At 41.2% G+C, this 66,979-nt stretch overlaps 1 protein-coding gene across 3 annotated transcripts; it reads right to left on the reverse strand.

Moving 5' to 3' along the window:
- Window positions 1-4,778: 4,778 nt before the first annotated feature.
- Window positions 4,779-59,578, reverse strand: ARMC1 (armadillo repeat containing 1). 3 transcript variants are annotated; one of them, XM_089685330.1, is made up of 7 exons: window positions 59,474-59,578; window positions 44,140-44,342; window positions 33,782-33,873; window positions 22,084-22,273; window positions 14,506-14,622; window positions 12,591-12,665; window positions 4,779-11,173 (listed from the first exon to the last, which is right to left on the reverse strand). In XM_089685330.1, the coding sequence occupies exons 2-7, from the start codon at window positions 44,299-44,301 to the stop codon at window positions 10,982-10,984; spliced, it is 828 nt and encodes a 275-aa protein (XP_089541456.1). In that variant the 5' UTR covers window positions 44,302-44,342; window positions 59,474-59,578; the 3' UTR covers window positions 4,779-10,981. The 3 variants fall into 3 exon arrangements, with proteins under 3 accessions (XP_089541456.1, XP_089541457.1, XP_089541458.1); XM_089685331.1 differs by having other exon boundaries at window positions 59,445-59,531; XM_089685332.1 differs by lacking the exon at window positions 59,474-59,578 and adding an exon at window positions 48,655-48,677.
- Between the last annotated feature and the right edge of the window lie 7,401 nt (window positions 59,579-66,979).

A 66,979-nucleotide genomic window follows, 5' to 3' on the forward strand; every position in this document is an offset into this window, starting at 1 on the left:
TGTGTGTCCTCAAAGCTTTGCTAGTGTCCAGTTAACTGAGTCTATAACCCAGGGTCTATGAATACTTTTCATGTGTCCTGTAGGAATGAGATATTTGCATTTCCCCAACTAACCAAAGTCTATTTGGCAAATCCAACACTATTTTAATAAATGTACAGTGACAAGCATGTCTGCAAGCACTTCATTACCGGGCACTTTCACCCCCTTCCGGCCCAGGTCAATTTTCAGCTTTCAGTGCTGTCACACTTTGAATGACAATTGTGCAGTCTTGCAACACTGTACCTAAATTAAATTTTTATAATTTTTTTGAAACAGATAGAGCCTTCTTTTGGTGGTATTTAAGCACAACTGGGTTTTTATTTTTTGCTGAACAAATGAAAAAAGACAGAAAATTTTGAAAAAAAAAAGTTTTCCTTAGTTGCTGTTATAAAACTTTTCAAATAAGTAATTTTTTTTCTTCATTGATGTAAACTGAGGAGGCTACATTAATAAGGCAGCACTGATATGCTGCACTGATGATCAGTGCCATGATTATCAGTGTAAATGTGTGCTGTCAGAACAGCCAGTTACCGGCTCTCCTTTCCTCACACAGAGACAGTGCGTGAGGAAAGGAAATGCTGATAACTGGCAAGTGTGATTGGCACTTTGTCTCGATCTGTGATCAGCTGTGTCCAAAGGACATAGTAATCACAGAGTGCGCCCGATGCGCGCCTTGGGGGTACGAAAGGAGTGGGGTTCAGGGAGGACATCTATGGACACCCTACCAGAACTAGACAACCACACTGTAACCATATTTTGGCTATAGAGAGGTCAGGAAGTGGTTAAGTAATGATTGGAAGCATATGGCTATGTTGCAGATAGGTTGAGTTTCAAGCACACTTACATGGCTTTTGATCTTTTAAAATGACAATTTGTACTACCTTATATGAAAGCATACAGATCTAAATGATGTGAGCACTACCATTCAGTTAGGGTTGGCAGAAGAAGAGACATGACTATGATCATGGAACTTAACCACTTGCCCTCTTGAGGATTTACCCCCCTTCCTGACCAGGCCATTTTTTGCGTTACAGCGCTGCGTTACTTTAACTGACAATTGCACAGTCATGCAACACTGCACCCAAATGAAATTTATGTCCTTTTTTCCCCACTAATAGAGCTTTCTTTCAGTGGTATTTGATTGCTTGTGCATTTATTTTTTGTGTTCTAAAAAAAAAGACCAACAATTTTGAGAAAAAAATATTTTTGACTTTTTGTTTTTAAACATGTCCAGTAAAAAAATTAAAAAAAATCAAATTTCGTCATAAAGTTATGCCAAAATGTAATCTGCTACGTCTTTGCTAAAAAAAAAAATTCCACACATGTAAATTAATTGGTTTATGTGAAAGTTATAGCGTTTACAAATGGCGGTATATATTCTGGGCTTTTTTTAAATTTTTACTAGTAATGGCGGCGATCAGCGACTTATAGAGGGACTGCAGCGGACATTCTGACACTGAGGGAACTGACTTGGTGTCACTGACATCCCCAGTGACACCAATACAGTGATTAGTGCTAATAAAAAGCACTGACACTGTACTAATGGCACTGGGCAAGAAGGGGTTAACATGTGGGGCGATGAAAAGGTTAACTGTGTGCTGTGCGCAATTTTACTAAGTGGGCTGTGTTAGTGCTTCACTGTAAGCACACTGCTTTGCATGGCTGTACTATGCACAGCCATGCAAAGCAGTGTGCAGGAGCTGACAGGGGAGAGAACTGTTTTGTTTACAACCAGTTCTCCCCCCCCGTTGGAGATGCTCGGCAATCACCAGGTGCCGGCGAGTAATCTCCGGTGGGGACCCTGAGATTGACAGCCGCGGCGTGGGTAGGGAGCGCACGCGGCTCTTGTGTGCCCCCTACCCGGAAATGCGAAATCACATATATATACACGTGATTTTGCACACAGCTGCTGCCCTGTAGCAGTATTTCTGCTATGGGGCAGCGCTAAAGCGGTTAATGCCCACTGTGGTCTGCTTATTTTTAGTTATACATGTGTCAACATCAACTGAATTTACAGAAGTTTGCATTTTGACCAAAAATAATAGATGCACATTGCAGGTCTCCTGCAGACCTGTCCGTATATCTGCTGGCCCCTACGGGATGTACTAGCAAGCAGATATACTGACAGGAAGACTCAATGAACTACCACAGCACTCCACAGTGTCATGGTAGTTCATTGAGAACTACAAGCATACAGCTGCTACGGCTGTCGAAACTTCGAGTAGTTAATTCATTCACAGAATACTGCGAATGAATGACACGGCCATGTGGATGGAGCCCCACACAGCTGCACTGTTTTTAAAAAGTGACAGCTAGTACGGGGAACTTCTCCCTGTACTTCTGTCACAGGGATGGGGGGACAGTGGCTGCAGCATTGGGAACATGTCACATTTTTCCAAAGGTGGACTTATCATTTAAATAGCAAATTATGTTGATTTAAAAACCTTGTATCTGTGTATAATCTATAAATATGTTTAAAAACTGACTAGCAACACCATTAAGTCTTTGGTTTCTGCTGTTCCCTGTATATCACTGACAGGTACTGTATGTCTAATTGAAAATTATTGTAAAGATCTTCTCCAGTCTCTAATTTTGAAACACCCACAATGCAAACATTAGGTAGAAATCATGTCATCTTTGTCTAGAGTCAGACCATTAATGAGATGCTAGAACTCAACATCATTTTTCATTTGTGCCAACAAAGATGTACCTTTTTACTTAAAATGTTATTTGGCAATACTGATGTATGCCCTACTGAATCTTCTGAAGTCTTTATTCCATCCATGTAAAGAAAGGTTTAAAAATCTAAATGTCTGATAAAAATCTGTCGTCTCTTCACCCCTGCACATATGCCCTTTACTCCCATAGACAGTAGGGGCCTGATCGCAGGCAGCAGCAAATAGCTTCTGTCATAAATTATTATTATTATACAGGATTTATATAGCACCAATAGTTTGCTCAGCACTTTACAAACTGAAGGTAGACATTACAGTTACAATACAATTTGGTACAAGAGGAAACAGAAGGCCCGGCTTGTTAGAGCTTACAATCTTGGAACAAAGACAATTTTTTCTTTTAAAAGAAGATGGGGGGCACACTGCCCCTTATGAGTCTGAACTAGGATCAATGAACATTGCTTTAAACAGTGTTTCTCAACCTTTTTTTCAGTCAAGGCACAATTTAAAATTATGCACATCTGGAGAGACCCCATTCCAAAATGTAAAAACTAAACTAGTAGTTTTACATAAAATAACAGCTTCCACCAGAGGTAGAACCTTCAGGGCCCCGGTGCAAGAAACTATGAAGGGTCTCCCCCAACCTCTGGCGCCAAGACCCTTTTCTCACATCGCGGGGCCCTTTATTAGTCGAGCAGTAGGACGCCTTTACATGTTCTGTAGCGGACCCCCTTCCTGCCATCTTGGGGACCCCCACGGTCTTGGAACATCAGGGCTGGGTCATAAATGCGACCTTTGCGACCCTGGTAGTTCTGCCACCGGGTGTTAGCAATATTTTTGGGGGTGCCATAGCATGCCCCTGATGAGGAGGTTGCAGCACCCCCTGCAACATGGATGGGGGGTAGCGGTGAACAGTGTGTGTGTGTGTGTGGGGGGGGGGGGAGCAGTGCGCAGTATATAATGGAGAGGTAGTAATAAGCAGCATGTAGTACAGTAACCAGAGTAGAAGCATTACAGATAGAGGGCATAGCTGCAATAGTCACTCACCATATGGATGGAGGAAAAGATGCCTGGGGCCACCATCTATGCTTCTCCTCTCAGTCCTCTACCAGTTTCAACCAAAGCAACCATCTGTCCATGTAAATTGGCCCCACCCGTGCCTCACCCACAATCTCAGTCAGCCTGTGGAGAAGCTGCCAGCTGCCACCCACAGGAGGTTAAATGTCAGGCACAGAAATCTGCACTGCACTGCACCTGGGGATGCCAGAGGCAGCCTGTACATCCCAATGGTTGGTCTTATTCACAGAGACAGAGGTGTTAGCAATATTTTTGGGGGTGCTATGGAAACCCTCTAGTGACCGGGAGGATGCACAGCCCCCCTGCAACATTGGCGGGGTCACGGTTTTGACCCCTAAAGGTCTGCTAGTGGCCTCCAGACATGTAGGACATCCAACATTACAGTTGATTTACACTTACAAAGGCAAATACACCTTTGCACACTGGTACGAACTAGTATTCCAGCGTTTCTCTTCTCCCTCACTCAGCTATCATGACCCCAGTGTTGACAGAGAGGGGAAAACAAGGATGCTGTGTAGATGCCAGACATCCTCCTTATCTATCGATATCATCATAGGTTGTTAAGATGCCAGCGGTTGGCCCACACGATGTCCAAGGTTGTAATGCTGCACAATAAAAACCCATGGAGTCGTGTAACAAAATGGCAGGTTTGCTCCACTGGTGGCTTGTTGATAATTTTTTGGGCTGTTTTGAGACATTTTGCCAAGGCATCCCAGAAGATAGCACCTTGGTTTAAAAAGCTTGGTTTAAATTACAGTAACTTTTCCCTCGACAACATGGCCCACTGAATCATATGCTTCTCTAGATTTTAATCGGACAATGAGAGTTAAAAACCTGGCTGCACATGAAATGGAAGTTTGCCTATCCTTAGCAAAAGCCTATATTTATTCTATTTTGTGCAACCCACTCAAATAACATAGAACAAATAAGATCTATTTAGGATAAGTTAAATCTTTTTGCTGTAATAAAAAAAAAAAGACACCAATATGATTTTATTGCTTTATTTTACACAACATATTTCAAAACTTAAATTTACAGGCTGCTTCCAGAGAAAGCAGCAACAACAAGCAATGCATATTCTGGTGACTGGAAAAGAAAGTATGATTACAACGGTTATTATCACTATTTAGGATTGGGAAACATTTGCAGGCTTGGGAAACATTTGCTTATTATAGTTTATAAAGGGAATTTACATTGAAAGAAAATTCTGGCTTTTGGTCTATAAATATTTTACCCAAGTCAGACAAAAAGACCAATAGTAGTTTGTGTGCTAATTTATTGGATTTTTCAAATCAGCATTACATTAATAGAGGCTGTTAACTAACAGTGTATTTTCCAATAAAATAATACTGACATTAGATCAGCTGGTCATTTTTGGACCGCAATCAATAATAAATTACATGTACAAACTAGTCACTCTGGGCTAAAGCTGAAGGCTTTTGACTGAACTGACTCACATTTGATTTAATCGTGGAGTACAGGTATAAGGCTTGTACACAAAGACTCATTCTAAATTGTAATCACTGCAAAAAAAATATACAATAGGCAGCTCAGGTTGTTCCCATATCCAAAATATTTAAATAAGCCAGTTAGACTGTTTAAAACTGTAAAACACTGCATTTCTTATAGGTATGTACTGACATTTATTTGGAGTGCGACTCACTCTGTCTACATGTAAGACAGAGAGGCAATCAAATGTGATTGGTGAATTAGCAGATTAGGAACTTCATTAGGAGCAATTTAAAGCGACTTTGTCCCCCACCAAAATAATAACTACAAATTGCTGTCAGTTAGCCGGATAAACAGCACTGCTATGGCCAAACCCTGGTCCATTCTGAGTAGCAATATTCAAACACTTCCTGGCAATTCCCTCACCCTCCACCCACAAACCACTGATTGGCCCTATCACTACAATGGGCTGCCTTAATGGATATTAGGAATGGGCAGGAGGAGCAGCCCTACGTGCCTAAAAATTCATATTTGACAGCAATTTTGCTTTTTGGTCACAAAAAAAAGCTGCAGTTTTTACTTGGGGGGGAAGTCTGACCCTAGGACCCAGGGTACTTCTCAAGTAAAAAGGAATTTATTTAAAGACAAGTGCAAGTATTTGTAGGCACTAAAAGATTTCTGTACTCTTCTATTACTGTCCACTTTATGGACAGGACAAGCTCACTTTAATAATAGTTTAATTGGTAAAAGTTACAAGAAATTATCAGAAGACATTTAAAACCAATATGGGAGAGATAAATCCTTTCCAACACAAACCTGACTTCCTGGCCAGTATTCCCATAGAAGAAAACTGTCATTATATTGCCTCAATACACTGCATGGCAAAGTTGCCAAACTGCCAGATGAATCTGTGTTCCCCTTTTTGTATTATTTTTGGCATACATAGAAGTGAATGTCATTGGTACCTCTTTCACATATTTTGTTTCAGGGCATAGTGATATACCTAGCAGTAGGTTCAATGGAAGTACAATATCGGGTACAGATACCCCAGATGCTTTGTATTTGCAGTCATCACAGAGGTATCAAACTAGGGATGAGCTCAGGGGTGTTTGGACACCTGAACTCTCACTAGGAAGTGGTCACTGCACACTGCCCATAAGCAGCTGCATGTATACAGGTGACATTTATACGTGCCGCTGCGAGGCAAGGAATGCCTTGGCCTGTTATGATCGGCGATGTGCAGTGACAGCTTCCTAATGGAATACTTCATTTGGGTTTGGACTAGGATCTAAATATGCCTGAGCTCATTCCCGATCAACAGTGATTGCAGCAAAGGTGCCTGGACCAGGAAAACAAAGACTGGAGCATTTGGAAACACATCAAAATAGTTAGGCTCCACGCACACTGGGCTTAAAAAAAATGCCAGTTCCCTTAGCAGAAAAAAAAACACTCATATAAAGCATTTTTGTACAATGTTTAGGTGTGTTTAAGAGTGTTTAGCATTTTTTTTTTCTGCCAGAAAACACCAATCAAAACCACAAATCAGAAGGGTTTTTTTTCTGCCTCTAAATGCAGAGCTTAAAATACGCCTCTAAACGTCCTATTGTGCATGGACACATAGGATAAAACTGAGCTGCTTCTACAGGCAAAACACAAAACTCCTGTACAAGCAGCATTTTTAAGCTAGTGTGCTTGGAGCCTTAGTGTGCTTGTATTTACATAGAGCAGAACTGAAAAAGGATATCTTTAACTGGTCTATACGGAACCAAATCTTATCAAAGGGCACCCGACAGATTTGGGTACCCTTATCAAAAGGTACCCAACAGCCAGGTTTGCTAACATTTAAAAGGAGAAAATGAAGACACTATGACCACAGTTGGAATACTAGTGTCATGGAAATTTAATTAGGTCTTTGAAGTGAACCTGTACACCCTTTACGGCCTATTCATAATAATTTTTTTAGGGAGCTTTACCATAATGCATGTACCACAGTTTCATTAATTTTAGCAGTGCACCACAGCATTCGGTAATGTACTAGCATGTAGTGTGGTATTCCAGTTTAGGTCCTCTGTGAGACCATTAAAATGAATAAGATGCATTAAAGCAATGCATGTTAATGCACCACACTGGACCAGAAAGATCTGGATGAGCCGATTATATTTTATGTTAGATACTGCAAGATGCCAACTATTAACTTCCATAAGCCTGAAAAGTCTCTTCTGTGCCCCTCTCTGCTTTAGTTTCATTATGTTACTACAGCCCAACGTTTTCAAAGCTTACCCAACTGCTAGTCCAATGTGCCCTCAGTGGTTAGTAAGGGTACTTTCATAGGACAATGGAATTGTAGATGACAGGGCTTAGCTATTAAGTCAGGACATCTTCTGGTGCTGCTCTCAGACAGCAATTTTATACTTAAACTGGAGCAATGTTCACTGTAAAAACTCAAAAGACCGTTGAATGTTCGCTATATATTGAGATAATAAAACATTATGAAAAAGGGAAACAGAAATTAATACAACCAAGTTAACGTTCGCAAGACATTTCTCTGACTTGCAATCATTTATCGGAGCTGTTCAAAATGCTATGCTTCCATGAAATTGGAAATTGGAACTAATAAAAGATAGTTTTAGAACAAATCCAACAATGTTGAAGATTTAAAAATAAAAAAACACACACAAAACAGTGAACAATGGGATAAATGCAGTAATTATCATATTTATTAGGAATTTACAACCACCTTCAGATATCTCTTCATCCCATTAAATCTTCAGAAGCCACCTTCTAAAACAACTGCAGTTTGTGTTGTATCTAGATAACAGTTTCCAGGGCACATCTGCAAAAAAAATCCTCTTCCTATAGTTTGTGATCAGTTAAATGACTATAGATAGCTATGTCATCCACTCTCTAGAAGAGAAATCCTCTTCATTTAAAGATGGAAATCAAAGTACAAGCACAATTTATAGTTGGCTCAATAGAGGACTTAACCCAATGTAACTTGCAACCAGGGGCAGACTGACCATTTGGATGCCCCTGGTACCTTTTTCATAGGCTTTTTTGAGTTTGGGCAAGGACACAGGGGCCCCATGATCCCCTATTCCCCGGGGGCCCCATGAGTTGTCAGTCCGCCCCTGCTTGCAACTATAAATTGTCAATGTAAAAATATACATAACTCCAATCATTTTCATTTTCCTTTCAAATAGAATGTGGATTTTTTTTTTAGTATTTCCATGTCCCTGTGATGTTTCCTTCACTTTCTGTTTCTGTAATACATGAAATGGAGGGGGGGAATGTCAACCTGACAGGAAAGCTCAGACAGCAACTAAGACACTGACAGTAGTTCTACTTCCCTGCTTTTCTATTAATTTTTTTTTTAATTACTTATTTTGAGGCCTCTTTCAAGGGATTACCCAATACTCTATACAGTGATGGGGGAAAAAAAACCCAGACACATACAGCCAAAAGAAAAAAAAATCAAAAGACTCTAACCCTACCTCATTCTTTCCAAAACAAAATATAAAAGGTTTCATTACAAATGGGCTTTAACCCTTTGGCGCAGGAGCCTCCTGGTCCTTTCAGGGGTTTTGTGACACTGGGAAGCAGGGCAGAGTTGAGGGTCATGTGACCACTGTGATTGGCTGTCACGGAGGTCACGATTGGAAAGCTCCTGACCGCAAGTAGCGATCGGGACCTTTCCACGAGGCGCCCATAAATGTGACGGGTGTGTGCTCTTGGCACGTTTTGTTTACACTGGGTACGGAAATATGTGCCCCACGGCACCAAGGCCCAGCCGCTGCATATTGGCGTACATTAGGCACCAAGGAGAAACTAGCTTTATTTCAGTTTTAAGATTGATGGTAGTGGACAAAATGGTGGCCTTTGGTAATTGTTCATACTAAAAAAAATTCTCATATGGTCTATTTACCAAGAAAATAGTCATACCAACATACACCACCTTTTCACATGCAAAAGGATCCTAAATCAACATTATAAAAAAAAAAAAAAAAAAAAGAAAGAAACCATAACCTATGACAGGCACAGGCACTCTATATATCAAGGGATGACACTTTTTTTTCAAAATAAAACTGTATCATGACCTTTCATAACCAAGCTATGCAAAATGACATGTGGTCTACTGGAGCAAGACACAATACTCGAGACAATCAACCATTGGTGGTGTAAACGGACATCTAAAAATAACACTTCTACCTTTTATATTACAAGTCTCTGACATATAAAAACACCAATATAGAAATCAAAGAAAAGGGGTCATTATGGTCTTTAAAAAGGGTACCATGGTACATAGCAAACACCCAGAATTTGCACAGAACCCCTTTTTTCTTTTAAACAGTGGTTCACATTTGTTACAAGATAGCATCATATCAACCCTGCCAGCTATTTTTACAAGTGGTGCTCTTATTAAGATTTGGCTAAAGAAGAATTTAGGCCTGATTATCTGTTCCATGGCTTTTAAGAGCTAAGATGTAAAGTTGACTGTATAGGAACAATTTTATCCTTCCACCTGTGCCTGGAAGGGCTTCTAATATGTAAATTCCACAGTAATTTGCTATCTGTGCCTGGTCTGCTTTCAGTTCACCGTGTCTTGTTGAAACTAGATCCAGAACTACCATTGATTGCATCACCATAAAAATGGAAAGCTGCAAACAACACTTAGAAGATCCTCTGTATTATGTATTCAGATAAATAGTAATTAAAGGGTAATGGTACACAGAGTTAGTGGATGGTGGTGAGGTGAACCTGGTCTGTGATACATAATCCATGCCCCTATCGCATGCTATGCATTTCTCAATCTCACTCCCTTCTTTTCTCACTTCTCTCTGTGTGTCAGTTTTCACCAAGGGTGGTAGACCCAAAAGTGCAAGGTGCTAGACTTCACAATGCCAGATTTGTGATGTGGAAATCAGACTCTGTCCCACTCCACTTGAGTTACCCTTCAAAGATTGCATTGCTTTTAGCTGATTAATACAAATTCACATTTTAATGAATAAATACATTTACTTCTTTGTCATACCACAAGTTCCAATATTTAGAAGAACGATATTATGATTTGTAACCTTTTCGAAAAATTCAAACAGTACCATCAGATGTCTGTTTCAAAGGAATGAAAATTTCATTACAGCCCACAAACAGTTTAGTCTTGATTGTATGCAGTCTGCAAACCCATATCCTCTCTATAGTGTCAAAGGCATTTGTTTAGATGGTTTTTAGTTTTTGTGACAAATTAAAACAATGAGTTTGTGCATCTGGTGACAAAAAAATCAAGTCACAAAAGAAAAAAAAAACACTTAAAATAATAAGGCAAGAACAAGAATATTTTGTAAAAGGCATTCATGCACTGCTAATGTCTAATGAAAATAAAGGTCCTGAGTACTGAGGTGGACAGAGAATTCCTGTGTAGTAGACATACCAGTGACCTTAAGGCTGAATCAAGACATTAACAAGTGTTCACTATCACAATCATTTGGCTTTTAACATGACAGTGTAATAGCAAGGGGTGGACCCATTTATAACGTGAGGCAACAGGCAATAAAATGAAGCAACACATTCTACGACCTTTGTCCGTGATGTTGGTTTATGAGCTTGTTACTGTACATGTAAAACACAGCATTGTTTGCGTCATTTTAAAACTTTATGCAGAATATTTTATTGCAAAATTGCACTTCACTGGGGTGATTGAAATATCTCTTTGAATTCTGTTGCAGTCCTTAGTCCCTAAGCCCATGTCACCAGTAGAATGATCTGGATAAAAAGTTTGCCGCAGTGCTGAGCCAACTGCTTCCACTGTCCTGATGTGCCCCAACACGAGACACAGCCTTGTCCTGTTCCTTCATCGGACTTTCATCCTCAGGTAGATAGTCTGGTAAGTCTGTGTTCTGCTCCACATCCACAGGTGTATCTTGAAATGGAACCAGCAGCTTAAAAGTACAGATACAAGGAGAGTCAGTAAGGTTATGTGAGAGTGGAATGCCAACCATTTTTTTTTATTTTAAACTTTGGGATTGAGTTGCTCAGGTTTTTATTGTTGGCTATGTCCAGCCTTCTGAGAGACACAACAGAGTGTAAAGCTGGCCATAGATGGGTCAGTTTTTGTCGTTCAACCCGCTGGCTGAACGAAAAAAGTGACTCGATTCCCTCCATCCACATATTCAAGGTGAATGGGGGAATCCTCCCCACTGTGTCTTTGTATTCTGACAGCAGGCGCACTTCCCTTCCCATTGATTGAGAGAAAATTTTCCAGCAAGGCGGTTGCCAATCGACTTCTGTAAAACCACAGTGCCCATGCATGGATCAAAATTTGGCTGGTCCCTACTGAACCGGCCAAATTTTGATCCATCTATGGGCAACTTTACTTTAGTGGACACCTTTCCAACTAGGAGAAATCCCATTTTGTTCAATTCTGTTTTCTACTGCATTTTATGTGCAGGATGGATCTTCAGTCTGAAGCGTGATCAACTTATGTGACCTCAATTAAGAGTTTAATTTAGACACAGGTTTTTGGAGGCCTACATTACAAAGACAATACTTCATTAGCACTCTAATGTTTATGTATACAGAGAGTATATATTTTCTTCCTTTCACACCTGGAAAACCACTGGATTACACAGGAAAAAAAAGAAAGCTCCATGAAAGGGTAGATGTGGTTACTATGCTAGATTCACATCTTGTAATTTTGCTTAATGTGTTTTCCATTGGAATCAATAGAAATGCAAGCGTTAAAAAGCACATCATAATGCAAGTTAATGCATCATGACATCTAGAAGATATATTATTTAGTTTGAAGGACAAGGAGCACCGAGGTGGGTCTAGGCACAATCACAACCTTTGTAGGTACAATGTATAACCTAGAAGCCATTTTAACTTTTACCAAAATAATAGTATGCTCTGCACAATGACACTTTGGGAAACGTCACACAACCCAAAAAATAAAGCAAAAAGACTAATATATGTGGCTGTTATTATTTGATCACCATTGAGCATGCTAAGAAATGTGCTACAAACACCAGCCTAATTAAAAAGCTGTTTCTTAACCGTTTGCCCCCTTCGTAACATGCATATGCAGTGGGAGTCCACAGCAGCCCGAGGTTGTGTGCTGAGAGTGTGCTTACTGTTCTCGGTCACGGCTTCTGATTGAGAGCCAGTAGGATAGGCTTTTAATCATGTGACCACTGTGATGGCCAATTACGATAGAGAATGGCCACCCCCCCCCCCCCTATTGGGCATTAGAGTTCACTTAATGAGTGCCCGGGAAGCGGCATGAAGGGGAAATATGTACACAAAAAGGACTGACATTCAGGCAGTAATAGATGAACACTCATTGGACACATATCCTACCTCTTCTCCAGTCTCGCCTTTTACGACTTGCTGTGCTTTCATCACTTTGGTAGATGCTATTGCTGTGGCCAAAGCCTAGAGATAATTAAAAACACATTTATCAAGAGAGAACAAGGACACAGTACTACAATTACATAGAACACACATCTGTACATGCTGTATGAATGTGCTGAACTTTAATAAAATTACTTAATTTTTAATTGAATATTATTCAAGTAACCCCACAGTACTGTATGCACAAACCCACGAACAAATGTTTTACCCTCGGTTCACACTAGTGCCGTTTTGTAGGCCACGGAACGGCAGCCCATTTATTTGAATGCGCTGCCGTTCCTCGCAAAACATATAAAAAAAGCTCCCTGCACCTTTCCAGAAATTGCAGCCTGCACAGGGAAATGCGCTACAGTGTGGTTCCCAGTATCAGTGCGATTTCCAGTGCGGGCGGCTTGCCATTAAGATTAATGGTACCCACGGGTCCTGATTTTTGTGTGTGGGTGGTTGCAGCTGCAGGATGAAGTACGGGTCCCGCAGCGGTTTCCACCCGCACTAGTGTGATCTGAGCCTTATACAATGCAGTTTTCCAGTCCTTTTATGTAGTGGTGGCAGCATTTGTTTTTTTTTTTTTACCTGGTAATCTTGCCAGTAAAACACTTCCTGTACTAGGACAGCAACAATCACTCACTGTACTGTATCTACAGAGAGGCACCATTGTCACCCACAGGCAGAGGTGTGTTTAGACTACAGGATAACTCTCTCCTCCTCTTCTCAATAACATAATAGGGAGGTGTTTTTTAAGCTGCAGAGAGACCCATTAAAAGGTCAAAGTTCAACTTTGGGAACATGTTACACGTTCCACCTGTTTTATGGGTGGAACATGTAACACGTTCCTACTCCTGCCATGTGCTACTCTGCATCTACAGACAGGTAGGGAGGGATCTTTCTCTTCCTGCTAGCTGTCACTATTTTTTTCTTTTAAAAGTGGCCATGTAGGGTTCCCCACGCATCCTTCAGTTAAAGAGTTCTATGAATGGAAAAATAAAAGTACCAACAGCCTTTGCGGCTGTCAGCTTGTATGTCCCAATGAACTACCACGGCGCTGCTGAGCACTGTTATAGTTTATTCTCGTTTCCTGTAAGTCTGTATCTGCTTTCCCATATGAGCAGACAGATACACTGACAAGTCTGCAGGAGTCCTGCATGGCACCCATGATCTGCTGATCAAGGGTGCAATGCTTTACCAAATAAAAAAAATAAAATGCCCCCTTTTTTTTTTACCTGCAAAAAGATATGCGCTTTTATTTCTTAAAAAGGTGAACTTATCCTTTAACTTTGTTCCCAGCTAACAGTCAGAGATGACTGGCAGCAGGCATTCTGGAAGGATGACCATGTTTTTGCCTTTAATTGAACAGATATAACAAAACACTTTCAATGGTACATTTAGCTGACTTTGAGGGAGCAAATGAGAGAAATTGTTAGGGTTTCCTATCAGTTTAACTGTTCAGTTCCTGGTTTGTTAATAAAAAATGTGACCCTGCTCCACAGTGGGTATTGCGACAGCTACTCCCACAGGTGATCAGTACACCTGCTTTATACGTACTGATTTGGCTATTCTTGGCAGCCCTCTCCTGCTTTTTTTTTTTTTTAGATTTTGTTGTTGCTCTGCCTACAGATTCACCTGGGTATAAGCCAACTAAAAATCCTTCAGTTACATAGACATTTGGTAATTTTTTTTTTTACCTATTTGATGGCATTTGCCTTGCACTGACCCTTGGAGGTGGTTATGCATACACAGCCTTCATTTAGAAAGCTGTTCAAGAACACATTTTTTTTTCCACAAAAATGAGGTGTACCTCCTATGAAACACAGTTAGAAAAACAATATTTAATACTACATAGTGATTTTAGGTAGCTACTTACCTCAGCTTTTAAATCTGACCGAATTCGAACCACACATCTTTGAACTGCCATTTGAAATGTAAAACTAATGACGCCTTTGATTTTTAACAAGGCATCTTCACAAAGACTCCTTCGAGACTGGAAGAAAAAAAAAAAAAGTATATGTATAAAATAAAAAGTAATTCCTACATAAAGCTCATCACTTAAAGTGCATCCAAAGACAAAAGGAGAGGAATTAGGATCCTAGGAGATATTTATTGCCATTTGATAGTCTCCCCATTTGTCCTGGCTACCACTTAGATAGAAAGTAATGGCAAACCCAAATTTTGAGTTGCATTGAGAACAACAGCATAGGGAAATACGAAATAGGGAAAATTTTTTGTAATGTTTTCCAACAGCAACCTATTCGATTTCTACTTTTGATTACATTTTCCAATTTACTCTAGAAAATAACGGCATCTGGTAAACCCCCAACAAGTCTTGGCACATTTCTTTCCTTTTAACAAGGACCGATCTTTTCCGGGAAGCAAATTGCAACCAAATTATAAACTTCAGAATTGCAAACAACACCTTTAAACCCCTAACTATACACATCAGCAGATCTACTGAAATGGTAACTGCACCGTTGTTTGTTTTCAATAGGTTATTGCCCCAACAGCAAAGCTGTTAGGTCAAAGAACTCTATGCTTGGATAAACAGAAAACAACCTTGCCATGTATTCACTACTTGTGACTAAAAAGGTACAATGCTTACATGTTAAAATAATAAATCCAAGTGGATAAAATGAACTGTAAATCAAAAAACATTGCCGAAAAGCCAGAAGTTGTTTGCTCCATATGATTAGAAAAGCATTTCCCCTTGGTTAAGCTTTGATTGACTGAAGTGCTCATTGCTAAGCAGTTAACGTTTAGTTCTGTTTATCATACACCTTGCATGCATGCTGACGGAACGCATCAAAGCAGATGTTGCAACCCTTCAGCAAATCGGCACATCACGAGCTCTGTGCACGCCACTCACTCTTGTTACTTTGAAGCCAGACAATCCACTTTCTTTCAAAAGCACACTAGCCATGAACATTTTCCTTTCTTCATTATGTCTAGTGCTAAGGATGTATTGAGTGAATACCATTTTAGACTAAGCCACCATATACAGTGTTGAAAAAAGGTGAATCCTTTGCATTAATTTGCCATTAAATGTGACCTTGTCCTCATTGAAGTCACAACAATAGACAAAAACATTGTGCTTAACTCCTTCACATTGCTGCATCCCAGACCTTTAAGAGGTTCTAAATGCTGGCAGGTGGACATTCTGATCACGTGACCGCTGTGATTGGCAGTTGCTGGTTACTGTGCAGTACGCAGGGAGCACAATCTCCAAAAAAAAAAAAAAAAGGCTTACATAGGGACACATGTGTGGTCTCTTGGCGTAAAAGCCCACCCACTGAGTGGCTGCATATATGCATACCACCTTTGGGAAGTGGTTAAGACGATAACACACAATTTTAATTTCAAGTGTCTTTATTGAGTATGCCTATTAAACATTCACAGTGAAAAAAAAAAGTACAGAAAAAGTAAAGCCAGTCATAGATGGATTGAATCTTGGCCAGTTCAGCAGTTCCATCAATCGATTTCAGTCCAATTAGCCTGTCAGATTTTTTGCATGTGATCACTGCTGGTGGCTATAACCACTAACAGTGATCATTGCGTTTTGCTGGCAGGGAAGGCTCCCTGTGGGCAGAAAACAATAGTACAGCGCTAGGGACTGTGTTTATGGGGAAATCAAACTATTTTTTTTCTTCCACCCATGGGTGGAGGGAAAGAAAACTGTATAATGTATGGCCTGCTTAAGTGAAGCAATAGACTAATTACTTCAAAAGAACATTAATTGGAGTTTGTAGTTTGAACATCTGGAGTCCAATTATTCAAATTCGTTTTTGGAGGTATGGTTTTAGAGCTATTTTGATTGATAAGACACTCAAACATTTTAAGATTGCTTTTCATAAGAAGCATCAGCAGATGAGAACCATGCCTCGCAAAAAGGAGCTCTCTGAAGACATATGATCAAGAGTAGTTGATTTGCTGGAAGGATGTAAGCCTGGAAAAGGAATGCAAAGCAACCACAGAGTGTTTAGACATCCATCAGTCTATAGCTAGACAAACTGTCTATTAACTTCTTAACACCATACCTTTTGGCTCTTTAAGGAGTTTTGTATGCTGGTACGCGGGGTGGCGTTTTAGTTCATATGGCTGCCATGATTGGTTGTCACAGCGGTCACATGATCTGAAAGCTCCTAATTGCAAGTAGCCATCGAGAGCTCTCCATCATGTCCCGGGAGGAAGCACGATGTGCGCTCTCGGAACAAGATAAGGTACGTTATAAGATACGATATAGGTTTATATTTAGATATGCAAAAAATGTTCCCACTTGGCGTTGAGGCCCACCCTCCAAGAGGCCGCATATTTGCATACTATTGGCACAAAAGGGTTAATGGAGACAGTTTAGTACTGAGGCTACTGTATGACTTCCAAGGCACAATGCAGAATCCTTAATGAGGTAAAGAAGAACCCATGAGTAAGAGCTAAAGGCTTGAAGACATCTCTGTACTGGCAAACATCCCTGTTCAGGAGTCTAACATATGTAGTCTTTGACCAGGCAGGGTGACCAGAACACCACAAAGGAACCCGCTGCTCTCCAAAAAAAACATTGCTGCGCACCTGAAGGTTGCCAAAGAGCACCTTGGCAAACCACAACACTACTGGGAAAATGTTTTGTTGACCGATGAAACAAAAATTTAATTTTTCAGGTAGAATAATCAGCAGTATATATGGCGCAAAAAGGGCACAGCTAACCAACAATAAAATAACATCCCAATGGTAAAGTATTGTGTAGGGAACCTCATGATTTGGGCTTGCTTCGCTACCTCAGGGCCTGGACCACTTGCCATCATTAAGGGAAAAATGAATTCCCAGGTTTACCAAAATATCCTACAGGATGATGTCAGGGTGGCTATCAGCCAGCTGAAGCTTAGTAGAAGTTAGGGGATGCTTAGGTGACCCTAAGCATCAAAGTAAATCCACCACAGTGGTCTAGAAAAAGAAGGTAAGCAGCCGTATATAGATAATAGTCTCTACCTTGTCACTGGATTTTACTGGTACCACGTCCCTTATTATAGACACGGTGAAAAATGCAAAAACCCTAAGCAGAAAAGCTGCTGGGACTTTAGGTGCCGTACCAACAACTCCTCATACAAATACTATAAAAAATAATAACTATTATATAATATTAAAATACATGATTGTAGTACAAACACGGAGCATGAACATTTACAGTCTTGGGGCTCTTAAGCATTGAGGGTATTCATGTTAAATGCCAACTTCATCTTTCAGGCAGATATTTTTAAAATAGCTATAGATTTTGAGGTGACTGCAAATGTAGTGTGTTAGTTTTTTCAAACATCTGTTCCATGAACATGGTTGCTGGTATGGAATGTGCATGTTCCTGCAGTGGAGGAGACGCAAACGACACCTGCAACACAATGCTCATCTCCAAGTAAAATATCATACAGGTGATAAAGTCCAACCTGATTATTATATGAATCAACTGTGCCCAATTAAAAACACTGTATCAACTGTGCCCAATTAAAAACACTGTACCAACTGTATCAACTGTGCCCAATTAAAAACAAGAAGGGCACTTTTTCTAAACAAGAATTTAATGGTTAACCAGAACCAAATTGTGTCTATGCTTCCATACAAGTAAAACCTGGACATTTCTATATTTTTCAGCAGACATAAAGGATGCTTGAAGGCCTGTAAATGTTATGATAGTTAGCACTTCTGCCTCATAGCACTAGGGTCATCGGTTCAAATCCCAACCAAAGAACTACCTGTCTGAAATTTGCATGTCCTCCCTGTGGCTGAGAGGGGTTTCCTCCGGGTGCTCCGGTATCCTCCTACACTCCAAAGACATGCTGGTAGGTTAACTGGCTCCTATCTAAATTGGCCCTAGTATGTGTATGTATGAATGTGAGTTAGGGATCTTAGATTGTACGCTCCTTGAGGTTTAGGGACTGATGCGAATGTACACTGTATATATGTGTGTGTATGTATATATATATAAATTGACGGCACTATATAAAAACCTGTAATAAATGTGTAAATGTTCACACTCGACTGGTTTGGATAAGGTGTAATGAAAGAGCTGAAATACCATTTCTGAAAAAATGCCCTCAAAGCTTTAGTATTTGGTCAACTAAATTTTGCTGAAGAGAAAAAGAGTTAAGCAACGTCTTCGACATCTTCCTTTAGACAAACCACTCCTTTCTTCTCTATGCTCCCTCAGTGTGATGGTAGCATTCATAGCACACTCTTTACACTCCAAATGACCAGCAAACATTGCACATACTGAATTTACAGAAGTAAAACTGTGTTGGATGGTATAGCTGGATCCACTGTAGGCACTGCTGGTGGTAAGTCTTCTCCAATGGGTACTGCTGCACAAACCTCCTGGGAAGTGTATACATTTTACCTGGTCTTGAACAGTCTTCCTAAAGCACATCCTGTAGTAGTGGGGGAAAGGACCTGAGATTTGGGAAGTGATCCCATACTGAAGACCTTAAAAGTAAAAAGTAAAAAAAAAAAACACAAGAGGCAGTTTCTGACAAGTCCTTTATTTAAAAAAAAAAGAAAAAAAAGAAAGTCCCTTGGTATGGAGCCATCAACAATCATGATGCCCACTGCCATCGCTGACCCAAAAAAAGAGAAAAATAGGCTCCACTCTTGAAGAAGGCTCCCGCCGTCTATCCGCTCCACCACCTGACAGTTCTTAAATAACCAAGGGGCAGGCTCAACCGTCATGAGTTGATGACGTCTAAAGGATGCGGGATCACGCTATTTTTTCCCCCTTTAATATTTAAGTACTGGAAACTTTTTTTTTTTTTTTTTTTTTTTTAACATTCAGCTGATGACTCATAGGTTAAGGATGTGGCTAACAACTATGAGAGTAATTGTGGAATCTCAAGTGCTGTGAGAACAGTTTAGATCTTTATAGCTCCCTCTCAATTTTTTCTAATGGCAGAATTGTTTTAGAGCTGAACTCCAGGCACAAAAGAACTATTGAAATATATTCCTCAATGGTCACAAATGATAACATTTTACTATATGTGCACCAAAATGTTTTTGTAAATCATGTTATTACCTTGTAAATGTAGCAGTGACATCATCACTGTGCTGTACATGGCCTGTACAGAGAGCAGAGCTGGGGGGCTGCAGCAGGCCCACCCACTACAGGCTGCCTGCAGAAAACTACAGGAGGGCAGATACAGGACAAGTCACCCTGTAAAAGGAGAGAGAGCAGTGGTGGCTAGTCTTTTTTTTACAGGAAGGCAACGTTTCACACTGGATTACTGCATGTATTTGGAAGAAATACATACAGCACACCAAGATTAACCACATCCCGACTGCCCTATAGCAGATATACTGCTACAGGGCAGCAGGGGTGAGCAAAATCACGTATATATATGTAAAAAAGACGTTGGGACTTAGTGAGCGCTTACAGAGTAGCAGCTATTGCACTAAAAAAGGAACCACAAACCTTCTCAATAGACAATAAGATAAAAATAGTGCAGTGCTAGAATCAATGGAATGAATATATAAATAAATAGTAATCGGTGGGGTGATAAAAATAACGCAAGTTTTGCAAGTGGATTGGGGCTGCTTTGTGCAAAACTATTACACAGAACAGGACCCCAGGTGTTCTTTCCAAACTAGAGGAGGGAGCCTGCTTGTGACCAGACCCTATTACAGCATACCCCTAAAGGGACCTCTGATTGACATCTAAACGCCCAGACCCACAGAGGAGGGGATTCCTGCACCAGGCTGTACCCTGCTAGAGAGGAGACCTCTGGCTGATTCATATGATTAATGCGTATTAAGATTGTGCTTCTGGTGAGTATGCAATCTTACTATTTATCGCATGTCACCGGAATATCATTTACTCACCCCAGGGCCATAAAGATACGAATTTAGATTTAACTACTCTGGAACTTTTCATAATTAAATTTCTGAGTTTCAGTCCCCTGAGTCTTATTAGCATTATTCTGCACTTTAATGGGACGTTTTCTCTTTATACATATTATGTGTATTGGCATAAACATTCTATTACTAATTTAATGTGGATTGCTACCTAATCAGTTATTGGCAATTTCAGTTACGTCATAGTCTTTATTATTTTTATCACCCCACCGATACTATTTATTTACGTATATATACGTGATTTTGTATTTCCGGGTAGGGGGCGCATGCGAGCCCTACCTGCGCTGCCATTCGCAACCGATGATTCCCCGCCGGCACCCGGTGATTACCGAGCATCTCCGACGGGGAAGAGGACTGCTTTGTTTACAAACAGTCCTCCTCCCTGTCAGCTCAGGCACACTGCTCTGGATGACTGTGCACAGCACAGCCACCCAGAGCAGTGTGCTTACAGTGAAGCACCAACACACCGCACCCCAGTAAAACAGTCCCCGTACACAGTTAACCCTTTGATCACCCCTCATGTTAACCCCTTCCTGCCCACTGCCATTAGTAGTGTGTCAGTGACACCAAGTCAGTTCCCCCCAGTGTTAGAATGCCTATCGCAGTCCTGCTGTAAGTTGCTGATCGCCACCATTACTAGTAAAAAAAAAAAAAAAAAACAAATAAAATATTCCACTATCTATACCGCCATCTGTAAATGCTATAACCTTCATGTAAACCATGTTACACGTATTTGGATTTTTTTTTTTTTTAAGCAAAGACATGGAGCAGAATACATTTTGGCGTACATTTATGACGAAATTTGATTTTTTAAATTTATTTACTGTACATGTTTAACAGCAAAAAAGTCAAAAATATTGTTCTCTCAAAATTGGTCTTTTTTTTTTTTTTTTTTTTTATAGCGCAAAAAATAAAAAACAGAGGTGATCAAATACCACCAAAAGAAAGCTCAATTCGTGGGGGAAAAAAAAAGGACGTAAATTTAATTTGGGTGCAGCGTTGCATGACCATGCAATTGTGAGTTAAAGCAACGCAGCGCCGTAACGCAAAAAATGGTCTGGTCAGGAATGGGGGGTAAATCCTCTGGAGAGCAAGTGGTTAAAGCAAGAATGTGTATTTAGAAAACATTTGCTTATCCTGTTGTTTAGCTTGAAGTATCGATTGTGAATTCATCTTGCTGCACTGCAAACCAAAATGTGATGGTTTCCAGTATTCTTATCTTCTGAATGACCCAACTTGTGAAAAACACAAGCTAAGCATTTCCTGGACCCAAATGCTGCCGTTTGTCTGAGCTCACTACAATCTCACCAACACAAAATATACCAGCAGTTGTCAGCACTGAATTGTAACAGTTTACAATACATGGCCTGAGAGTCTAATGGGAAGGGAATATATAAAATTCAGACTGAAAAGTACAATTAGGGACTTATTAGAAGTTACAGGACACTTGCAGGATATATTGTTAGCAATTCATAGATCTTACTTTTTGCTTGGAGCAGGTGTTGGAAAGCAAAATAGACACACTATATTAGAGACCATGTACCAAAGAGCCAAGCTCAATATTTACCGTATCATCAAGGCCATCAATATGTAAAACCACAGTTTTGGCACGTTTATTTGTGGCTCCAAGAAAGAACTGAGCCTTCCGCCTCCGCGAGTTCATCTCATTCATGCAATCACCATCTGCTGTGCTGGAAGACTGCAAAAGGTCATAGACTTCAGTGGCAAGAAGCTGTGTGTCCCCTGGTGTGGTAGTCCTGTACCAAGGTAAAGACAGACAATCACAAAGACAGGTTCAAGTGTGTGAATAAACATGTGTACTGCACACATAAATGTTACTATCTGCTTTAGCATTTCAACTATTCAAATAAAGCAATGGAGAGTGATACATTATGGTACAGGCAGCTTAAAAGCTGAATCTCCAGATGATTTTAAATGCAAAACTCAATCAATCAAGAATTCTGGTTTGGATTCACTGAAGGAGGAAGTCACTCGAGCAGTTACTTTAAAGTATATATAAACCAAAACTAAAAACCTATCGCATAAGCTTTATTACATTAATTTCAAAAGTCATTTTCAACATTTTTTGCAGCTTTGACCCTGACTTGAAAGTCCTTGTTCAGGAATTTCCTATCATGGGGTGACAAATCTCTGTTCCTGTCTCCCTGTTGTGCTCTTGCCATGCAAGCTTCTGATAAAAACCTGCTTAAGACGCATTCACCACACATTAACAGGCACAATCCACTGTTGTCACCATTAGAAAACCCACCCAAATAAAATGCAATGCACACTTTCTTGGAGTACATCCAAGTAGGCGTGAAGTGGTTGCAAAAAGGTAAGAGATCAGCCACAACAAAAGATGAAAAAAAAAATTGAAAACAAGTTTTATTACAATTTAAAAAAAAAAAAAAGGTAATTGTTAATCATACACACTACTTTTGCACCAAATGTGATTCAGCTCGGCTTTATATTTGAAACAAACAAACAAATACATTAAAAATAGTGAAGCACGCCTCATCCTAAATGAAGTGTACTAAAATATGGAATAAATCAAAACAAATAAATCCTTACACAGCTACATACAAAATATATCTCGTACCTAAATCACAAATCAAATAAACATATGCACAACGCATGTCACTGAATAGAACACGTGTATATACCATAACATTATGTGCAAAATAAATGTGCTAGTAAAAATTATGTGAATAAAAAAATCTCTTTGAAATCGGATGATAGATAACGTGAGAGCATTCAGAAATAAAGTCCCAACAATTAAAAAACAATATCTCCACCATGACTTTAAATCCTTGCACATGTGAACAAGCTTCACCACTGTGCACAAATGGATGTGCCCTCACCCTATAAGTTGGACCTCAATGTGTTAAAAAGAGGTCAAACGGTGCATAGGGCCTGTTCACAGTAGAATGCAGTGCAGGAGAGCCGCGGTCCTGTGCAGCTTCCGCACTCCGATCGCAATGTTCTTGCAGTCTACTGCGGGGGTCAGCTCAAAGTTAACGACGCCCCAAACGTAGGTTGCAAACGCACTGCATTCGCCTGCACCAGATCGCGTGGTACAAAAGTACCATGTGATGAGGTTGACGTGCGTTTCAAAAAGCAATGCATGCACTACTTTTAGGGCAGTGCAGTTTTTAGCCTATTCAAAATGAATAGGGCTGAAATCACACTGTACAGAACTGCATGTGAATCGCACACAAACCGCACAGCATTCCTATGTGATTCACATGCAGATCCTAGTGTGAACTGGCCCTTAAGGTAAATTCCAAAACACACCAGGTCCCCCTGCTAGGAATTTTTGGCCCACCACCTCTTCATCCAAAGATTTTCTTTACCAAAGCCCTCAGAGGTCAAGAGTAAAGGAAAACTATATTCCCTCTATTTGATCAATGTAGCAAGCTCTTGATTGATTTCGACTGTGGCAAGTTAAACTGATCGGCTGTGAAGAAACTTTTCTGATCAAATATTTGTTTCAGAGAACTGATAGTTCTATAGATCAGTTAAATGATTGTTTCAAATAGATTGTTTCTGATCAATCGTATTTTCAAATCGGTACTTTTGTGTTGTATCATTCAATGATGAATCATTTGTGATTGCTTGTACACGGATCGATCACATTGATACATGAATATACAGCATATGATGTATGGATACTATAATGAAGAACTGGATAACAGAAAAACCCAAGCCAGAAATCTTCCACTATTAAAGACTTCAGCAACATGAGCAAAAACACTGAAGTGATACACTAGAGCAGATAGGCTCCTTCTTCTAACAAATGACATTTGTGGCTTTAAGGGACAGCTGATAATTAAACTTGTATTAAACGTTCCTAATCACCTTAAGTGAATACTAATTGGAAAGAACAGATTAGAGCAATAGATTTTCCTCAGCCTGTTAAAGGCAGATGATCTAGCAAAAGACGGGTGTTCTATTTCTTCATGAGCTGAATTATTTAACATGTAGATTATCGTATGCTATAGAGAGGAAAATGTAATAAAGAAAAAGTTTGGCCTTTGCAACATAAAACAAAGCCGTTACCAGAGGGAAGAGCCTTCTTTACAGGCCATAAAATTCAATTATTTAACAACAGTTGAAGCTGCTAGTTTTAATGTAGTTCATATGGACACATTAAAATGTGTGAAGCATGCATAAATACCAGCATTGACAAAGTGCTCTGCTCTTGATTATGCTCAGCATCGGATGCACTCAGTGTTATCTCTGTATGGAACTGTGGAAGGTGTCACTTCTGTTCTTCGGAAAAGTCAAGTAAATATGTCTTTAAGCTTGACTTGAAGTCAGACTTGGCATTTTATGTTTCTGCTGACAAAGAGTTCCCAAGTTGACATAACATAAATGTCTTTAAAGTTTAGTTTCTTTTTGGAAACCAGATTAGCCCTTTACTGCCGGGGGGGGGCTGCACAAACATTTTTTTATCCAAGCTGAGTGCAGTCAGGCAAGCAATAAGGGTTGAAGGAGTTAATGTTTGCAATGTCTTGCTGCAGGAAAGATGCAAACATCAGACATTGTTCTGATATGTTCTACAACTGCAAATTCATTGAGGCAGATTATATTAAAATTAGTAGTAATTGTGAATACATTATCAGGAGAAGAAGGCATATTTAACCTAGGCAAGCATTTACTAATCTACTCTTTAACCTTCCCAATGTTGAAGTCTTGTGCACTGCTTGTGACATTTTCGGAATGTCTTCTTTATTCTGAGATGTGAATTTATCACCCTGATGATTTCTACGTACTGGGTATTTGTATACACAGAAACAAAATGTAATTTCAAAGGTCATGGCTATTGCCATTTCTTGGCATGTTTGCATTTTAAAAGGCAAGCAAAGTATTAAACTATAGTTGTGTTATACAGTATCTCACAGAAGTGAGTACACCCCTCACATTTTTGTAAATATTTTATTATAACTTTTCATATGACAACACTGAAGAAATGACACTTTGCTACAATGTAAAGCAGTGAGTGTACAGCTTGTATAACAGTGTAAATTTGCTGTCCCCTCAACATAATTCAACACACAGCCATTAATGTCTAATTAGCTGGTCCAAACAAACTATTAACATCACTAAGTCCTGCACTGGCTCTAAGCACTATATGTACTGCATGTAACTTCAGCTACATATGTTACACAGTGCTGGATTCTGGCTGTGAGACAGAGCCTCCTTGTCCCACATCTGGAATAATGCAGGCAGTCTGCATGCCACTCAGTCTTTCATAGACAGTTTTGTATTCTGTCTCTCGGAGGTGGAGAGGCAGACTAATGACATCACTCTTTCTGCCTCAGCCAATCAGCACTGAAGGTGTGCTTACTACTTTGATTTCTGTGATTGGTCACAGTGATCACATAGTACAGGGCCAAACACAGCTATCACAATAATAAACAATGACATCATGAATGGATGCCAAACAGTTTACTTATGTAATGATCATCACTGTATAAGCAATCATAGTGTAAAACAAAAAATCCTGATCATATACTGCGTGTGGGTTTATATAATACATACATAAAATAAATATATATACACACATACATACACACAATGCCAAAAGTATTGGGACGCCTGCTTTTACATGCAAATTAACTTTAATGGCATCCCAGTCTTAGTCCGTAGGGTTCAATACTGAGTTGGCCCACCCTTTGCACATATAACAGCTTTAACTCTTCTGGGAAGGCCGTCCACAAGGTTTAGAAGTGTGTCTATGGGAATGTTTGACCATTCTTCCAGAAGCGTATTTGTGAGGTCAGGCACTGATGTCAGATTAGAAGGCCTGGCTCGAAGTCTCCGCTCTAATTCATCCCAAGGGTGTTCTATTAGGTTGTAGTCAGGACTCTGTGCAGGCCAGTCAAGTTCCTCCACCCGAGACTTGCTCATCCATGTCCATGGTCCATGGACCTTGCTTTGTGCACTGGTGTGCAGTCATGTTGGAACCGGAAGGGGCCATCCCCAAACTGTTCCCACAAAGTTGGGAGCATGAAATTGTCCAAAATGTCTTGGTGTGCTTACACCTTAAGAGTTCACTTCACTGGAACTAAGGGGCCAAGCCCAACCCCTGAGAAACAACCCCACACCATAATCTCCCTCCACCAAACTTTACACAATGCAGTAAAGCAAGTACCGTTCTCCTGGCAACCGCCAAACCCAGACACTTCTATCGGACTGCCAGACAGAGAAGCGTGATTCGTCAATTCAGAGAACATGTCTCCACTGCTCTAAAGTCCAGAGGTGATGTGCTTTACACCACTGCATCTAACGCTTTGCATTGCACTTGGTGATGTAAGGCTTGGATGCAGCTGCTTGGCCATAAAAACCCATTCCATGAAACTCTCTAGGCACGGTTGTGCTAATCTGAAGTTTGGAGGTCTTTTGCTATTGACTCTGCAGACAGTTGGCGACTTCTGTGCACTTCAGCATGCACTGACCCCGCTCGGTCATTTTACTTGGACTACCACTTAGTGGTATTATAATGATTTATACAATGATTTGGAAGGGTGTCCCAATACTTTCAGCAATATAGTGTATATATTACATACACACACACCTCAAAAAAATTAAGGAAACACTTTTTAATCAGAGTATAGCATCAAGTCCATTAAACTACTGCGATATTAATCTGGTCAGTTAAGTAGCAGAGGGGGTTGTTAACCACTTGCCTACCAGGCACTTATACCCCCTTCCTTACCAGGCCAATTTTCAGCTTTCAGCGCTGCCGCACTTTGATTGACAATTGCGCGGTCATGCAACATTGTACCCATATGAAATTTTGATCATTTTTTTCTCACAAATAGAGCTTTCTTTTGGTGGTATTTAATCGCCACTACTTTTTGCGCTATAAATTAAAAAAAGTGCAAAAAATTTGAAAAAAAAAAAAAAGTTTATTTGTTTCTTTTATAAAATTTTTCAAACAGGTATTTTTTCTCCTTCACTGATTTGCGTTGATGAGGCGGCACTGATGGGCACTGATAGGCAACACTGATGGGCACTGATAGGCAGCACTAAAGGGCACTGATAGGCAGTACTAATGAGGTGGCACGGATAGGCGGCACTGATAGACAGCACTAATTAGGGGTCACGGATAGGCGGCACTGATATGCAGCACTGATAGGCGGCACTGATAGGTGACACTGATGATGGGTACTGATAGACGGCACTGACTGGCATCACTTCTGGGCACTGACTGGCGGCACTGACTGGCACAACCCCTGGGCACTGACTGGTGGCACTGACTGGCAGCACTGCTGGGCTGCACTGGTGGGTGGCACTGGTGGGTGGGCACAGGTGGGTGGCACTGGTGGGCACAGGTGGGTGGGCACAGGTGGGTGGCACTGCTGGGCACATGTAGGTGGCACTTCTGGGCACAGGTGGGGGCACTGCTGGGCACAGGTGGGGGCACTGCTGGGAATGGGTGGGCGGGGCTAGTGGGCGCACTGCTGGGCGGAACTTGTGGGTGTCACTGCTGGGCACCGATCATCAGGGCACTGATCATCAGTGCCCTGATGATCGGTGCCGATCCCCGCTCTGACAACTGCCGGTTCTCGGCAGTACTTTCCTCACGATCTGACAGCGTGAGGAAAGTGCAGCCGAGAACCGGCACTTGCATTTCCCTGTGATCAGCGTGTCATTGGACACTGCTGATCACGTGGTAAAAGGTAATTAACAACAGGTGCACTAGATGGGCAACAATGAGACGACCCCCAAAACAGAAATGGTTTTACAGGTGGAGGCCACTGACATTTTTTTCCCTACTCCTCTTCTCTGACTGTTTTTTACTAGTTTTGCATTTGGCTAGGGTCAGTGTCACTACTGGTAGCATGAGGTGATACCTGGACTCTACAGAGGTTGCACAGGCAGGCCAGCTCCTCCAGGATGTCATATCAATACGTTCCATTGACAGAAGGTTTGCTGTGTCTCCCAGCACAGTCTCAAGAGCATGAAGGAGATTCCAAGAGACAGGCAGTTACTCTAGGAGAGCTGGACAGGGTCGTAGAAGGTCCTTGACCCATCAGTGTGAATGTTTCTGACCAAACAATTAGAAACAGACTTCATGAGGGTGGCTTGCTGGAGGTCCGCCACTGGCGCCCTGTGCTTTTCACAGATGACAGCAGGTTCACCCTGAGCACATATGACAGATGTGAAAGGGACTGGAGAAGCCGTGGGGAATGTTATGCAGCCTGTAACATCGTTCAGCATGACCGTTTTGGTGGTGGGCAGTGATGGTCTGGGGAGTCATATCCATGGAGGGACGCACAGACCTCTACAGGCTAGACTGCCATTAGGTATCGAGATGAAATTCTTGGACCCATTGTCAGACCCTATGCTGGTACAGTGGTTCTTGGGTTCCTCCTGGTGCACGACAATGTCCGGTCTCATGTGCCAAGAGTATGCAGGTAGTTCCTGGAGGATGAAGGAATTATTATTATTGAATGGTCCCCATGCTCGCCTGACCTAACTCCAATAGTACACCTCTGGTATATCATGTTTCAGTCCATCCGACGACGCCAGGTGGAACCTCAGACTGTCCAGGAGCTCAGCAATGCCCTGGTCCAGATCTGGGAAGAAATCCCCCAGCACACCATCCGTCATCTCATTAGGAGCATACCCCGATGTTGTCAGGCATGCATACAAGCATGTGGGGGCCACACAAACTACTGAGTACCATTTTGAGTTGCTGCAATTAAATTTCAGCAAAATGGACTAGCCTGCTGCATCATTTTTTCACTTTAATTTTTGGGGTGTCTTTGAATTCAGTCCTCTGTAGGTTGATAATTTTAAATTCCAAACAAAGGGCATCCTTACGTTCCTAACACATTACCCGGTCCATATCAGTATAGATAGCTAGCATGATATTTTTCCCGATTGAAATATGATGTGGTTTTAAAGGGTTCCTTTAATTTTTTTTTTGAGCAGTGTATACACACACACAGCAAGTGCAGCATCACTAAGATGACATCGTACTGCTGTGGTGGTTATCATGTACAATGGCTGGCTGCTCTGTATCACTGTATGTCAGTGCCAGCAGACATTGTCTATGATCATCATCTCAGTAGTGCAACGTCATCAGAACAGTGCTGCCAGTCAGTGCCCTAATCACCTCCACACCAGTCCCAGGGTCCGTGATCACTGCCACACCAGTCCCAGGGTCCCTGATCACTGCCACACCATTCCCAGGGTCCCTGATCACCGCCACACAAGTCATATTGTCCCAGATCACTGACACACCAGTTACAGTGTCCCTAATTACTGCAACACCAGTCGCAATGTCACCACAGTAGTGTAAATCAGCAATGGTGTCTCTGACTATCACCACACTAGCCCCAGTGTCACCAAACTAGTGTAAGTTAGCAGGAGTGTTCATTTTCATTTTATTTTCTGTATTTTCAAAAAATGTATGGCAAAAAAATTACATTTTAAAAAGACTGAGAAAATTCATTAGAGCGTTTGCTTTCCAAATTGAAGTAATTTTGTGGGTGTTTTCACTGTCCTGGTGCTCCAGAGCCTCCAAAAAAATGTGATAGGTAGTCAGAAAATTAGATGCGTAATTTATACACCTTGAAAGCCCAAAAGATGTTCCTTGGACTCTGGGCCCCTCTATGCATCTAGGATGTGAAAAAAAGCTGAAATACTCGGAAGGCGTAGCAGATTGTATTTTGGGGTGCTATTGTAAGGATGCCTATGCTATGTGTGAGAATGAACTTGTTAAAATGACAACTTTGTGACAAAGAAAATGTATCTAATTTATTTATTTTCCAAAAATTGTGACAAAATTTTTGGCATTATAGGGCCCTTAGGAACGAGAAAGGCATTCAATACTTTAGAAATGGTCAATTTTAACACACACACACACACACACACACACACACACACACACACACACACACACACACACACACACACACACACACACACACACACACACCATACTTTGTACATCCTATTTTTGCCAAAAAATGTAGCAGAATACATTTTGCTCTAAATTTATGAAGAAAGATAATTTGCAAAATATTTATAAACAGAAACTAGGAAACTTTTTTTCTTAAAAAAAAAACTTTTTTTTTTTTGTTTTATAGCGAAAAAAACCCCCAGTGTTGATTACGTACCACCAAAAGAAAGCTCTGTCTCAAAAAAAATGCTAAATATTTAATTTGGGTACAGTGTTGCATGCCTAATTGTCATTCAAAAGTGTAACAACGCTAAAAATGAAAAAAATGGCCTGGGCAGGATAGGGGTGAAATTGCTTGGTTTTAAAGTGGTAAAAGAGTCACTTATGAACTATTTTAGGTACCGTAAATTGTTGTATTTTGTTGTAAATTGGTATCTGTTTACTTGATGCAACCCCATGTTTTATGAAAAATTGGGCATTATATTGTCTTTGGATGCACTAAAATTCACGTTATTGTATTTTGCCCTAAAAATATGCATTTGATAAATGGCTGAGCAAATATTTTGTGCACAAAAACAAAATTTCAACAGCCACCGATTTATTTTCTAGGGTCTGTGGTTTTAGAACACATACAAAGTGATTTGTATAAAAAAAAAAAAAAAAATGCAAATTTCAACATGTATTTGAAAATTAAATTAAAATTGCCCCATGGACAAGTGGTTAATGTATACCTGAATATTTGTTTTTGTTTTTAGTTTTAGAAAAGTGAAAAAACATTCCCAAAAACTTTGAGTGTTCACCAGAGAGCTCTACTTATGCACTAATTAAAAAAACAAACAAAAAAAAAAAACCTTAAAACAGGGGTTATAAAGGGAATCCTTTAATCTATCCAAAAATGGGGAAAAAAGTTTTCATTAAATGTAATTTTAACTAAATTTTAGAAAATACTTATCTACAAGTACACAATTTTTTTAAGCACTGGTCAAAATAGAAAAAAAAAATTTAGTTTTTTTTTGGTTATATTACTTTTCTTGTCTAAGGACATATTCCTAAACAAATATTTTGACAAAACAATAGCACAAAGGGGAAACCTTGTTTGTCATTTTTTAAAAAAAACAACATATGCATGACTTTGTTTTCCTAAGTAAAACAAAGTTTTTGCCAAATAAATAGGTCCATAGTAGAAATGTACACATTGCTCTGGTTCATACGGGGGGCGTACAGGGATGAGATGTGACATGGCTAAATGAATCAATGCAAAAACACAAATATAGCACTAGTTTTTAAAGGAACCTTCTTTCTACAGATGAACTGAAAGAATGGATGCTTGGGTAGTACAGTATGTAGTTTGCATTCCATCTAGTGGTTAGTGAAAGCACTGCAGCAAATATTACCAATCAAGCCTCTTCTCAGCACAGTGACAATTTATTTAAAGCCTAACTTCATCTTTACTTTGACACTAAATAGTTCACTTGGGCCAAGCCAGCCCATATAGTATACAGCGCTCTGTCAGCGCTGCCAAAACAAAACCAATTACTAAAATACTGCATGACTTCATAAAATAACTCATGAAGTATTTTAGTAGCGTTTCTTAGTGAATGCCAACAAACGTTTGGAAAAACTGTGTGTGGTATCTTACCACATACTTGTGAATTGTCCCCTATTCCCTTTATTAATAGGTGCACCCACTGTCAGCTAAATAACCTGTATGTAGAATTGGCTAATACAGTACACATTGCTGTGTTCCGTCAGTGGTACGGGGAGTTCCTGTCTGTTGCTGGAACAAAATTGAGACAGGCTGAGGGACGCTCAGGTGTCAGTGGGATCCCTGCTAACAGCTAAATGTAAAAAAAAAAATAATAAAATAATATGGCGGTAATTAAAGATTAAGAATGAAAAAAAAAACAAAAAAAAAAAAAAACGGAGTGGGCTCTCTCCTCCCCAATTCATACCAGGCCCTTCGGATCTATTATGAATTTTGAGGGGAACCCCCATGCCAAAAAAAATATACCCTTATCTGAGTATGCAGCCCGGCAGGTCAGGAAGGGGGATTCCTTTCCTGACCTGCCTCCTGAACCATACGAGGCCATGTGGTTCTACATGGGGGGACCCGGGATGTCATCGGATGATCCTGCCCCCTTGTGACTTAATCGACCCAGCATGCCCTGGATGTCACCGGGTGGCCCTGCCCCTTAATTATTTAAGAACTGTCAAGTGGCGGAGCTGTCAGACAGCAGGAGCCTGTTTTTTTTCCTTTTTTGGTAGGCAGTGGGCATCATGATAAATGATGGATCTACGCCAGAGGACATTTTTGGGGGGTTTTTAATAAAGGACTTGTCAAAAACTGCCTCCTGTGTTATTTTACACTGCATGTACCCCATACTCATTCACATAAAGGGGGGGCCAGGATCTGGGGGCCCCCTTGATAAAGGGGGCTACCAGATTACGATAAGCCCCCCTGCCTGCAGACCCCCATAACCAATAGCCAGGGTTGTGCGAAAGAAGTCTTTGTCTCTATCAACATAGAGTGGTGACTGCCCACTCCTTAACAACCATACCGCATAAACTGGCTGCAAATTAACATTTTGAATATCGCATGAGAGAACTGGAAAAAATGTGTCATGCGATCCAATTATCTCATGCGATATTCTTTAGTGAATTGAGCCCATAGTTCATTATGACCAACTTGGCCCAAAAAACTTTTGAAAGTAAAAATAAACATGGGAATAAGGCTTTAAAGTATAACTAAAAGGTAAACCCCCCTTTTTTTTTTCTTCAAAGGTTTGGACAGAGGAGAGGGATTAGAACACCAGTTTTTATTGCCACCTGTGCACCATTAGGGGATTTACCCTCTCTGTTTATCCTGTTTACCCATGTCATTGAAAGTCAAAGTAAAGAAAACCCCAAATTTCAGGTTGTCCCTAGAAAAGTAACAGAGGGGGAATTTTCCAATGGGAACACTAGTTTTGGTGACCTAGGGGTCCCCAAAGAATTCCCCTAATTTTCAAGGATTTTTCTCTCACTTCCTGTTGTGGCTATAGGACAGGAAGTGAAGTCTAATCTCCCCCATGGGACACAGATGACAAAAAGTAGACAGGGGTTATAACCCTCCCTTACTCTATCCTAAATGAAAAAAAAAAAAAGTTTTTTCTATAGTTCTACTTTAATCAAAATTGAAAAGTATATTTTTAATCTAACAGTCATAAAGGAGAAAAAAAGGAGTGTTCTTTTATTAAGATGAGGTATTTGACAAATATTAACATAAATATTGCTCAATAGGAGAATTACAAACGGATATTCCCACATTTTATATAAAACGGAATATAACCTGTGGCTTCTAACTTACTTTTGGATGACATTTTGCAAACTCAGCATCATTCCCAACTCGCATCTCATTTTCTCTCTGTTGGCACGACATTCTGCTAAGTATCGGAGAGCCTGGAAAAAACAAAAACAAAAAAAAAAAACAAACCTTATACCAAATGCACAGAACATATAGTTTACTTAGCACCACCAGAGCAAATTGACAAAAACATATGCCATATGAAAGGAAGGTTCAAGCACTGTTGGTGCTTATTGTGTAACTAAACCCATGGGGAAAAAAAAATATTATATATATATATATATATATATATATATTTATATTACACACACACCACACTCTCCTCACATTTTTTTAAATATTTTATTATATCTTTTCATGTGACAACACTGAAGAAATGACACTTTGCTACAATGTAAAGTAGTGAGTGTACAGCTTGTATAACAATGTAAATTTGCTGTCCCCTCAAAATAACTCAACACACAGCCATTATTGTTTAAACCACTGGCAACAAAAGCGAGTACACCCCTAAGTGAGTATGTCCAAATTGGGCCCAATTAGCCATTTTCCCTCCCCGGTGTCATGTGACCCATTAGTGTTACAAGGTCTCAGGTGTGAATGGGGAGGTGTGTTAAATTTGGGGTATTGTTCTAAATCTCTCATACTGGTCACTGGAAGTTCAACATGACACCTCATGGCAAAGAACTCTCTGAGGATCTGAAAAAAAAAGAATTGTTGCTCTACATAAAGATGGCCTTTACTATAAGAAGATTGCCAAGACCCTGAAACTGAGCTGCAGCACGGTGGTCAAGACCATACAGCGGTTTAACAGGAAAGGATCCACTCAAAACAGGCCTCACCATGGTCGACCAAAGCAGCTGAGTGCACGTGCTCAGCGTCATATCCAGAGGTTGTCTTTGGGAAATAGACGTATGAGGGCTGCCAGCATTGCTGAAGAGGTTGAAGGGGAGGGGGGGGTCAGCCTCTCAGTGCTCAGACCATACGCCGCACACTACATCAAATTGGTCTGCATGGCTGTCGTCCCAGAAGGAAGCCTCTTCTAAAGATGATGCACAAGAAATTAATATGCAACTAAATGAACAAAAATGTTCCCATCTCAATTACTTTCATCTGTTAAAGTGAGAATAATAAACAACTCAAAATAACAAATAAACATTTCTGACATGTAAAAAAAAAACAAAAAAAAAAAAACAGTGACCAATATAGCCACCCTTCTTTTCAATAACAATCATAAGTCTTCCATTCATGGGGGCAGTTTCTTGATCTGCTGACAATTAACTTTTTGTGCAGCAGCAACCACAGCCTCCCAGACACTGTTCGAGAGGTGTACTGTTTTCCTTCACTGTGAATCTCCTGTTTAGGAAGGGCCCACAAGTTCTCAATAGGGTTTAGCTCAGGTGAGGAAGGGGGCCATGTCATTATTCTTTCATCTTTAAAGGCCTTTACTGGCTAGCCATGCAGTGGAGTACTTCAATGCATGCGATGGAGCATTGTCCAGCTTAAATATCATGGTCTTCTTGAAAGATACAGACTTTTTCCTGTAGCACTGCTTGAAGAAAGGGTCTTTTGAAAACGCAGCAGGTCTGAGAGTTGATTTTGAGTCCATCTTCAACCCAAACAGGTCCAACTACCTTATCTATAATAATACCAGCACCCCAACTCCATCTCGCTGGCATCAGAGTTGAAGTGGAGCTCTGTGCCCGATCCAGCCACAAGCCCTTCCATCTGGTCCATCGAGAGTCACTCATCTCATTGGTCCATAAAACCTTTGCAAAATCTGTCTTCAGATATTTCTTGGCCCAGTCGACGTTTCAATTTATGTGTCTTGTTCAGTGGTAGTCGGGTTTCAGCTTTCCGTACCTTGGCCATGTTTCTGAGCACTGAACACCTTGTACATCTGGGCACTTCAGTGCTGTAATATTCCAGAACTACCAGGAGGATAATGGGTTTCAGGTAGTTTCACATTTGATTCTTCTCATATCTTCGGCAGTTATTTTGCATCTTTTTTTCTCAACACGTTTCTTGCAACCCTGTTGACTATTTGCAACAAAACGTTTGATGGTTCTGTGATCACGCCCCAATATCTTAGTGATTTCAAGAGTGCTGCATCCCTCTGAAATACTTTTTACAATTTTTGACTTTTCAGAGTCAGTTAAATCTCTTTTATTGGCCCATTTTTCCTAAAGAAAAGAAGCTGTCTAATAATTATGCACACTTTGATATAGAGTGTTGATCTCCTTAGGCCACAACCCACCTCATTACACAAATACACATCACCTGATATGCATAAATCCAATAAGCATTCAAGTTTATACAGCTCAGAGTTGGACAATATGCTTAAAAAATCATGATTTGGTTAAAATACTCATTTGCCAAATAATTGTGCACACAGCATATATACAGTCAGGTCCATAAATATTGGGACATCGACACAATTCTAACATTTTTGGCTCTATACACCACCACAATTGATTTTAAATGAAACAAACAAGATGTGCTTTAACTGCAGACTGTCAGCTTTACTTTGAGGGTATTTACATCCAAATCAGGTGAACGGTGTAGGAATTACAACAGTTTGCATATGTGCCTCCCACTTGTTAAGGGACCAAAAGTAATGGGACAATTGGCTTCTCAGCTGTTGCATTGCCAGGTGTGTGTTATTCCCTCATTATCCCAATTATAATGAGCAGATAAAAGGTCCAGAGTTCATTTCAAGTGTGCTATTTGCATTTGGAATCTGTTGCTGTCAACTCTCAAGATGAGATCCAAAGAGCTGTCACTATCAGTGAAGCAAGCCATCATTAGGTTGAAAAAACAAAACAAACCCATCAGAGAGATAGCAAAAACATTAGGTGTGGCCAAAACAACTGTTTGGAGCTCAGCAACACCAAAAGACCCAGAAGACCACGGAAAACAACTGTGGTGGATGACCGAAGAATTCTTTCCCTGGTGAAGAAAACACCCTTCACAACAGTTGGCCAGATCAAGAACACTCTCCAGGAGGTAGGTGTATGTGTGTCAAAGTCAACAATCAAGAGAAGACTTCACCAGAGTGAATACAGAGGGTTCACCACAAGATGTAAACCATTGGTGAGCCTCAAAAACAGGAAGGCCAGATTAGAGTTTGCAAACGACATCTAAAAAAGTCTTCACAGTTCTGGAACAAAATCCTATGGACAGATGAGACCGAGATCAACTTGTACCAGAGTGATGGGAAGAGAAGAGTATGGAGAAGGAAAGGAACTGCTCATGATCCTAAGCATACCACCTCATCAGTGAAGCATGGTGGTGGTAGTGTCATGGCGTGGGCATGTATGGCTGCCAATAGAACTGGTTCTCTTGTATTTATTGATGAGGTGACTGCTGACAAAAGCAGCAGGATGAATTCTGAAGTGTTTGGGGCAATATTATCTGCTCATATTCAGCCAAATGCTTCAGAACTCATTGGACGCCGCTTCACAGTGCAGATGGACAATGACCCAAAGCTTACTGCAAAAGCAACCAAAGAGTTTTTTAAGGGAAAGAAGTGGAATGTTATGCAATGGCCAAGTCAATCACCTGACCTGAATCCGATTGAGCATGCATTTCACTTGCTGAAGACAAAACTGAAGGGAAAATGCCCCAAGAACAAGCAGGAACTGAAGACAGTTGCAGTAGAGGCTTGGCAGAGCATCACCAGGGATGAAACCCAGCATCTGGTGATGCCTATGCATTCCAGACTTCAGGCTGTAATTGACTGCAAAGGATTTGCAACCAAGTATTAAAAAGTGAAAGTTTGATTTAAGATTATTATTCTGTCCCATTACTTTTGGTCCCTTAACAAGTGGGAGGCATATATGCAAACTGTTGTAATTCCTACACCGTTCACCTGATTTGGATGTAAATACCCTCAAATTAAAGCTGACAGTCTGCAGTTAAAGGACATCTTGTTTGTTTCATTTCAAATCCATTGTGGTGGTGTATAGAGCCAAAAATGTTAGAATTGTGTCGATGTCCCAATATTTATGGACCTGTACACCATATTGCCAAAAATATTGGTACGCCTGCCTTTACATGCCCATGAACTTTCATAGCATCCCAGTCTTAGTCCGTAGGGTTCAGTATTAAGTTGGCCCACTCTTTGCAGCTATAACAGCTTCACCTCTTCTGGGAAGGCTGTCCACAAGGTTTAGGAGGGTGTCTATGAGAAGGTTTGACCATTCTTCCAGAAGTGCATTTGTGAGGTCATGCACTGATGTCAGACAAGAAGGCCTGGCTCGCATTCTCCGCTCTAAAGCATTCCAAAGGTGTTCTTTCGGGTTGAAGTCAGTGCTCTGTGCAGGCCAGTCAAGTTCCTCCACCCCAAACTTGCTCATCCATGTCTTTATGGACCTTGCATTGTGAACTGGTGCACAGTCATGTTGGAACAGGAAGGGGCCATCCCCAAAATATTTCCACAAAGTTGGGAGCATGAAATTATCCAAAATGTCTTGGTATGCTGACGCCTTAAGAATTCCCTTCACTGGAACTAAGGGGCCAAACCCAACCCCTGAAAAACAACCCCACACCATAATCCCCCCCACCACCAAACTTTACACTTGGCACAATGCAGTCAGGCAAGTACCGTTCTCCTCGCAACCGCCAAACCCAGACACGTCCATCAGATTGCCAGACAGAGAAGCGTGATTTGTCACTCCAGAGAACATGTCTCCACTGCTCTAGAGTCCAGTGCCGGCATGCTTTGCACCACTACATCTGATGCTTTGCATTGCACTCGGTGATGTAAGGCTTGGATGTAGCTGCTCGGCCATGGAAACCCATTCCATGAAGATCTCTACGCACTGTTGTGCTAATCTGAAAGCCAAACGAAGTTTGGAGGTCTTTAGCTATTGACTCTGCAGACAGTTGGGGACTTCTGCGCACTGTGCGCTTCAGCATGCACTGACCCCGCTTTGTCATTTTACGTGACCTACCACTTTGTGGATGAGTTGCTGTTGTACCCAGTTGCTTCCACTTTGTTATATCACTAACAGTTGACCGTGGAATATTTAAAAGCTAGGAAATTTCCTGCCAAGGAGGTGATTGGAACACATGAATACAATGATTTGGAGGGGTGTCCCAATACTTCTGGCAATGTGTGTGTATTATATCTATATATGTACATGTACACATACATTATTAGTGCACTGGCTCCTTACTTTCACTGCTAGGGCACTTCCTACCCAGGGCACCAGCTATTTACAAATAATACACACTTTTTTTTAATGTTATATCTAAAATTAATACATCTTTTACATATTTTGCAACAGAGAGGTGCACAGTTCCGCAATCTGACTGTTTAACCACTTGCCCTCCAGAGGATTTACCCCCCTTCCTGACCAGGCCATTTTTTGAGATACGGCGCTGCATTACTTTAACAGACAACTGCGAGTTCATGCAACGCCGCACCCAAATGAAATTTATGCCTTTTTTTTCCCCACAAATGGAGCTCTCTTTTGGTGGTATTTGATTGTCTCTGCGGTATTTTTGCGCTATAAACAAAAAAAGACCGATAATTTAGAAAAAAAAACAAAAAACATTTTTTTACTTTTTACCATAAAACATATCTAGTAAAAAAAAATTAAAAATAAAAATTTTCGGCCAAAATGTACTCTGCTACGTCTTTGCTTAAGAAACAAAAAAAATCCCAATACATGTAAATTAATTGGTTTACGTGAAAGTTATGGCATCTACAAATGGCAGTATACATGCCTTGAATGTTTAAAAAATATTTTTTTTATACTATTAATGGCGGCGATCAGTGACTTATAGCGGGACTGCGGCGGGTATTCTGACACTGGGAGTTAACGAACTGCCACTGACATCTCCAGTGACACTAATACAGTGATCAGTGCTAATAAAAAGCACCGACACTGTACTAATGACACTGGGCAGGAAGGGGTTAACATCTGGAGCGATCAAAAGGGTTAACTGTGTGCATTTCAAATTATGTCCGGTTGTCTATGTAAGCATGCTGCTTTGTATTGCTCTGCTATGCTGACAGGGGAGACATCTGTATTGTTTACCTACAGACCTCTCCACTGTCAGTGTTCCTCGGCGATTACCGGAGTGTCAGCAGGAGTGTCAGCAAAAATTATCAGAGATTGCAACTATGATTGTTTGAACGGTGGATAAAGAACCTCAATCAACTTCTAGACAAATTCAAGTTGACCTTCAGGAACAGGTCACAACTGTGTCAGCTAGCACTATACATTGCCATCTGAATGGAAAGGGATGCTATGGTAGGAGACCCAGGAGGACCCCACTGCTGACAGAAACAAACATAAAAAAGCCAGATTGGAGTTTGCCAAAACTTACCCGAGAAAGCCAAAATCCTTTGGGGAGAATGTGTTGTCGACAGACAAAACAAAATTACAGCTTTCTGGCAAAGCCCATCATTCTACTGTTTTCAGAAAAATAAATGAGGCCTTTAAAAGAGAAGAATACAGTCCCTACAACCAAACATGGTGGAGGTTCACTGATGTTTTGGGGTTGCTTTGCTGCTTCAGGCACTGGATGCCTTGATCGTGTGCATGGCATTATGAAATCTGAAGACTACCAAAGAATTCCAGGGTGCAATGTAGGGCCCAGTGTCAGAAAGTTGGGTCTCTGTCAGAGGTCATGAGTCTTACAGCAGGACAATGACCCAAAGCACACGTGAAAAAGCACCCAGAAATGGTTTCAGGAAAAGCGCTGGAGAGTACTGAACTGGCCAGCAAAGAGTCCAGATCTCAATCCCATAGAGCACCTATAGAGAGATCTCAAAACAGTAGTTGGGAAAAGGAATCCTTCCAATCAGAGACCTGGAGCAGTTGACAAAAAAAGATTGGTCACAAATTCCACTCGAGAGGTGTAAGACACTCATTGATGGTTACAGGAAGCAACTGATTTCAGCTATTGTTTCCAAGGGATGTGCTACCAAATATTAAATTGAGGGTACAAATAATTTTGTCCATTCCATTTTTGGAGTTGTGTGGAATGTGTCAGATTTGGCTTTTTGTTTCTCCACTTTTTTGTGTCATATCAAAGTAAAAGAAATAAACATGAGAACGCCTAAACATTTGTAACTGCAACAATTTTCTGGAAAAAGTGGTGACAGAAATGCAGGAGTGCCAATATTTTGGCCATGACTGTAAAGTCTCATGTTGTTTACTACATGTGCCTGCAATGCTAGAGTGAGATAATTTCACGATGCCCATGCATTAGTGCTAGAATGAACCTCTATGAAATTCATTCATTCAACAGAATAAACGATATTTGCTACCCCACAGGGTGTGGACAAACTTGCACCTTCAGTCACACAATGAGGATCTAATAAAAGTATTCCATGCACTCCCTGTCACCTTTATAGCATTTTTTTTTTATATTATAAAATTTTCTGCCCTATTTTTTCCAACTCTATTGGAACACAATATTTGAGCATATTAAATAATTAAAAGGATTAGCTTTACAGTTGGACCCCTGGATAAATTTTGTTCCATCACTTGGACAGCACCATTGATTACTATAAAAAAAAACAAAAAAAAAAAAAAAAACCACAAAACTAACTTAAATTGGTGGTTAAAAAAACCCTAACCCTAAATTCTGAAGTAAATCAATACAGCATGATGGAAGACCTCACTCACAGTAAGAGGAATGCATGTTTGGCAGGTCTGTTGGCCTATAAAAATATACAGATTCTAACCTAATGAAACCTAACCCTTAATAGTAGAATACCATCATTAGCATCCAGGAAGATCTTGATCGTATCTTAAACCAGGTAGTTCAGGTTCATGGACAACAGTCTGTGGAGGATTTCCAATGACAGCGGAGATGGGTAACGTAAAGACCTGGCTTACCCAAACCTCATCTGCTTTGGACAATGAGAGGGTTATTACCTTTTTGGTTGGCAAGTTCTGATTAGATTGTAAAAAAGTTGAAACCTCTGTCAGGATATCATTTTCCCATTTCTAAATTTGGGAGGTCTCTTCACTTCTTGCATGGGACAAGAAGTGAGGGGAAATCTTCCCAAAAGCAACACACATAGCAATACAAACAAGGCAAATGTTCTACCGTTCTTCCCATTCCCTAAATAGAAAAAAACACAAAATACATTTTGGCTGAACTTGAGCTGTCACCTTTTGTCACCCCACCACATAACATTTACTGTGGTGGGGCAGCACAGGCAGGCTGAGTCACATACAGTGCCTTGAAAAAGTATTCATACCCCTTAAAATGTTCCACATTTTGTCATGTTACAACCAAAAACGTAAATTTATTTTATTGGGATTTTATGTGATAGACCAACAAAGTGGCACATAATTGTGAAGTGGAAGGAAAACAATAAATGGTTTTCACATTTTTTTTACAAATAAATATCTGAAAAGTGTGGCATGCATTTGTATTCAACCCCCTTTACTCTGATATCCCTAACTAAAATCTAGTGGAACCAATTACCTTCAGAAGTCACCTAGTAAATATAAGTCCAACTGTGTGTAATTTAATCTCAGTATAAATACAGTTGTTCTGTGAAGCCCTCAGAGGTTTGTTAGAGAACATTAGTGAACAAACAGCATCATAAAGGCCAAGGAACACACCAGACAGGTCAGGGATAAAATTGTGGAAAAGTTTAAAGGAGGGTTAGGTTATAAAAAAATATCCCAAACTATGAACATCTCACAGAGCACTGTTCAATCCCTCATCCGAAAATGGAAAGAGTATGGCACAACTGCAAACTTACCAAGGCATGGCCGTCCACCTAAACTGATAGGCTGGGTAAGGAGATCATTAATCAGAGAAGCAGCCAAGAGGCCCATGGTAACTATGGAGCAGCTGCAGAGATCCACAGATCAGGTGGGGGAATCTGTCCACAGGACAATTACTAGTTGTCCACTCCACAAATCTGGACTTTATGGAAGAGTGGCAAGAAGAAAGACATTGTTGAAAGAAAGCCATAAGAACAACCGTTTGCAGTTTGAGAGAAGCCACGTGGGGGACACAGCAAACATGTGAAAAGATGGTGCTCCGGGCAAATGAGACCAAAATTGAACTTTTTAGCCTAAAAACAAAATGCTATGTGTGGCGGAAAGCTACCACTGCACATTACCCTGAACACACCATCACCACTGTGAAACATGGTGGTGGCAGCATCATGTTGTAGGGATGCTTTTCTTCAGCAGGGACAGGGAAGCTGGTCAAAGTTGATGGGAAGATGGATGGAGCCAAATACAGGGTAATCTTAGAAGAAAACCTGAGAGTCTGCAAAATACTTATTTCACCTTCCAGCAGGACAATGACCCTAAACATACAGCTATAAAGGAATGGTTTATATCAAAGCATATTCATGTGTTAGAATGGCCCAGTCAACACCCAGACCTAAATCCAATCGAGAATCTGTGACAAGACTTGAAAAGTGCTGTTCACAGACGCTCTCCATCCAATCTGACAGAGCTTGAGCTATTTTGCAAAGAAAAATGGGCAAACATTTCACTCTCTGGATGTGCAAAGCTGGTAGAGACATCCCCAAAAAGACTTGCAGCTGTAAATGCAGCAAAAGGTGGCTCTACAAAGTATTGACTCCGGGGGGCTGAATACAAATGCACGCCACACTTTTCACAGATTTGTAAAAAAATTTGAAAACCATTTATCATTTTCCTTTCACTTCACAATTATGTGCCACTTTGTGTTGGTCTATCACATAAAATCCCAATAAAATAAATTTAAGTTTTTGGTCGTAACAAGATAAAATGTGGAAAACTTTAAAGGGGCATGAATACTTTTTCAAGGCACTATAAATATACACGCGACTGGTTTCTTCTGGGTCTGTGGGCGCACACATGTGCACGAAACCTGCGGATTGGCTTTGTCCAATCACAGCACACAGTTCTGTGTTGACAAACAGAAGAGCGATCTTTCGGTTTCTTCTCCCTGAAAAGCATACAAATAACCCCTTGATTGTCCCTAGATGTTAATTCCTTTCCATCCGGTGTCATTAGTACAGTGACAGTGAACAGTATTAGCACTGATCACTGTATTAGTGTCACTACTGATGTCAGTGTCAGCTATATGTCCAATATTTATTATTCGCTCCCCAAAATAAAGCAGACCAACAGCTTAAACAAAATTATGCTTAGAATGTGGGAAACTGGATATGGCAAAGGCATCTACCTCTACCATGAGAGTCAACAGTTGCCCTACAGAAGTAGTAATATAGGAAAGTGGATACCACAGCTGAAAGGACAGCCTATTGCTGGTTAGAAATTAATATGAAAAATATATTAATTCAATATTCTGATTCTATTTAATTGGAGATAAACTTTGCAGAAATGTCATCAAAAGGAAATGAATTCTATAAATGCACTTACCAAAAGAGCAGAGTAAACCACTTGAGGATTGGGATGGTCAAGGAATAAGATGAGGCCTGGGAGACATCCTTGATCCTGTACGATGGGTCGGCGGTTTAAAGGATCTGAAGCTAAGTCCCGCAGCTGATTAACAACTGCCAGTGCATCCGGCTCTCCGCTCATTGTTCACGAGAGTTTCTTTTATGCCATACGCTAAAGAATAGCTAAGGTTGGAACAAAGTTCACAATTAGGTTTTCTTCACTTATGCTAAAAACAAACACGATGCACAGTTAAAAACAAATAGTCTAGATGTATATCCAAAATATAAATATATTTTAAACACAACTAGCATAAGTACAAGAATAATAAAAAATAACACAAATTCTGTAATCCCCTGCACTGCAATACTCAGAGAAAAAGAATCAACAGTCATAGCCAATCAGGGCTCTATTAGTTTGCTGACAGCCAAAAACTGCGAGCATGTTTACACAACAGGGAGTACAGAGATGCCACCACCAGTGTGCTGCTGCTCCTTCAATATCCAATTTCAGGATATTGTACTGTGGGGGAGAGCTCAGATTGACAATACATATACAACAAAAGGTGCTTTTCTATTGTATCTTTTCTTGGGCTATTGTTAGCTTGTTTTTTGGTTGGAGTTCCGTTTTAGGTTGTTTGCCTTAAGGTCTCCATTACAGCCTATGTCCCTGTTTCCTGTTACTTGAAACAGTTCATTTGCCCAAATGAACCATTTCCCTTACTAAGTGATGCAGCTGCTGTGTGCATGTATATCATCATCATGTAGTATGCAGCACTGTGTTCTGGGAGACTTCCTGTCTGCTACTGGAACTAAATCAAGTTGGGCAAAGTGCTTCTCAGCAATTCAGAGCCTTGTATTTTTACCAATGAATACAAAGCTTCCTTTGACTGGCCAAGGTGGAGAGGTAGGTAAACGACATCACAATCTCCACCTCAACCAATCAGAGGAAGCCTTGTATTTGCTTATTAAAAACCAAACACGACACTGCATGCATCTGATGCTACATACACTATGGTACAGATACAAAAAAAACAAACAAAAAAAAAACCAACCGGAAGTTACTGACGCTGCCAGAACAGAGAGCTGCATACTGTATGTTTCAGTGCTCACAGCAGCCACATCACTCAATTGGCCCAAAGTAGAGTGACAGAAATCCTGTACTTAGGCTTTCAGAAATTCCATTGATTGGCCCCCTTTCCCAAAGAGTAATACTATGAAGCCCTTGGGACTAGATTGTGACTAGAGGTTTCCACTGAGCATTGTTTTAGGCCTGTTCCACATGGGCTTCAGCCTGTATAAGAGCAGTCTGAACAGCAAGCTTTTACAAAGCAATGGCAGAGCTTTCAGCAAGGTTTGTTGAAACTTTTAAAAGTACCATTCAGCTCCAGTTTGTAAATGTTGAACACAGATCCTAATTGGAGTGTGGATTGCTACTTCAGGAAAGCTGCTAGCAGGCTTCAGTATTCTTTCAACAAGCTTCAAGAAGTGCTGAAGCCCGCTAGCAGGTTGTTTAAAGTGGAGATCCAGCTATTTTTGTGCTTTTTAAAAGTCAGCAGCTACAAAAACTGTTCAATAAACACACACTTACCTGTCCCAGGGTCCAGCGATGTGCTCACCTTCGCCTTCCTTTCTCTTCTTCTTTTCTCCACAGCGCAGGCATTTCAATTGTAGGCACCGGGCTGTGACAGCTTGCGGCTTCACAGCCTGGTGCCCACTGTGCAAGCATGAGCCACACTGCACCTCCTCATTGGTCCGGCAGTTTTCTGGGACCTGTGAAGTATCCCAGGAGACTGCGGGAGGAAGAAGGGGGCTCAACTTCTGGCTTACTTCACCGCGGCAAACTGAGGTGGGAGCGGTAACCTGTCAAAACCAGGTACCTGCTCCTCCCCAAAAGGTGCCAAATATGGCAGTGGAGGGGGGGGGGGGGAATAGGAGGAAAACAAGTGGAGCTTCCACTTTGGGGTGGAACTCCGCTTTAAAGTGGCAATCAGCAATCCCATTAGGATCTGTGCTGAGCATTTATAAACTTGAGTTGAATGGTACTGCAAATGCTTTGTGAATGCTTGCTTTTCACACAGATCGTACACAAGCTGAAGCTCATGTGAAACTGTTCTCATATCCCACCAACAATGCATGCTTTGAAGGTAATTTTTTAAGTGTGCAGCTACCTGTGAAACAACCCTCTAACTGCTAGTACAACTTGAAAATGCTGCCATACAGGACCACTGTACAGTTCAGTCATGAAATGATACTAAACCGTACAGATCTTGGTTCTGCACCAAGGATACTATTTGTATGGGATTTCTCCAGTGCCATAGTTTCCCCTCACAATCCAAAATTTCAGAGTTGCTCAACTAGCTTACATCCAAAGCTGGCCAGCACCATTTCCACAGGAGGTAACTGCTAGGGCCCCTTAGCTTCCTATACAATACAGAAGAACTACCAGTTCTTTTCAGTCACAAAGCTCTATTATGTAGTACTCAAATGCCTGATATAATAAGCTTAGTGCTAACAAAAGCCATAACACATGCTCCCTAATCTTGCTAGGCATGCTTCTTTTTCACTTATTCGACATACATTTGCAAAAAATATCATGCTACTCAGAGCTCCTGACAATCAGCTGTTTTATAGCGCACCTGTAGTGCACCAAGTGTTACTGAACCCACAACAGTACAATCAGTCTGTATATGCAGTAAATCATGCTGGTTATACTCACTGTGGAACCTAAGGGGTTATTCCTCCACATAGCGTAAAAAGGCTGTTTGATCCCGTCTTCTCTGATCCTCCCCTTCTTCTAATGTCCCCAATCCATCTGCTGACAGTACAGAGCTCTAGGAGTCACTCTGCACATGCTTAGTTTAGTTTATGGCTAGAGGGCTTTTTGTTTCTTTGGGAGGGTGAATGTGATCAGCCAATCAGCACTGTCCAGACAGAGGGTCAGAGGTTATACAGCCTCATAGGACAGTCAGAAGAAAATGAAACTCTTCCTACAAGCTTTAACCAGTGCTCAGCTGGACATTGATAGAAGTCACAAAATTGCTAAATACTGCTGATGAGAAAGGTACTTAGTTTATATTTACTAAAATAATTGCATTTCCATGTTCTGTGTGCATGCATGGGGATGCATGGAACACCTTTAAAGTGTTACTAAACCCAGGATCCTGCATTCACTATATCAGGTCTTCCACAGTATACAGAACATGGAAATGCAATTATTTCAGTATATAAAAACTTCTAAATACCTTTTCTCATCATCAGTATATAGCAATCTTGTGACTTCTATCAGTGTCTGGCCAAGCACTGATTAAAGCTCGCAGGAGGAGTTTTCATTCTTCCCTGATTGTCTTATGAGGTCGCATGATCCCTGACCCTTTGTCCAGACAGCGCTGATTTGCCCTGTGCTGATCACATGCATCCTCTCAAAAGAAAAAACCTCTCTAGCAAAACACGTCAAACTGAGCATGTGCACAGTGCCTCCTAGGACTATGTACTATCAGCAGGTGGATTAGGGACTGTGGAAGAAGGGGAGGTCCAGAGAAGACAGGATCAAACAGCCTTTTTACACAATGTGGAGGATTAACCTCTTAGGTTCTACAGTGAGCATAACAAGCATGATTTATGGCATAGACAGACTGTTAAGGTTTAGAAACACATTAAGTATTTTGTAATGTACTGTATGGTCACTGCTCAGGAAAATGTCCAGTGATCTAGAAGTTGTACACAGTTCATCCACATTCATCGTGTCTTCACATGTCTGCTGCACAGCAATCAGATTAAACTTGATGGATGATTTGCTCCATTCACTCTAACAGCTTGGCTCCGAGCTCTGTAGACCACATAGTACTAACAGTTAATTACAGTTAATAAAGCTGTTTACAGCAGGATAGTCAGTAAATCAGTAGCCAATCAGAGAGAACTTTAAAACTTTGCATTATTATTACAATATGTTCATTATTTTTCCTACAAAGTAGATAAACTTCAAACCCAAGCAATATTCAATATACTAAATTATACTTCCTTTTGAAAGCAACATTACCCAAAAGCGATCACACATAAACAGTAATACATATATGGCACAACATTGACTTTATTATCCATGAAAACTTTTAAAGTGGTATTAAATCCAAAACGAAAAATGTTATATATTGCAGCGTGCTAATCATTAGATGTGGTGACGGCATCAGTTTTCTTTTCTTCCCTTTTTTCCCCCACTCTGCTTTCACCTAGTGATCTGGCCAGTTACACACCTCCTGTATTAGTGAGACACAACGCTACATGATTGAGCACAGGAGGCACAGCAGACAGCAGCATTATCAGCCTGGGGTGGGAAGTAGAGAGCAGTGTTAAATGTATTAGCAGGTTTAGATACACACTAGATACACTAACACATTTAAGCCAAACTCCAGCTCACACTTTATAATCTGTTACAGCAGGTTTTTTTCCTTTTGGGATAAAGGTTTTACATGAATAAATAAAAGCTGATCAATGTAACCACCTCTGCCAGTGTTAAGTGGTTTGTCGCATCCAAGTAAACTGATACATTCTACTGGAGAACTTGAACTTGTGAAAAACAACAGACTTGCTGGCTTGATCACCAGATGAAAATAGAAGAGTGAAAGCCTAAAGAAGGAAACCAATGCAGCCATTACATTGAATAATTGGTAAACTGCAATATAATAAATGTTTGCTTTTGGGTTTAATGCTGCTTTAATACATATACACTAGATTGCCAAAAGTATTGGTCGGCCTGCTTTTCAACGCACATGATCTTTAATGGCATCCCAGTCTTAGTCCATAGGGTTCAATATTGAGTTGGCTCACCCTTTGCAGCTATAACAGCTTCAACTCTTCTGGGAAGGCTGTCTACAAGGTTTAGAAGGGTGTCTATGGGAATGTTTGACCATTCTTCCAGAAGCACATTTGTGAGGTCAGGCACTGATGTAGGATGAGAAGGCCTGGCTCACAGTCTCCGCTCTAATTCATCCCAAAGGTGTTCTATCAGGTTGGGGTCAGGACTCTGCAGGCCATCAAGTTCCTCCACCCCAAACTCCGTCATCCATGTCTTTATGGACCTTTCTTTGTGCACTGGTGTGCAGTCATGTTGGAACAGACAGGGGCCATCCCCAAAATGTTCCCACAAAGTTGAGAGCATGAAATTGTCCAAAATAACTCGGTATGCTGACGGCTTAAGAGTTCCCTTCACTGGAACTAAGGGGCCAAGCCCAACCCCTGAAAAACAACCCCACACCATAATCTCCTCTCCACCAAACTTTACACTTGGCACAATGCAGTCAGGCAAGTACTATTCTCCTGGCAAGCGCCAAACCCAGACATGTCAATCGGATTACCAGACAGAGAAGCGTGATTCGTCACTCCAGAGAACACGTCTCCAATGCTCTAGAGTTCAGTGGCGGTGTGCTTTACACCACTGCATCTGACGCTTTGCATTGCATTTGATGATGAAAGGCTTGGATGTAGCTGCTCGGCCATGGAAACCCATTCCATGAAGCTCTCTATGCACTGTTGTTGTGCTAATCTGAAGGTCACATGAAGTTTGGAGATCTTTAGCTATTGACTCTGCAGACAGTTGGTGACTTCTGCACACTGTGCGCTTCAGCATGCGCTGGACTTATGGCACAGGTGGCAACTTATCACTGTACCACGCTTGAATTCACTGAGGTCCTGAGAGCGAGCCATTCTTTCACAAATGTTTGTAGAAGCAGTCTGCATGCCTAGGTGCTTGATTCTATACACCTGTGGCTATGGAGGTGATTAGAACACCGGAATCCAATGATTTGTAGGGCTGTCCCAATACTTTTGGCAAGATAATGGATGTCGTATTGGGAAAATAAAAGTATAACGAAGCACAACATTTTTTTTTTTTAATTTGGAGAGAGTGGCGAGGGACAGCACCACTGTCAGGTTTTATCACTGTCTGTGTCCCTGTTAAGGAGAATCACTCTAATTATCCAATCACCAATGTCACCAGGAATGAATGCGAAGGTAAATCCAAACTTCTAAGTTGCCACCAGAACAGGAATAGACAGAAAAAACTTCCAGTGGGGACACTTATTCTCATGACAACTGTCTAAGAGAGGATTTCTCTCAGAATAAAATGACATCCTCACTTTCTGTTCAGTCTAGATCAGTGGTCCCCAACCTTTTTGGCAAAGGGACTGATTTAGTGGAGGACAATCGTCACTGGACCTTGGGTAGGGAGGTGAGGGGGGTTTGGGTTTCAGGGTTGGTGTCAGGATCAGGACGATTCCAGCATTTGTACACTTTATTTCTAAACAGGCAAGCAGTCAGTGAAGTCAGCGCACTCCTCTCCTATGAGAATAGGGCACTCCAAGTATTTTTCTGATTCCTCATTCCTCTAATCTCAGACCGCCTCTGTCCCAATCTTGCAGCAGCAATTGATATTTAACCAGTATAAACACAGCAGGGAAGCACAGTTCCTATTGCCCAACGCCTGGACAATCAGCAGGGTTTACATGTCAGGTGGAAGCATTCAACTGCCGCCCAAATTATTCCACACACCCCTGTAAAGTGCCCACACTCTCTCTCCTGGGCTTCGCTTGCCCTGCTTGTATCTGCATGCCCAGGACCGGCATAGCGGGGAGCCACCAGGTAAAGGGGAGGGAGGAGAGCGGACACACGTTCCTGCCCAGGAAGTGATGTGTATGACATCACTTTCGGGTCCCCATTGACAGTTTCCCCAGCCAGCATATTGGAGTACAGAGGAGATATGCAGGGTCTTGTAGACCCTGGATGTCTCACTTAAGAGAACCTGTCACCAAAAAATCCTCACATAGAGGACTTTTTGTCCCTTATGTGATTAAAAATGTAATTGTAAAGAATTCAAATCACACCCAAGCACATAAAATCCCCCCCCCCTCAAAAAAATGGAGGCCTCCCCACCCCTGCATATACGCATGAAAACGTCAGTTGTGATACACGTTACATACCACCATGCACACTACAATGAGTGCAACATTTCTAGCACCAGATCTCCTCCATAACCACACTGGGCTTTTAAAGAGTCGCCTATAGAAAATATAGTGTACTGAAGTTTGTCACCATTTCATGGGTGCACACAAATTTAAGGTTTGACATGTTGGGTATCTATTTACTTGGTGTAACCTTGGCTTTAATATTTTACCAAAAAATTGGGTAATTTATTGTGTTTTTGTGCCCTAGACCTTTGCAGCAATATCGTATGGCATAAAAAAAAATTGGAACCACTACTATTTTATTCTTTAAGGTGTCTGCTTCAGAAAATACATAAAGTTTTGGGGGTTTAAGTAATCTTCAATACCAAAATGATATTTAAACATGTGTGCAAAAAACACAAAAATGCACCCGTTTTTAGGATGGAACATGTCATATGTTCACGCTGCTGCAGCAGCTCGGCAATCTGAGCCCTCTGTGTGACAACAGTATGGGGAGAAGTTCCCTGTACGAGCTGTCACTCATGGCCGCATCATTGATTCACAGAGTTCAGTAAATGAATCCACTACAAAATACTGACATCCTTTGCGGATGTTGGTTTGTAGTTCTCGATGAACTACCATGGCATTGCTGAGCGCTCTGATAGTTCATCAATACTTCTTGTCAGTGTGAAATTGCCTGCTCATACGATGCATGATGTACCCACAGACAGCTTACGCTGACAGTCTGCAAGAGCCACACATTGGTGCCCGGTCATATCAGTACGATTTCAGGGGCAAATTGAATACGCACCTGAAATTGCATCTAATGAATGTCTGTGTCTTAACATGTGGTTTGCTGCAGCGCAATTTCTAAAGTAGATCTTGCATGACTTTTTCTACAGTTTATTGCGATTTCACATGCATAGAATATAATGAAAATGGCAAAGCAAAATCACAAGAAATTGTTGAAAATCTTCAAAATCGCACACAAATCGATTTTAAATTGCAGCGGTGTGACCGGTGACTTACACCCGCGATCTGCTGATATCTGGTGCAATGCTTTCCAGGCTAAAAAAAAATAAAAAATGCAAGCAAAAAAAAGTGCTTTTATTATTTTTGTTTAAAAGGTGAACTTATCCTTCAGCGGAGTGGACCCCAGAGGTTGATTTGGCTGCTCAGCATGTGCTTGTACTGAGCACCCAAGTGCTTCCGTTTCTGAGGGAATAAAGTTTTTTCTCATTGGGGCTGGCGCCTCATTTACTCGCACTGCAGATGCACTTCTGTTGGCCATTAAGAGAGCCAACACTCCCTCTCCCTGATGAGCACCCAATCAGAGCTCATCACACTGCAAGGTCTCTCCCCTCCCTGCTAGTCCCCAGGTGCAGCGCTGGAGAAAGGCAGGGAGGGGAGGAGGAGATAAACCGTGCAATGTTAAAACTATTACATGTTTAAGTCGCCATAAAGCACCTTTCATTTTTAAATGCCCCAGACATTACTAAAAGCACCTAAGATTTAAATACAGTTTTGGTTACAATTATTTTGTTTTATCAGGACAAGTAGATTGCCATGAGGGACAAGTAGATTGGGACTTGCAGACAAGTAGTTTTTTTTTTCAAAATTTCCACACCCCTGAACTAGCAGTGCACCAAAATGAAAATTCTGGTCTTGAAACCCAAAAATTCAGGATGCATTTGCCTGAATACAGAAATGGACAGTTTTTAAAAATTAATATATTTTTCAAATGCAAATTTTTTTGGTAAAAAAAACAAAAATAATAAAAGAAAACAAAAAAATAATATATATATATATATACACACACACACACAATATATATACACACACGTACCCCAATTATTTTGTAAAATATGAAAGATGATGTTACGCCAAGTAAATAGATACCCAACATGTCATGATTTAAAATTGTGCACGCTTGTGGAATGGCAGCAAACGACGGTACTTAAAAATCTCAACAGGTGACACTTTAAAAATTTCTACAGGTTGCCAGTTTAAAGTTACAGAGGAGGTATGGTGTGGCGCTGGATAGCTGCCTTTGGTTTGAGTTACTGTCGATGTTATATCAATGTTTTTGTCAATTACGTGCCATTGATAGCCCATTGATAGCCTGGGAGCACCCTTTTGCTCTGTTGGTGTTAGAGCACTGTTTTCTTTATTTTTTTTATGTGCAATTGTTGGGCATGTCTTGTTGCTCCTGTTTTTTTTTTTAAATTTTATTTATTTTATTTATTTCAAGTACTTAGCGCCGTGATTAGCAGTGCTTTACACATATATATTGTTCATTCACATCAGTCCCTAACCCTCAAGGGGCGTACAATCTAAGGTCCCTAACTTACATTCATAAATACACATATTAGATTGTAAGCTCAAAAGAGCAGGGCCCTGGAACCCCTCGTGTATTGTATTGTTACTGTCTTGTCTCATGTTCTGTCCCCCTTGCTACTGTACAGCGCTGAGCAAACCCTTTGGCGCTATATAAATACTGTATAATAATAATAATATTAGGGCCAATTTAGACAGGATCCAATTAACCTACTAGCATGTCTTTTAAATGTTTATAAACTAATAAAAATCATTGAAATACAAAGTTACAGAGCAGGTCCAGTGCTAGAATTATTGCTCTTGCTCTGACGTTCACAGCGATGGCTCACATGTGTGGTTTGATCACAGTTTACATATGTGGGCGTGGCCTACATATGCATTCACCACTACACAGGAGCACTGGGGCACTTTAAAAATTTCTTTTTTAATTTATTATATTACTTTTGGTTTTTTTTATTTATTTTTTTTACACTGCCTTTTTAATTTTTTTTTTTAAATCACTTTTATTACTATCACAAGGAATGCAAACATCCCTTGTGATAGAAATGAGCAGTGACAGGTCCTTATGGAGAAATATGGGGTCAATAAGACTCCACATCTCTCCTCTACAATGTAAAGCATTATATCAAAAAAAGCACTGATCTAGTGCTTTATGCAGGCCATAGATGGGTCGAAAATCGGCTGATTTTTCGGCCGAAAATAAAATCAGCCAATTTTCGGATCGTTAGTGGGTTAATAGGTCGGCAGTTTTTTGGTATTTTGGCAGATTTTTTTTATCGGTAAAGTTTGAAAAAAATCGGCCGATTTTCGCGGCAATGATGGGCAAATCGGCCGATCTTTTTACCGATAAAAAAATCTGCGCATGAGCAGTGACCTGCAAGAGGAAGACAAAAAGAAGAAGAGGAAGAAGAAGAAGAGGATGATGAAGAAGAAGATGAAGACGAAGAAGAGGATGAAGATGAAGAAGAGGATGAAGAAGAAGGAGAATTCCAGTCCGGCAAAAAGTGTCCCTGCAGAGAGCTCTGCTATTTCTTTGACATTTATAGCGGTTGCAACAATGTATCTATTTGTTTACGAATAAAAACATCTGTATCCGAAATGGATACAAATAGATACAATGTTGCAGCTGCTATAAATGTCAAAGAACTGTCAAAGAAATAGCGGAGCTCTCTGCAGAGACACTTTTGGCGGGCTGTAGACGAGATGAAAATCGGCCGATTTTTTTTACCGTTGCTGGTAACGTCGGCCGATTAAACAACCGATTTTTCATTTTTTTAAAGAGAAATCGGCTGGTTTTCTCCCCTTCTATGGCCTGCATTAGAAAAAAAAAAACAAAAGGCTTTGTTTACAAGGTGCCAGAACTGGAAGTGGCATAGTGCTGTCGCTCTGGTCAGAGAGATGAGTGGAGGCTATCTTTCCTTCACTGATCTCTATGCCCAGCGCTGGGATCGTTGGATGGGTTGTCAGGTAAGGCTGAGAACCACCGGGCGGGGGGAGGGCTTATTTTCGGCACCTGTATCGTTGCTTATTTTTATATCGGTCAAAGGCTGATAGGGATGTTTTTGGCCACCAAAATTTCAGTGCATCCCTACCCTGAACACAATATGGAAACACTGACAATACATATAACAAGTAATCTGCCCAGTTTACACTTAAAATTCAACACAGTGTGACAAATTATCAGCCCCTGATATTTACAGAGTTGTAAAAATCCCTGATTTTTACAAACCTTCCGTAAATTTACTGATGGCTGGCAACCCTGCTCTAAACCCTCTTTTTTAGCAGTTTGTTCATGCAATAAAGAATTCATAATTTAATGAAAAGTTTTAAATCTGCCTAGCAACAAGAAAAAAAAAAAAAAAAAACCCAAAACACATAAAAAAAAGCAGGAAAAAAGCAAAGGCAAAAACACAATACAGAAACGCCTCAAACGCAACCTGCATAGGTGTGAACCTAGCCTAAAGGCAGGTTTTCTAACTTCATTCATTCTATTCATGAAGATAAAAAAAACTTCTGGGTACAGCTCCTCCTCTTGTACTGTACTTACTTGAGCCCTCTCTCCATCCAGTGATGTGCACTCCTGCACACTCCTCTCTCTCCTCATTGGGTCACACAGCTGAGGGAGCCATTGGCTCCTGCTGCTGTCAATCACAGCCAGTGAGCCAATGAGGGGGGGGCAGCCACAATTTATGTGTGAATGGACAATGCCCATTACAGGGGCATGGCTTCTGAGTGAGCCTGCTTGAGCGCCTCCCATAGCAAGAGGCTTGCTATTGGGGGCACTCAGAAGAGGGGAGGAGCCAGGACTGCTGGCAGGGAACCCAAAAAGAGGAGGATCAGGGCTGTTCTGTGCAAATATATGAACATTATAAATGCCAATACCTATTAGACCAGCCATATGCAAATGCTCAAGACTAAAAAGCACCAGTTTGACATTTCTGTATTACAATATCTGAATAAGCTCATCAGAGAAGAAGTATTTTCATCAATCCTAGTTTCAGTGTTGTCAGATTAAGGGTTTGTACTATATTATTATAATACAGGATTTATATAGCGCCAACAGTTTGCTCAGTGCTTTACAATATAATGGGAGACAATACAGCAACAATACAAGAGGATTAGGAGGGCCCTGCTCCTTGGAGTTTATAATCTAAGAGGGAGGGGCTACGGGTACAAAGGGTAATAACTGTGGGGGAAGGACTGGTAGGAGGAATAGAAGGTTCCATTATTAACTGAGGGCAGGATAGGCTTCCCTGAAGAGATAGGTTTTCAGAGATCGCCTAAAAGTGAGCAGAGTAGGCAATAGTCTGATAAATTGGGGTAGAGAGTTCCAGAGGATGGGGGAAGCTCTGGAGAAGTCCTGGAGACGAGCATGGGAGGAGGAGACAAGGGAGCTAGAGAGCAGGAGGTCTTGCGAGGAGTGGAGAGGATGGTTTGGGTGATATTTGGAGACAAAATTGGTGACGTAATTTGGGGCAGAGTTATAAACGGTTTTATATGTTATTGTTAATGTTTTGAATTTTATCCGTTGGGCAATGGGAAGCCAGTGGAGGGATTGGCAGATACAGAATGGTTAGTAAGGTGGATGAGTCTGGCAGCAGCATTATATGCTATAAAGAGTCAATACTGGTACATTAGTTACCCTCACCGAGATATTCGTGAAAAGCCCAGCTGACCACAGATGCAAGATCAGCAGTATGCCACACTTGCAGCCATGGGGTCCCCTGATCAGACTAACCCTGGATCCCTATTTTTTTGTGCAATGACAGGAACCACCCAATTAATAAAATAAATGTCCTTGCAGTAAAGACTTGTTCACACTTGACTCAAAATGGTAACTCTTAACAAATGCACATATAGCCTTAACACATGCATTAAAAAAGCCCTTAAACCCCCTGTGTGTGATTTTGATGCATTTGAAACTGCACCATAAATGCCTATAATAAACAGTAATGTTGTTAACAAGCCACAACCTCCTCGTAAATGCCTGCCAGCTTGTTTGCAGAGCACTACCATAGACCTGAATGGAAGGCACTGAAAGCCCTCAAACTCCTCCAGACTCGACATGAGGCTTCAATTTTAAAGCAAAGCGACGCTTCCTATTTCATTAATATGAACAGCACTGTATGCTGTCCATAGTATCATTTGCATAGGCATCTGAGGAGCATTAAACACACCCCTCAAATGCCTGCTTTTAATGCCAGTGTGAACTTAGCCTAAGGGCTCCTTGCACTGCAGGTGTTATATGCATGTTAAATCTAGAGGTAGAGAAAGAGACTGTAATACATACTTTATTCCCCACTCCCTGGCAGCAGGAGCACCTCTCTGGGCTGTAGATTGGTGGGCCCTCACTAAACTCTTTATAGCCATAAATCACTTTGTTAAAAAAAAAATGTCCATTTGTAAGAGAGAGGGGAGAGGAGGCAGAGCAGCACAACAAGACCTTTAGGGATGCCCACACCTCTCCATTTTGGCTGCAGTAACCCAGAGGTAGGTCGCAGTGTGGTGAGCGTTTCAGCGCATCACACAACTCCCTTTTTTTGTGTGAACTTTATGTGAAGTGCACAAAGAGACACTTTATTCATGCCGCTGCTGAGAGGTGGAACGTGATGCTATCCTGTGCGCTGCGATGTCTGCATTTTGTAGCAGCTCATTGCACCACGCCTCCGGGCAGTGTTGTAGTGTGAACTGGGCACATAGAAAACAACTGTTTTCTGTGTGTCCCTGCAGTGACCAGCATTCATCCAGGGTGGTAAAAAGCAGCATGGTGTGAACAGGGTCTTTAGGCCCTTTCACGCTTATTTTTGATCATTTTTTTCCAGGTAAAAAGGGGAAGAAAAAATGCATCCCTTTAAACTCTGTGGAACTCCTCACACTGGTCAGTTGCATTTCAGGCTATTTTCACAATGCTCTGTTGTAAAAACTCTATCTTTCGCTTTAACTAAAAAACTGATCAGTGAGAAAGGGTCCCACAAATGCAGCAAGCAGGACTTTTAACCAATTAAGGATCGGTATGTTGCTGGATTTTGAGTGATTATACCGGGCCGATGCCAGCAGGCATCATCCTGGTACTGTTATATTCGGCCAGCAGTCGGCCTTCTTGTAAAAGCAATCCTAGTGGGTAATTAGCCGCTGGATTGCTGTTACAAGCAGCAGGAGGAGATTTAGCCCCCCTCCCATGGCTCTCCTATCCCACTGAGAGACTGGAGTGTTCAGCTGGCAGCTTCTGATTGGAGACAGCTCTGATCATCTCTATGGCCTAAGAACCCAGAAGTGATGAGCATTTCATCACATCCAGTTTCGTGGTTGTAAACAAAACCTTAGTGGATTGAAAAAAAGCATCAGATCACACCAATCTTGGTATGGTGCAAAGCTAAAGGCAGAGGAGAAATCTAACAGACCCCAGATCTCACAATAAATAGGCCCCGTCACTGCCTATTGCTATCACAATGGATATTTATGTTCTCTGTGATAACAATAAAAGTGATATAAAAAATACTTTAAAGGGACAGTGCAAAAAAAAAAAAATCTAATTATTAAATCCCCCCCCCATGCTCATGCATGTGTTGGTCCTGCACACATAAGTAAACAGCAATCACACCATACATGCAAGTTATCACAGCGAATGTCAGATCAAGGGCAGTAATTCCAGCACCAGACCTCCTCTGTAAATCTAAAGTGGCAACCTGTATAGGCTTTTAAAGTGTCACCTATGGATAATAAAAGGTAGTTTGTCATTGTTGCACAGGTATGCACAGTTTGTAAAGCAAAACATGTTTGGTATCTATTTACTTGGCATATCATCTATATTTTACCAAACAATTGGGTATTATATGGGGTTTCCGTGAATTCAAATTTAAAAACAAAACTGTATTTTGTCCAAAAATCTTGCATTTGAAAAACCGCTGCGCAAATACCGCATGACATAAACTGCTACACCCACCATTTTATTCTCTAGAGCCCCTGCCTTAAAATATATATATATATATATTCATTATGTTTGGGGGGGGTTCTGAGATATTTTCTAGCACACGTCAGAAAAGACTTAGTCTTCAAATGATTAAAAATGCAACTGACTGATCTAAAGCGTTCCATAAAATTTAAAGGGAACGGATCAGTGTGAAAGGGCTCTTAGGGTGAGGGTCTGCTATAAGCATTGCATTGTGGGAGGTGAGGGCAGCATACAAGTGTCCCATACCAGGAAGTACCATTCTATCGAGCAGAGCAGCACAGGGCACACAATGTACAGTACTGGGGGGGAATTGTTTTATATCACTGCTATACAGAATCGGCATCTTTCTAATAAGTCTGCTGTACAGACACTACTAGGACTACACGACCGATCCTTCCAGTACAAGCAGCGATTTCATCTATGTACAGGAGGAAACGTCGTACTCGGCCAGCGTGACCCTGTGACCCGGCCATTCCTGTACAAAGTGCCGCCAGCGTACAGGAATGTGCCGCCCATTCACACTCCGCACCGCACACAAAGCCCGCACATTACACACAGCCGTACCAGGCGGAGACAGAGCAGAAAATCCTCACCGATAACTGGTCCGGGCCCCTCCAGCCGCGGCCCGGGTCCACCTCCCACAGGTCTGATCGATTATTGGCTATTATCAAACCATGGCCCAGGCAGCCAATCATACATTTCCTTCTAGAAACACTCTCCTATTGGTTAATAAAGTGACGTTCGCCTAACCCTGTCTGCCATATTTTGTGTGGGCAGGAGGTTCAGCTGCCAATGCAGAGAAGGTCAGAAATGACTACATTTGACACGTTGCCGTGTATCGAGCTGCATTTTTAACGCTGCACATTGCATGGACAGAGCTCATCTTCATAATAATGTTCAGCACTGCAGTACATTCCAAAAATCTGCAAGCTGTATTTTGATGATCAAATATTAAACTCACTGAAAAATGTTTTCTACTTTATTCCCCCCCCCCAAGTTAGTACAAGTGTACCTCGGTTTACGAACGCCGCAGTTACCGTAATTTTCGGTCTATGATTGAAAATTAAGTGGAAATAATGCCTTGGTTTACACATTTTTTTCGCAGTGCGAAGTGTATGTCGGTGCCGATTTATAAATGCAATTACCAGCTTTTTTTTTTTTCTTCACTATAGCTCACTGAATTAGCTGAAGGATACTTTATTTTATCTCAGGAAGGAAACAAATTAAAAGAAACTTTCTTTCTTCTAGCTGGGGGGAAAGTGACAGCTGATTCTCTGAGCTACAGTGAAGAAAAAAAAAAGCCGGTAATTACATTTAAACAACAGACTTTTTTACTTTTTTCTGACCTCCGAAACGGATTAATTGGTTTTCAATGCATTCCTGTGGGAAACCGCGTTTCGGTTTATGAATTTTTCGCAATATGAAACATCCCGGAGATTAAATTTGTAAACCGAGATACACCTGTATTTATTTTTTTATTTATTATCGTTGTACTTTCTTTTTTCAGCACTTCTGGGGTTCCAGGCCAGGCCCTGCTGCCTCTTGGAATTGCTATGGCATAGCTACCCCAGGAGGCAGTGTGACTAAGGTTAGGTTCACACTTACTCAGTTTGCGTTTGAGCCATTTCCATACTGCAATTTGCGGTGCATTTTGCGTTTTTGCACCTGCATTTTTTTGGGGTTTTTATACGTTTTGCATTTTTTAGTTTTTAAAAAAAATTTCTTGTTGCTAGGCAGATTTTAAAATGCATCAAAAACGCGGTAAAAACACACTACATTCTTTTCTGCAGCATTTTCATTGAAGTCTATAGATCCCAAAAAGCTACTTTTGCATTCGAAAAAGTCCCTGACTCTTTCCAAAAAACACACCAGGTGAAAACGCTGAGGTGTGAATATGTCCCATAGGAAATCATGTTAAATGGACTGTACTGCGTTTCTGCGAACACTGCAGAAAACGCTTAGGTGTGAACCTAGGGTAAGCCACAACTGAGCAGTACATGCAGAGTGGTATAAGCAGCAATGTGCCAGAAGCTGGCAGTGTTTTTGTGCATGCGCAGAAATCTAGCCACATATGCATTGAAAGATCCTACACACCTGGAAGACACCATCAGCACATATGTATCAGGGTTTTTAAGATGGCAAAGAAAAGGGAAGAGCAGAGGCCATTCATTCAAAGGTTTAGTTCAAGTAAGGGTGCTTTCACATATTTTTGCCACATTTTGTATGTGTTTTTGCAACATTCTCTGGACCCCTGACTACATGCACCTGTGAAATGTGGACCTTGGACTAAAAAAAACTCCACAGTGGATGTGTTTTTGATGCATTTTTGGTGTGTTTTTGATAAAACTCAATAGGAGATGCATTTTTTCGTGTGCTTTAGAATAGTACACCAAAGATGCAGCATGCATGACTTTTAAAAACACACTGCACCCGCAGCATATTGGTGAGAAGAAATCCATAGGATTTAATTGGGACACTTTTTTCTTCTTTTTTTACCCCCAAAAAAGCATAAAATTGGATCAATGTGAAAGGGCCCTTAACGTAAAACCTTTCTTTTTAATTTTAAATAGCGTAAGGGAAGGTTATAACCCATGTTTTTTCTTTGTGTCCCATTGGAGAAATTTCCCATCACTTCCTGTCCCATACCCAAAACAGAAAGTGAGAGGAAATCCCTAGTCGTCGCCTGACACCAATGAGGTGGATTTTATTTTATCCCATTGACACCCAGACATTACAAGCCATAAGCTATAAAACCACATTCATTTCATTGTTCACACCCATACCTGGGAACACTCTGGATTTTGTCCAGAGACTCTAGCTTATCAAAAAAACTACTGGGTCTCTGGGCCACCATGAGTTCCTACCACGTCAAGCACAGAATTACCACCCAACAGCTCAAGACACTGTTTCACAGAGTACAGTAAATAGTATTTCTGGCCACAAACTTTCCTCATGGCTGCTCCACCCTCCCACTGCATGACGATGATACTTTCTAATGGCTGTCTAGCGGCGGGGTTCACTCAGGATCTAGAAAAGAAGTGATATCATTGCAGGGGAATGGTGGGAGACTGGCCAATGAGGGGTCATTCCCAGTGCTAGATTAATGATCCCCCAAACTCAGAAACAGCGCTGGTGAGAGACCATCTGAAAATAAGGGTATGGGCCACTGTTTCTGAAAGGCACCCTGAACCAGCGCTGGTGAGAAACCTGCATGGGGGTCTTAGGCACAAATAAAAATTATTTTTTTTTGTCCAGAGTGTGGCTATAAACTAGAACTAAACCCACTGATTTAACAGTTTCAAAAAACAGTTACATTCCCGGAATGCTAACTGTCACATTTGTTTGTGTTCTCAGCCAAACAGTCAAACCATCAAATGACTAGTGTCATAACTGACCACATGTGCAGCACCACGGCAGTTGTAGATCAAACAGAAGCTAAGATTGCAGCTTCCTTGGCTGAAAAAGATAGGAGGGTTTAGTTTGACTTTAATGCCCAGCAGGTCTTACATTATCAAACTTCACTACTTATGCCATTAGTAAACCATTGCTAGATTTCACCGTGGCACACAGAGTGTGTTGCGGTTAGCGTCGCCTCCCCTCTCCCCAGTTCACTAACTTTGGCAAGTTCCTAGATAGATCACAACCATATACGCCCTCTAGGCTGCTCTTCCTGTTTGGCTTCTCACCGACATCAAGGTGCCCCAACTAATTCCAAATATTGGAAACTATCCAATTATATAGTAATGGCCTTAATAAAGGCCATTTCAGCTGGGCGTTCCATTTGTTCGTTTTTCATAATTTGTTTTCGGATTCAAAAACAGACAGCAATTCATTCCTGTGGTCTTGTGTGTGGATGCTCATCTGTTTACACCCACTTACATCCTTGTATTTATTTATTTATTTATTTCAGGTACTTATACAGCGACGTCAATTTATGCAGCGCTTTACACATATTGTCCTTTCAGGTCTGTTTTTTTTTAAACAGAATAAGGCTGCCTCCTTTTCCATCTAGATGGATCTGAATGGATGTAAATGAATGCCATCCATTCATGACCATTTTTAGGGTCCATTCACATCAGAACGTGGTGTGGGGAATTGCACTTCCATGCTCATTTCCCACACTGCATGCTGGCCTTGCTAGATGTGCATGGGTGCCATTAATTGTTAAGAGCACCTTAAAAGCACCTAACAAACATGGCACACTATCAGGGGCGGACTGACAACTCATGGGGCCCCCGGGCAATAGGGGATCATGGGGCCCCTGTGTCCTTGCCCAAACTCAAAAAAGCCTATGAAAAAGGTACCGGGGAATCTCATGGGGCCCCCTACTGACCCCGGGCCCTTGGTCAGTGCCTGAGTTTCCACATGGTCAGTCCGCCCCTGCATACTATACGATCACATGATCACGTTTAAAAAGCTGTTATGAATTAATTTCATTTATAACAGCTGTGATTCCTATAGTGATGCTGTGATTGGCCTACAACTATCACATGGTACCTTGGCCAATCCCAGCAGCACCCTGTACAATGTGATAGCTGGCCAATCACAGCACACAATAGTAATCATAGTTGTTTGACAGTTCAAAACATTGCTATTACAGTGATCATCACTGTAACAAGCAATGAAAATGTAAAAAAAAAAAAATCCCTGGTCATCCCCCAGAGTAGTACAGTGTCACAAAGGGGTTAATTGTGGGGGTATTTGTACTGTCCTGGAATTTTAGGGCCTCAATAAATGAGGTCGGCCATCAGTACATCAGGATTAATCAGTTTTCAAATACATATACCATAGTCTGTAGACGCTATAACTTTCACAGAAATCAAAAGACATAGCAGAATACATGTTGGCCTACTTTTATGAAGAAATCTGATTTTATTGGATAAGTTTTATAACAGAAAATAGAACATATTTTTTTTTCCAAAATGTTTGATCTATTTTTTTCATTTATATCGCAAAAAATAAAAAACCCAGTTGGGATCAAATACCACCAAAAGAAAGAAAAGAAAGCTCTATTTGTGTGAAAAAAAATTATATAAATTTAATTTTCATGACTGAGAAATTGCCAAAGTAGCGCAGTGCTGAACAGCAAATAAAATGTCCTGGTCATTAACCACTTTCTGACCGCACTATAGCCGCATGATGGCTACAGCGCTCCCGTCCAGTTCTGGGAAGGCCTGACGTCCTCCCACAGTATGAAATCCTCCTAGAACAGCATCCTCCGCACGCCCCCAGGGGCGCGCTCCCAGCTTTCTTTGTGATAACTGCATCCTTTAGATCACATAACAAGGTAAAGGGACAATTTACCATGTGATCAGATGTGTCCAATCACAGCTGATCACCATGTAATTACACTTGCCGGTTATCAGCAATACTTACACTGTGTCACCAGTCAATTCTGTGCCGCCTCATCAGTGCTGCCTATCAGTGCCCATTAGTGCAGTCTATCAGTGTCTGTCAGTGCAGCCTCATCAACGCACATTAGTGAAGGTGAAAAATTACCTGTTTGCAAAACTTTATAATAGAAACTAAGAAAAACTTTTTTTTTTTCAAAATTTTCGGTCTTTTTTATTTGTTTAGTAAAAAATAAAACACCTAGTGGTGATTAAATACCACCAAAAGAAAGCTCTTTTTGTGTGAAAAAATATTATAAAAATGTCATATGGCTACAGTGTTGCATGACCGTGCAATTGTCAAAGTGCAACAGCACTGAAAGTTGAAAATTGACCTGGGCAGGAAGGGGGTAAAAGTGCTCGGTAAGCAAGTGGTTAAGGATAACACCCTTCAGAGGGCAAGTAGTTAAATAAAAGAAAGCCTTCTTCTGAAAAAAACAAAACAACAATAATAGGACAAGGCCACCATTAGAGACATACACTATATTGCCAAAAGTATTGGCCCCCCCCTCCAAATTATTGGATTCAGGTGTTCCAATCACTTCCATGGCCACAGGTGTATACAATCAAGCACCTAGGCATGCAGACTGCTTCTACAAACATTTGTGAAAGAATGGGTCGCTCTCAGGAGCTCAGTGAATTCAAGTTTGGGACAATGATAGGTTACCACCTGTGCCATAAGTCCATCCGTGAAATTTCCTTGTTAATAAATATTCCACGATCAACTGTTAGTGGTATTCTAACAAACTGGAAGCAACTGGGAGCAACAGCAACTCAGCCACAATGTGGTAGGCCACATAAAATGACAGAGCGGGGTCAGTGCATGCTGAAGCTCACAGTGCGCAGAAGTCGCCAACTGTCTGCAGAGTCAATAGCTAAACACTTCCAAACTTGGTGTGGCCTTCAGATTAGTACAACAACAGTGTGTATAGAGATTCATGGAATGGGTTTCCATGGCTGAGCAACTGCATCCAAGCCTTACATCATCAAGTACAATGCAAAGCGGAGGCTGCAGTGGTGTAAAGCACGCCGCCACTGGACTCTAGAGCACTGGAGATGTGTTCTCTGGAGTGACGAATCACGCTCCTGTCTGACAATATGATGGACGTGTCTGGGTTTGGCAGTTGCCAGGAGAACGGTACTTGCCTGACCGCATTGTGCCAAGTGTAAAGTTTAGTGGGGGGGACTATGGTGTGGGGTTGTTTTTCAGGGATTGGGCTTGGTCCCTTAGTTCCAGTGAAGGAAACTCTTAAGGCGTCAGCATACCAAGACATTTTGGACAATTTCATGCTCCCAACTTTGTGGGAACAGTTTGGAGTTGGCCCCTGCTTAATTCAACATGACTGCACACCAGTGCACAAAGCAAGGTCCATAAAGACATGGATGAGTGAGTTTGGGGTGGAGGAACTTGACTGGCCTGCACAGAGTCCTGACCTCAACCCGAAAGAACACCATTGGGATGAATTGGAGCGGAGACTGGGAGCCAGGCCTTCTCCTCCGACATCAGTGCCTGACCTCACAATTGCACTTCTGGAAGAATGGTCAAACATTCCCATAGACCAGTGGTTCTCAACCTTTTTAATGCCGCGACCCCTTAATACAGTGCCTCATGTTGTGGTGACCCCCAACCATAAAATTATTTTCGTTGCTACTTCATAACTGTAATTTTGCAGTGGGAGGACTAGCGCCCCATCACTGATGTCAGTGGGATGAATAGTGTCCCATCGTTGGTATCAGTGGGAGGAATAGTGCCCCATCATTGGTGTCAGTGGGAGAAATAGTGTCCCATCATTGGTGTCAGTGGGAGGAATAGTGTCCCATCATTGGTGTCAGTGGGAGGAATAGTGCCCCATCATTGGTGTCAGTGGGAGGAATAGTGCCCCATCATTGGTGTCAGTGGGAGGAATAGTGCTCCATCATTGGTGTCAGTGGGAGGAATAGTGCCCAATCATTGGCGTCAGTGGGAGGAATAGTGCCCAATCATTGGCATCAGTGGGAGGAATAGTGCCTCATCATTGGCGTCAGTGGGAGGAATAGTGCCCCATCATTGGCGTCAGTGGGAGGAATAGTGTCCCATCATTGGTGTCAGTGGGAGGAATAGTGTCCCATCATTGGTGTCAGTGGGAGGAATAGTGTCCCATCATTGGTGTCAGTGGGAGGAATAGTGTCCCATCATTGGTGTCAGTGGGGGGAATAGTGCCCCATCATTGGTGTCAGTGGGGGGAATAGTGCCCCATCATTGGTATCAGTGGGAGGAATAGTGCCCCATCATTGGTATGAGTGGGAGGAATAGTACCCCATCATTGGTGTCAGTGGGAGGAATAGTGCCCCATCATTGGTGTCAGTGGGAGGAATAGTGCCCCATCATTGGTATCAGTGGGAGGAATAGTGCCCCATCATTGGTGTTAGTGGAAGGAATAGTGCCCCATCATTGGTATGAGTGGGAGGAATAGTGCCCCATCATTGGTGTCAGTGGGAGGAATAGTGCCCCATCATTGGTGTCAGTGGGAGGAATAGTGCCCCATCATTGGTGTCAGTGGGAGGAATAGTGCCCCATCATTAGTGTCAGTGGGAGGAATAGTGCCCCATCATTGGTGTCAGTGGAAGGAATAGTGCCCCATCATTGGTATGAGTGGGAGGAATAGTGTCCCATCATTGGTATGAGTGGGAGGAATAGTGCCCCATCATTGGTGTCAGTGGGAGGAATAG

This window comes from Staurois parvus, unplaced genomic scaffold (genome assembly GCF_062004578.1).
Source record: "Staurois parvus isolate SC_StPar_1 unplaced genomic scaffold, SC_StPar_1.0 ptg000371l, whole genome shotgun sequence".
Classification (NCBI taxonomy): Eukaryota; Metazoa; Chordata; class Amphibia; order Anura; family Ranidae; genus Staurois; species Staurois parvus.

Excerpts from the sequence above, each read along its gene's own strand:
- ARMC1 (XM_089685330.1), bottom strand. The coding sequence starts at position 44,301 with ATGAGCGGAGAGCCGGATGCACTGGCAGTTGTTAATCAGCTGCGGGAC. Across the intron at positions 33,874-44,139 it reads TGGTTTACTCTGCTCTTTTG|GCTCTCCGATACTTAGCAGA; the intron begins GTAAGTGCATTT and ends TGTTTTTTCCAG. Across the intron at positions 11,174-12,590 it reads AAGGCGAGACTGGAGAAGAG|CTGCTGGTTCCATTTCAAGA; the intron begins GTAGGATATGTG and ends TGTACTTTTAAG.